The 72,089-nt window shown below is 42.4% G+C and overlaps 1 protein-coding gene across 6 annotated transcripts; it reads left to right on the top strand.

Moving 5' to 3' along the window:
• The first annotated feature begins 15,737 nt into the window (after positions 1-15,737).
• Positions 15,738-69,253, top strand: LOC147631438 (protein CHROMATIN REMODELING 25-like). 6 transcript variants are annotated; one of them, XR_015267582.1, is made up of 23 exons: positions 15,738-15,901; positions 16,061-16,390; positions 16,783-17,166; positions 22,125-22,223; positions 22,316-22,556; positions 28,255-28,380; positions 28,502-28,558; positions 28,642-28,728; positions 28,825-28,920; positions 29,023-29,073; positions 29,189-29,263; positions 29,434-29,520; positions 65,082-65,173; positions 65,260-65,392; positions 65,530-65,649; positions 65,818-65,931; positions 66,059-66,142; positions 66,234-66,311; positions 66,392-66,450; positions 66,538-66,745; positions 66,859-66,957; positions 67,087-67,590; positions 67,697-69,253. XR_015267582.1 is itself a non-coding variant. In XM_086809838.1 (21 exons), the coding sequence occupies exons 1-21, from the start codon at positions 16,116-16,118 to the stop codon at positions 67,438-67,440; spliced, it is 2,919 nt and encodes a 972-aa protein (XP_086665964.1). In that variant the 5' UTR covers positions 15,738-16,115; the 3' UTR covers positions 67,441-67,630. The 6 variants fall into 6 exon arrangements, 1 of the variants encoding a protein (XP_086665964.1); XR_015267583.1 differs by having other exon boundaries at positions 15,743-15,844; XR_015267584.1 differs by having other exon boundaries at positions 15,738-16,390; positions 66,543-66,745.
• The last annotated feature ends 2,836 nt before the right edge of the window (positions 69,254-72,089 follow it).

The following is a 72,089-nucleotide window of genomic DNA, read 5'->3' as shown; positions in this document are numbered from 1 at the left end:
CAACCATAGTAGTTGCTTGCAATAATAAAAAAGCAGCCAACCCGAGTTGGTTCAGTGTCCTAATGGCACTATTATCCCAATTTATTTTTCAGGTAATATTTGTGCATACCACTAATATTTGTGTCAAAGACATTATACTTCTTTAGCTCCAATTTTCTTGTAATTTTTCATCTTGATTTTGTAATTACAAGATGACGCAAGTCAGAAAAAGAAACCAGTGCGGGTTCCAAAGGTTGAATTTTTTGGGCTCTTATGCCCAAGCCTTCCATGGGGCCATCATCAGCAAAGAAGCCCTTACGGCCCATGCAAAGGTCACCCTACATTACCACAGCCCATAGTACCTCCAAATTCTAGAAGAGGCTGAAGTAAAAGTGGAGCTAGAAAAGGTAGGCTTGGGGAGAATGGCACAAATCCTCCCAAGAAGCATTGACAAAGAACTCTGCACCGAATACATCAAGACCTCCACCAAGTATTGTAATTTAATTTTGCATTCTTAAAACCATGAATTGTAATTGTCCTTTTTTTGTATTTGTGAAGTTTTACATTACACTTGTCCATGACAATGAGTAGGACCTGAAGTTATGTTAGTTTTACAGTGTCTACATTCGAAAAAAAAGAGTTGGAACAGACTGGGGAGTCCTGTGTAGACTCCCTAGTCTGCCCCTATTTTTTTTACTATGTAGTTACATTAGCTACTTAACAATGACCATCCGACCTCAAAGCGGATTTTGGTAAGTAGAGATGTTGTTTTTTTAAAAACTCAGTTCAACCCATGCTTTCATGCAAAAAACAGTAGAATGTATGCTCACAGGACATGTTTAATTCGCTCCTACCTTTGTTTAATGGAGGGCAGCCATTATGTAGAGCAATTGAATGCTCAACCAAGTGGTGAAATTCAGCCTTTGTAAGTGCAAAATCATCTTGCAAATCAACCTTTTGATGAGGTAATTATTGAGGATGTAGTGGATGAGGAGAGAGCAGCCAATAGAAGAATCTAGGTGTACCAGAATTACTTGAAGGAAACAAAGTTGATTTTCATTTTGAAAAAGTATACACATTCACAACCATGTCAAATCCTGCTTATGGAAATGATGTCTTTGATATTATATTTAAGTACCAAGATTGGCATAAGAAACAGCAACAATTCACAATAGAGAAGCTGCAACTCATTGCCTGCTCCAGCTTGCCTCCAAATGAGTAAGTCTAGTCTACTATGTAAGAAGAGCAAGTTAGTTTAAATAATGTATGTGAGTGTAATGTATGGCTGCTCTATTTGTGTAGAAAGAGCAAGTTGCTCCAAATAATTTCTAAAGGAGAGAATAACATGAAGATTGCACGTATACAATGTGGAGAACTTACATTATGTCCGTTCTTCAACAAGCACATATATTGGTATCACTTAATAACCACATCTCTTGATATGAAGTGCAAAATGGAAAAAGAGAATCCAATCTTGCAAAAGGTTCATATACAGAAGGAGAATCAAAGGGAATAATGTCCTTGAAAGATTATTTGAGCGATTGTAGGGCAAAACACTTCGACACTGTATTTGTGTCTTGGCAAAAAGCAATGTGGTCTTCGATCACAGCATCAGCTCAGCCACACCTCATGTGTACAGCAAGACGTAGTATTTATAGGTATGCAATCAACATAACATCTCATTCTACGAGCTTGTGCACCAGGTATAGGTATGCTAATAAGACTACTTATCTTATTTATTACCAGGTGGTGGGTTTTGAGATGGACATAGTTTCTTTCCTTGAACCTCGTCATCCCACATATGAGAGGGTGTTGAGAGGAGATTGAGGATAATGGAATATATCCAGAAATCTGGATAGAAGAACTTGCAAGAAATGAGGTCTGGAGTTTGTGCCCATGGTGGTTAGATTATGCCAATGGGACATACCCCCCAATGAGGTGGCCTTGTGGAAAGGTGTAGCCAAATTCCTTACTCCATGTGACATATTGCATGCCTTTCTCCATTTTATCCATTTGTTTGATGTAATTTTGTGAAACAGGTCTACATCAACCTAAGCAGTCTAGAGCTAAGGGATCTAAGCAACGTATAGGCTTTGGTGTGTCAAGAAAGGTGTAACCAAGGGCGCAGGAAGTGGGGAAGCATTGCCTACAAATGTCGCAAAAGATGCAAGTCAGCAAGACAAAGGTGTAACTAATCTTGGCACAAAAAAAAGGTGGCAAGTCAAATGTAGAGAGAATTGGTCCCCAAAAAGGAAGAAAGTCACCCAAAAAAGAAAGGTTATAAGCGAAGACGAGAAGGATAATGACAAGGAAGAGGAGGATGATCATAGGGAAGATGAGGAGGTGGAGGAGGATGACGGCAATGACACAGCTAGTTCAGACCGTCCTCCAAGTAGTAATGACAAGGAAGAGGAGGATGATCATAGGGAAGATGAGGAGGTGGAGGAGGATGACGACAATGACACAGCTAGTTCAGACTGTCCTCCAAGTAGTAATGGTCACTAACCTTATTTTATAGCTGTTCTAATCATTTTCTTTAAAGCATGTGTTTAATTATGTAACCATGTTATGTTTTTTTGTATACAAGTATTTCGAAATATATCACTGAAGCACATGGATATTTTGGGAACCATCACTGATATAGCCGACAATATAATTGGGAGAAATATCTTACAGTAAGTGCATGAAATCCCCAACTTGTATTTTGAACATAACTATTTCTAGTTCCAACATGATTCTAATATTAACTTAACTCCCATGTATTACAATAGGCTGGCAAAGTGTGTTGGGGGCTTGAACAAGTCCATAAATATAGGGAGCCAGCAATCATCTTTGGGAGGATGTTCAATGGTGTGGGAAGATTTTCCAACAAGGTTGCCTATAAATAAGGACACTCAACTAGTCCCACACTGGAACGTTTGGAAGAACGAGCTTGTTGAGGCTGCATATGTATTTGCCAATGAGTTCTTAAGAGAGGATGGAACCTTTGTAACCACTTGCATCGGTGATCATTTTTGTGACGTGGTGGAGATAGTTGGAGCGCATGATCTTGCTCTACAACACACTTTATATCACTTTATATCTGGAGTTGCAAGAGAGTTAGCGTTGCTCCTACGAGATAGATTTTGAAGAGGTATGAACCACCACTTTCTTTTCTTCTAGTATTGAGAAATTAAAAGCAAACTCTAAATCATTATTAAAACAAACGAGGTGTATGTCATGAGTGTTCAAGTAATAATATTAATTATTGGGGTGTTTGTTGGACACCCACCACTCCAACATATATGAGAGTGAATGGTAAGGATGCATTTGCTCTACGACCTCTAGGTTTACACACTACACACCGACCTTCTAAGTGAGTCACTTCACCTAAAAGGAAGGCGTGCCACTCATATTAGAGAGACAAATAATCAACCACTACGGGGTGTAGCTAAGCGACCCATTGAGATTGCAAGAAGGTAAAGAATAAACAGTACTCCCTTTTTATTGGTAATGATTTGATACAATGTAAGACATTGATCTTAAGTTTTACTTCATTTTAGCAGGTGGCTCCTTGGAACTTTCACAATGGAGGGAGAACTAGTACTTGATTGCTTTAAAGAGGTACTAGTACTTGATTGCTTTAAAGAGGTACTAGTACTTGATTGCTTTGAAGAGGTACTAGTGTCATGGCTAAAGTATGCAAGGAGCTTCGTCGACATTGTATAAGCATAGAAAATGATTGGCTGTGCCATAATCAGGAGTTGGCTCATTTGCAAGATGTGCCCATAGACCTGGGTTCCACGTGGTTTCAAGGTAAAGAATCCAAGAAAAATATTCAGCGGGCATGCTTCATATGTACCATGCAGTGCTACCTCTATAACTCGACAACTTTCTTACTATCCACCACCACCTGGAGCTACTAATACAGCCTGACAACTTGCTTATTATCCACCACCACCAGGAGTAGAAATAACACCAACAATGATGCCATACCCTTATGGTATACCACAGCCTAACATGACCAACCCATATCATTATCCAGATTGGGGGGGACCTCCACGACCCAATACAAACCAGCAAGATCATGCAACTTCAAGTAGTGCTGGTGACTCACATGGAATGTGAGTCATGGAGATGAACGTGTCATTGGTTGCCAAAAATATTTATTAATGTTTTCCATGGATTTTGTATTCATTCTCTCATGTATGGAAGAGACTTTGATCAATATCTTGAAAAAAGTGTGAAATGTGTTGGTGTACATATGTCAATATTTTGAGAGGGAGAGAGAGTGAAAGAGAGAGATAAATGTCCTATGTATTATATGTGAAATACTTGCAAAAGTGTGAAATGTGTTAGTATTTACATGCATCAATATCCCGAGAGAGAGAGAGAGAGAGAGAGAAATGTCCTATGTGTTACATGTGAAATACTTGCAAAAGTGTGAAACGTGTTTGGTGTTTACATGTCAATATTGTGTGTGTGTGTGTGTGTGTGTGTGAGAGAGAGAGAGAGAGAGAGAGAGATGTCCTATGTGTTACATGTGAAATATCTTGCAAAAGTGTGAAATGTGTTGGTGTTTACATGCGTCACTATCCACACACACACACACACACACACACAAAGAGAGAGAGAGAGAGAGAGAGAGAGAGAGAGAGAGAGAGATAAATGTCCTATGTGTTACGATTTCAACCAAGCACACTTACTTGAGAGTGAGATTGTGACTTTTTTATCAATATCTTGCCAAGAGAGTCTACATGTGAATTGTGTGTGTGAGAGAGAGAGTGAGAGGCAGTGAAAGAGAGTAGGGAATAAGAGGTACCTATGTGTTATGATTTCAACCACTCACCAATTTCGTAAAGCTGCTCGCATGTAATTACTCACCAAAAAAAGCATTCTTTATTTCTTACCTCCTCAGCAAGTCTTATGGTATGTGTGTTACCTTCTTTGTCAGCACATATGTCGTTTAATGCATGGCTTATTGGTAACACTTGCTCTTCACTAGGGGTACTTTAGGGAATTGAAAAGATCCATGTATGTCCCTAGGAATATCTGTGATTATGTAGAGGTTGCATGAGGCATCCTCATAATACAACATCATTCCTTCATTGTCAACTCTAAGCCTCCTTAAGAAGAATCTATTAATTACATTAGGGATATGAGTCCTTAATAGCTTTATTTGAGCTCTGGTAGCTTCTTGTAATCTTCTAGGCCTTTATCTCAATGGCCATGGCTAAAGGTCTAACCTTCTCAGTGTCCCTTGTTGGGATATACATCATCCTGTTAAAATCTAGATAGAACTCCTATTTTTCCCCCACTAGTTGACAATACCACTCGCGGGTTGTCCCTAGAGGTCTGACTCAATTTTATGCACTTATGGCATTGTCCATCTCTCCAAGAGTATCCCATTTGTATCAATGAAGATGGGCACTTGGTTAGTTGTATGGAAGCTATAACGTTATAAAATGTATGCTTCATTGGTTCCTAGTTTATTGGTTTGGCCTCTAGCTTATCCGCTCATGGCCCTTCTCTCACCCATTGGTCTTGGGGCCTTTGGCTCCTTCTGATGACTTTCTAGGGTCTCATTTAGCCATTTTCATGTTTGGACACTGAATTGGGCTAATGCTCCATAATCTTGATATGGTATTCTCTATTGTGAGGGATTCCTTGTTTGCTTCCAAACCAAAATCTAGAGGGTAGTTAGATCGACTCTTGTTCATGTCCCACTCCCAAGTGTTGGCATGTACAATAATGTTTCGTGCTCAAATGTTGGGTTCAAGTATGAAGTCACAATGGTTCATCCTAAACATAAATGCATAAGCACTTAAGTAATGCCAACATCACTAGGATTCTTTTTATGGTTTTTCTTACTTTTCTAATGTTTTGGGTTTTCTCTGCTTTTTTATATTTTTATGGCCTTATTGATAATTGATTGTTATTTTCGTAATTTTTCTTGATTTTCTAATGTTTTTGGTGTTTTTAGAAGGTTGTATATTTTTATGGCTTTTCTTCAAGATTTAGTAGGTCAGAGTCTGAGATTATGGTCAAAATCCCCTACACTAGCTGTTTTTATAAAATTTTAATGCCTTTGGAATTCAATAGGATCAATGATTGGACTTCTTGGATTGACGATGATCAAAGACTCCTCGATGTTACAATCGAACTCTCCAATGATTGGACTCGCCGCCGATGATGATTGAACTCTCTAATGTGATCCTCAATTAGACTAGTTGTTGATGATCAAACTCCCGATAATTTGACAACTAGACCTCTTGGCGATTGACCATATAAACGATTGCACTTTATGAAGCAATCAGATGCCCGTGATGAGCGATTAACGATTGGACTGGCACATAACCTACATTATTTTAGGGGTTACACAATTTAAGAGAAAAAGGGGACTCTAAGGGGCTTAAATACATACATTAGATTCAAAACTTTTTTTTATTGTAAAATTTGGTACTTTTGACATAAAAAATGAGCTCAAAAGGCCCAAATGGTAGCATCGACTGTAAACATGCCTATGTTTTGACCATCTATCTGTGGCTTTAATGTTCAAGAAAGGGTGGTGCTGCCAGCCCCTAGACCATCAGTGTTGGCATGAGCTAACATCACCGCCTTTCCTGAACATCCGAAGAGAGATGGTCGGAACATAGGCGTGTTTACAATTAATTCTACCATTTTTGGGCCTTTTGGGTTCATTTCGAGTGTCAAAAGTGCCAAACTCTACACCTAAAAAAAAGTGCCAAACTCTACACCTAAAAAAAGTTTTAAATTGAATGATGGAATTTTTGGACTCCTTAAGCCCTCCTTTTTAAAAGTGTACTTCTTCTTTCTTTTAAAAATTTCCTCCAATGATCTAGAGTTCAAAAAAACTTGTAAATTTTTTAAAAATCTCGCACACGAAAACTCGCAAAAAATATTATCCATATGTGTGTGTTGTCAGTCTTCTACATTAGCAATCAGAAAAACTCCAAGAACCTTATCCAACTTGACCAGTTAAAACATTAAACATGATTATATAACAATAGATTTGTGTACAATAATCATGTTACAAGTACGCGGAGCCAGTGACTCCATTAAGTGAAAAGGAATTTTTTATTGTAGAGCATAAACTGCGAAAATATTTTGAGAGAATAGATCCTGTTACCTACATCCATCCAAACAGACAAACAGAGTTAGCCTGTGTGTGTCTTGCAGGTGTCAAAGGACCTATCACATGTTATAGATGTCACCCAAAATAGCCTATAGTTTATGCAGTGACGAGATCCTTCCCCTTAATATGTCTAGAATATGGTATCATCCCAAAGTAAAGGGATAATTCAAAAATTAGAAGATAATTGGCTACCTAGTCATCTCTATAAAGAGATCCAATATTGTTTCCTCTTATATGAAAAAACAACTAGCTTCTTAGTAATCCCAAAAGAACCAATAGATATCTCCAATCATATCAGCAGAATAAATTAAATTTATTTGTTACAGCCTATCAAGGTATAAGCACTTGGGTATCTCTAAAGATAATCCCTAGAAATATCACAACAATCCACATATTATTCAGAGGATTGGTAGTCATGTTAAGCTTGTCTTAGGATATCTTTTTGCATGCATTTAGAAATCCACCTATATGTAAAAAATTCATAATTGTCTCTACATATTAGTAGTATTAAGAAATACGTTCTAATGGCGGCTTTCGGGCGACCCTATTTTGACAAGAGAAGCTATATACATGTACACATGACCTCCCCTTATCTAACTAAACCGAGGGTTAAGTTCTCAAATTGTGAGTTATATTGACAAATTCTTTGGCCTATATTGAGGCCTAATAAAATTTCCAGAGTCCGCATAATGCTAATGTATCAGTTTATTCAATCAGCATTGAGTACCATCAGCCATGCATGACTAGACATAAGCTTATTAATAGTATGCTAGGCACCGTAGATTAAGGAAAAAGGAATGCGCATCCATATTTGGTGTTTTATCAATCCATGTGAATGAGATTTGGGCCTGAATTAGCTTAAGGATATATCTCTATATGCCTAGATCAATCTACATTTACTACTTAAACAGTTGGTATTAATCATAAAAGATTTAAAGGATCATCACACATTAAAAAAAACCAAAAATATATGATAAATGATATTAAATACGTATTATGAGCCGTGCTCATCCCTAGTTAATTTTAAAAAAAAAAACAGAATGCTTAACAAGACCAACATAGCATCGTGACTTGATATTCATAGGAAAAGATATGCACAGCCTTGTATCCTCAATTAAATTTAAATAGTTATACTTGATTCTAGCATAAAGACTAATAAATTTTTCCAAAAAATAACTTAGACTTGTCTAAGGCATAAAAACTGAGAAACCATTTACAAAAAATCAGCATGTATATTATCTGAAATCAGATGTTCATCATGTGTAGGATTCCCCAAAGGTCATCATCCAATCACGCAATACAAGTCAAAAATTTCCAACACACAGTTTGAGGCATATATAATATGGACATAGCATAATATGGGTTTCCATATAGTCACTAACCCATAAATATGTACTAAGCATAGAGTTTCCATCAATAGTTATCAAGGGATTCAATAATCATAACTAGGATATGCGAGGTAAATCCACAAGAGTTACCTGAGAGGATAAACTCTCGGCTGATGCTAGCACAAGACATGGCAAACAACCACAATAAACGGGCTAAGTGAGTGTATAAGCACTCACCTTGCTCCATTTATATAGGTAGACTCGAAGGAAGCTTCCAAATCACCATCACAACTACTTGCCAACGTATTTGTAGAACCATAACCTGCCTTCATCGGCTCCCCACCGGATTATGTGCATGGTCATAAACCATAGCCAACTAAAGCTGGCTCATAAAAAATGAAAGCCATGTCAGGTGGCGAGAGTTGGCTTAACAGAAATGAGATCCACGTCAGGCGAGTTAACCTCACATGCATGAGACTAGGTATAGTTTATTATTAAAAGGCGCCATATGTGAATGGTCACTAGTTACATGGTAGTTATGTGAATCAACCTTCCAAGGATTAACACCACTAATAAAGGATGCAACCAAATTAAAATGTGCGAGAGTGTTTGTGTGTGTGTGTGTGTGTGTGTGTGTGTGTGTGTGTGTGTGTGGGAGAGAGAGATATAGAGATGAGAAGTATCCATTTTTTAGTGAGTTTCTAAAAGATGAGAAACGTGTGTGTGTGTGTGTGTAATGAAGAATGAGAGAGAGGACCCACAAAATCCAATCCCCACATTTCAAATGTACCATATTCTATAATTGGATTCAAGGGCCCAAGAACCAATTGTTAATACCCATATACTAGCACATTTCACAACTCGAACACCATATTCACATAGACATCTTTGTTGTGAAGCTGAGGACAATAATAGCTTGTGTTAAGGATCTTGCGAGCTGTGCTAGCTAAGGGCAAAGTGCTCAAAGCATTCATGGCACATTTTTATAACCTATTTAGATTCCTTAAGACTCACCACCCCACTGAGAACCGTATCCTTACCTTGCCTATAGAGAATGTCACCCAAAATGGTAAAAGGGTGAGCTCTTCTTGTAAGCCTTTTCTTTTGTTACATTTAGTCTATGGGTAAAACAACCTTCATCCAAGTAATGTTGCATGCCTTGGAGCTCTAGCCATCCTATGTCAGAGTAAGGACTTTGAGAGAAGTCAAATTTAGAGTTGCTATTTCATTTAGCCCTTTGATTATCCCCTCTTTCAACATGGACAAATTTATAAAAGATAAAAGCTTCATTTAATATCATTGCCCATAAAGTTCTTGATCACAAATTGGGAGTATTCCCCTTTCATGTGTTTAGGAATCCCCTCTAAAGTCTATCTCTTTCATTATATAGCTTGTCACAAAGGGTGAGCAAGAAGATGGATAAGAATAACTTCAAAGCATTCAGGATGACTAATTTTCTTATGGGAAAAGAATATTCGGAGATCAACACAGGTGAATGAAAAGGAGCTAGAGATTGGTGAAGAAAATCCCACCCCTTAACAAGTAAAAGCATATAAAGCATGGCATGAAAGAGCCAAAAAGGTACTATACTTATCATCTATCAGTGTGATAGATTCTATGATTGTGCATATACAGGATGCATAAACGCTTAAGGAGGCTTGGGACACCATGTTGAAGATGTATATGACAAACGCCCAAGCTTAAAAGATGTAGCTAAAGCAAGAGCTACACAGTGTGAGAAAAACTGAGTTTAAATGATTACTCAGTGAAGGAGGGCTTGTAGATTCCCTTGCTTCTATTGGATCACTATATGGTGTCCGTGACCTTGAATAGTCTTAGAAAAGAATACAATCAAATTTAGACCTCCACTAAAGTTCAAGAGAAGGTTCTTGACTTTTAGAAATTGATTACTCTTCTCATCCGTGAAGAGATGAATAATGGGGGAGATTCATCCTTTGGAAATTCAAATGACTAGGCCTTCTACTTAGGCACATGTAGAGGTAGAGCTAGGTCTTCATTTAGAGAGTGAGTTGATGATTGAAACCGTGAAATTGATTACTCTTCTCATCCGCGAAGAGATGAATAATGGGGGAGATTCATCCTTTGGAAATTCAAATGACTAGGCCTTCTACTTAGGCACATGTAGAGGTAGAGCTAGGTCTTCATTTAGAGAGTGAGTTGATGATTGAAACCATTAGTAGCAACAATAACAAGAAAATCAATCTTATACAGGTGGAAGAGGCCACTCTAAAGATAGGGGGAGCCAAAGGGGGCGAGGTGGTTAGAAAAAAAAATCAAAATGCAAATAGCATAGAGTGCTATTATTGTGGCAAACGAGGGCTCATAGCAAAGGACTGCTATAAAAAATAAAATGATACCAAAAGTAAAAAGTTACAACAACAAGGCATCAAGCAAACATGGTGATGACAAAAGTGTGTGGCTACATATGCTCAGTTCCATATTAACAGGAGATGTGTCAGGATTTGGAGATGTTGGTATGTGGCTTCTAGTGCCTTTAACCACATGGCCATGAGTGGTTTAGAGACATGTAGAAAATGGAAAAACTAGGTTATATAAAAACATGCGATGATACTGTGTACCCCATTGCACACGTTGGTAAAGTGCCATCATCTATGTAAGATGGCAAAATGAAGTATTTAGTAGATATACTTCATGTTCCAAACATTATAAGGAACTTGGTTTCTATTAAATAGATAGTTGAACATGGTTTGTAAGTGAGGTTCATTTGTCAAGGGTGTTCTGTGGAAGACTTCAAAAATTAATGATGCTTGGTTACAAAAGGGGTAACAAAAATTAATGATGCTCGGTTACAAAAAGGGTAACAAAAATTAATGATGCTTGGTTACAAAAAGGGTAACAAAAATGATGATGTTTATTTTGGATGTTAACGTGCCTAAGGTGGAGGCATCCATGTTTGTACATGGGATAGGTGTCATTGTAGATATTGACATATGGCACAAGTGCATTGACCATGTGAATATCCAACGGATGAAGTCTATGCAGGCCTAAAATATTATTATAGGTTTACTGAAGTCTGAGATTGATGGTATGTATAAAGTATACCATATTACTAAAAGTAGGCCAAACATGCTTTCTCGCATGAAAAGCACATTGACACAAGGCCATTGGATGTTATACATTCGGATGTATGGGGACCGACTAAGATGTGGGATTTGTTGTTGGCACGTGAGATTGGTTTACCAATGGGGATTGCCTCTTGTTGGGTGTTGGATGGCTTTGGGATCACTCTTTAACGATGTAAGTGTGGTTGGGTGGTTCTAGGTTTCCAATCGACGAGTTAAGGGTATTACTCTCTCTCTCTCTCTCTCTCTCTCTCTCTCTCTCTCTCTCTCTCATGGTGGCAATGGGCAAGTAACCTTCCTCCTCCTCCTCCTCCTCCATTCACAAAGATAAGCTATCTACACTAGTTGTGGTGGATGGCGGATCGACTCTCTTCTTCCCTATGTGCGATGGTGGTGGTGCTCCTTCTCCTCTCTCTTCATACACCTAGATTTGTGGGGGACTTCTTTGTTTGTCTTATCCTAGGCTCTACAACACCATAGTACAAATGCAAAAGATTGGCTCATGCTACAGGCGTTAGCATGGCAGGGGGATGAGGCATAAGAGAGGAGCAACGCCCACCAAGTGAGGGGGATTCCCTAGCCTACGTGGTGAAGGGGAGCCTTGGGTCAGGCATGATTTTCCAAAAAAAGTAGGTGGTTAAATTTTTGAAGGAGGCGATTAAAATTTCTATTAAAGGGGGGTGATTATTTATGTGTATGCATGTGAAGGTCCACACATGTGCATGTATTTTTGTTTGTCTTACTCTGATCTAAGCACATATATCACTTAGAAAAGTTGAGAATGACTTTGAAATAATTTGATGATCAAGTGGATGTCTCATTCCTAAAAAATGTCAATTATCCCAAAGAAAGGTGATTCTCTTAGGGCGGCACGTTAACTCAAAAAAAGGCATTAAGACGAATGTGGAGAAGATTCAAGCTATTGTGGCCCTCCACCACCCACCAATGTATGGGGGGTAAGAAGAATCTTGGGAAAGATAAAGTATTATCAATGTTTTTGTTGATACGTTTTCTGAAATGATATATCTTATGTGCATTTTTAATAAAGCCATAGAAAATACATTCTTTTACATTGCTTAAAGAATGTATGAGTCAAAGTCCAATTGTGCAAAAGTCTCCAAGCTAGGAGGATGATTTATCTGTAAAACCAAGTGCGTCTACACATTCAATGGATGTACTACTCCTACAAAAGGGAGGGCAAGAAAGCATACAACTGGTTTACTATGCAAGTTGATAACTTTGTGATGCAAAGGCAAAGTATGGTGAGATAGAGAAAGAAGATTTGCTACTTATGTTTGTAGTGAAGAAATTTAGGTCATTTTTATTGCCCTACTCTTTTTTCTTTTTTAGCTCCCAACCTTCTTTGTAATTTTGTATTCGTAAACCTAAGTCTACAGGGAGGTTTACAAAATGTCTTTGTGAACTTTAGGAGTTATCTTTTAATTTTGTTGTAGGAAAAACAACTGGAGCCACTCTTACAAACCTTCTCCATAGGAAAGGAGGAAGAGGAACGAGAGTTAAAGTAAAAAAAAGTGTGGGACACCTCTAAAAATTCTTCCATCCTTCATTTTGATGGAGCCTTGAGCCCCTCTAAGTAATGTGGAGCTTGGGGGATGGCTTGAAATAAGGAAATGAGGTATGGGCCAAAGGTAATGAATTTGCTAATGATAGATCAAATAATGTGCTTACTTATAATGCATTGATTTATGGATTAGAGGTTTGTTTGAAATAAGGAAATGAGGTATGGGCCAAAGGTAATGAATTTGCTAATGATAGATCAAATAATGTGCTTACTTATAATGCATTAATTTATGGATTAGAGGATTGTTTGAATTTTACTTGCAAAGCAACTTACCAAATAATGCTTGCAAAAAACCTTCTACACTTGCAACAACTTACCAAATAGTGCTTACAAAAAACCTTCTACACTTGTAACAAATTTGTAATCTTTTAACAATGGTACTATAAGCATGTCATAATGCTGTTGTATGTGAACCAATCACATAAACATACATCCACCAACACCTGTAACACTTAGATTCTTTACACAGCTACAACCAAATTTCTACTGTAGCCTTACATTGAACTAGAAATTAGGTATATATAGTCAAAATTGACAATTCACTGAGTGGTTGGGTAAACCTCTAGAGCAAAAAATGAGACCCGAAATGTGCTTGAATCGTGTCAAAACATGTAAAAAGGTAGTTAACTGAACACAAAATGGTCTTCTTCCTTTCACCCAAGAGGATGTCTCAATTTGACACAATGACTTCCTTGTATGCTTGTAACTCTCACACCTACCAAAGGTGTTACTCCAAAATCAAAGAGAGAAAGAGATGGAAACACCCTTACCCGTGTACCGCTTCCTTGCTTGCCTTTTTCTTGCCTCTTACTTACCTCCTTAGCTCTCACATGATCTAGAGCTTTGATACCATAAAGAGAATGCAGGAGAGAGGGAGCTCGAGCTTGAGTTCCTTATAAGCAACACACACACATATAAGACAGAGTAAGACATAAGAGAGAGATGGATGGCTGATTTTTATTCTATATTTTTCTCTTCTATATAACCATAAAACTAAAGAGATAAGAGTACATACTATAAGGAAAAGTACTATCCTACTATAACATACAATGGTCGGTTTATAATATGAACCTAACTATATGAGCTGACTATAGCTATACCATACTCTAGAAATTTAAATATGGTTGTCACACAGCTTGTCATCTTGGCCAGAGATCGTCGAACCATAATCTCACTAACCATGCCAATGGGTATTTACACAATCACCTCACACCCACACTTATATGTTATACACATTCACTACCACATAGACATACATGCACACGTGTTTATTCATATACAACACACACATATAATATATGAACGCACACATATTTAGGGATCTAAGAGAGGGATGGATCAAGAAAAGAGAGAATGAGAGAAAAAAGAGATATTAGGGAGAGAATAAGGATAAATCAAAAGGAACGGAGAAAGCAAGAGATAGATATCTTGGAGAAAAGAATAAGAGAGATTGGTTTTGGAAGAGAGAACTTTTGATATGATTGAATAATCCAATCTATCATGTGCTATGGAGTCAACATTAATAGATTCCCAATGCATTTGTTTTGAAACTGAGTTGTATGTAGTCGCAACACGTGTAAAAGGGAATGTTCTCTAGCCATTTCCTCGTCGGTTATTTCTTCTCTACTCTTGGCAAATGGACATACAACACATTCAAGATTCAAGATACCTTTGGAGCTAAATAATTGTTCACTTGTAAAATCCATGTACATGGACAACCTGCAAAGGTTTTGAGAGTTTGTAATCTTATTATTTGGGAAAAGACTCCCATGATTCATCGTTTTACTTTTGAAGTATTGGATATGATCTTATGAGATGTATTATTTTTAGATAAGCCATTTGGTGGATGGGTTGTATTAGGAGGGGGAAGATTTTAGACAAATTTTGCCTGTTGGTTGTGAAGAGGAAACGAGAGGATATTGTGGATGTAGCATTATGTTGTTCCTTCCTATGATAATCTATCAAATTTCTAAAGTTGACTCGAAATATGCGCATTCTGTCAAGAAATTCTAATGGAAGTAACGAGTTTAAAGATTGGGTCATGATGAATGTTAGGAATGGAGTGGAATATAGCCATGGTAATCAGATGGTGGTACTACTAACTAGCATGGTCTTGCAAAGATGGAATATAGCCATGATAATCAGATGGTGGTACTACTAACTAGCATGGTCTTGCAAAGATTATCCCTAAAAGACTTGGTCACTCATGAATGTTAGGAATGGAGTGGACTATGCCATGGTAATCAGATGGTGGCACTACTATCTGGCATGGTCTTGCAAATATTATCCCTAAAAGACTTAGTTAATTGGGTATACTCTAAGTTGGCTATCACTACAATGTATGCTTTATACCTTAGTTACTGCTATTCTTGCTCCAAAAAATAGTAAAGTGGATATTGTGAATAAAACTGCTTTGGATACACTGCCTGGTAAGCATAAGAAGTATTTCAGTGTAGATTCAATTCTTTAAAAAGGAGAAAAATTCTTATATTCCATAATTTTAAAAAATGTAAGGTATTCTAAAAAAATAAGAAAAAAAAATCCCTTCCATTGACTCTTTGTATTTGGGCTTCCATTCTTATATTTCGCTTTCTAATGTCTTTTGCGTTCCCGATTGAGTACTAGTAATTCTTATTTGGTAAAAAAGAAAGACCAGAGAATATCGTGTGCGGGGTCCGGCACTCCCGTTTCATTTTGGAGCGCGGAAAAAGCTCACGTGAAATTTCTCAACTACGCGACTTGAAACCCTCACGCAGCTCATACGACAGAATCAGTCCGCTAGCTACTGTGATTTGTTCAGTTTTTGTTGAAGAAATAGCCACCATAAACCTGCATTATACGTAGTGGTTTGCATGAAGTGCGAGGGTTTCCTTTTCCATGGCTGGCAAGAAATTCTGTAGAGGTAAACCACACTTTTTCTTTCTGGAAACAGGTGCTTGCAAGTCGACAAATCTGGACTGTTTGCGGTCTTGTAAGATGGTCTTTCAATGGTGACGGCGCGATCAGTGCTCTGTGATAACTGCGAAAAGGAAACCTTGGAGTGGTTTCCAGATGCAAACGAAGGGGAGGGCGGCTACCTTTGCCCTTCTTGGAGAAGCTACAGAGATGGCGTTGGCTGTTTTCAAGTGGTCAGCGCACAGGAGTTCAACGAACGATGCAGAGCTCTTTGCAAAGAGAAAGAAGAAGATGTTAATAAGGAGAACGAAGAATCACACCTCACAGACGACGACAGGAAGGCAGAGAACGTTGCTGCTCTCTTGAGGTAGGGCCAAAAACCTAGTTTTCTTCTACAGTTCTGCTCTTTTGTTTTTTAGCTGCAAACACTGCTCAAGCGAATTTGCCATGTATTTCCCCTACCGAGTGTTTTTTTCTTTTCAGCAAGACGTTTTATAGGAAATGGTTATGGCATTTGTTCTATAGTGCTTTTTCAGAAGCTCGATTTAGGTTAGATGTTCTTGGCCTAGGGCTTTTCTTGCGAAAGCAACTCGTTTAAAGGAAAAAATTGTGGTGTTCCTTCCCATGATCTAGCGTCTTCTGCAATCACTGTGTCAAGCAAGTCTGCTCTGAGAAAACTGTCATACTTTTTGCTTGTTTGAGGTCATTTGATCAATTATTAGGAATTATGCCTAAGCTTAGTAATTTCATCTTTTGCAGTGGTGAGTTGGTTGTTCGGAGGCAGCCTCTACTTCCAAAAGTGCTGTCAGTTTCTGATGCCGTGGATGTGTTCAGAAGGCCTTTCAAGTCCCCTTGTCCAGGAGCCAATGGCGAGAAAACAGCAGAACTTATGCGTCGTCTTAATGCTCGCAAGCGGTTTGTGCCCTGGGGTTCCTCAAGAGAGGCTTTATCTCCTCTTACAAATATCTTGCCCATACCTCCACCATTGCGTTCTGCTGCAGAAGATGACACAGTGGAGGAGCTTCCCCCTGGTATTGAACCACTTGTTTTGTGGGAACCAGAAGATGATGATAAAATTGATGGAAGGTGCACACCAATTGTTGTAGACCCCCGTTTGGTCCGGTTTTTACGTCCTCACCAGAGGTAATTGCGACACCTTTTTGCATAGGGCTCTTAATGTGCCATCACATACTCCTTTGTTGTAAGATTTCTATTTGTAGGAGTGTCAGACATGGGGGTGGTGATGTCTTTGTGCCCCAAGCTTTACATGTCTTTTGTTTCTTTTGGATTTCTCTGAGCTTTAAGGCATTAAAAAAACTAAGTTGGAAATTGTTATCCATTTGTTTGATACCGAGTTCATTTTTGACTGAGAAGCCCAAGGCATCATCATAAGTCTACTGAAAATGAGACACATAAAGCAATAACAAGTGATTATATACATCAAACCACCAATTGTGTTTGTCATATATGCAAGTTTGGAGTACATCTCTTTGAGGGGCCATACCCAATGGTCCATAAACTTGCAGCCATTTCTGATCAGGTTGACCAGTGGAATTCCCAGGCTCCAGCTTAAATGAGCATCCCATTGCTTGAATGTTCAGGTTATCTCTACGGTCATGCTTGAGCAGTGGGTTCTTTTCTGGACATCATTGCTATGATAGAACACGTAAATTTCTAGCTTAGATAAAGTCACTTCATACCTTATGGTGATATTAGTGAGGTGAAATTTGTAATGTCTGTGAGTGTTCAGCATGGACCATGGCCATGAATCTTCAAGCAAGGACTGTATACATGAGAGAAGTACTTGTGCTGCCAGCTAATTCTCTCAGAGCCATGCATTTTGTTTTGTCTTCTCTGTTTACCTATCATCTACATGGCAAATCTACTTCTAGGGTTCAAGGGTAGTACTGAATGGTAATTACTTTGGCTTAGTATGTGGCTTCCACGATGAGACTCATGGATTCTATGGCACATATACGTAGGTGACATTGGCTAGCCAACTTTTTTTAGTTGCCTCTTTATGGGTGGTATGACGACAAGGAGCATTTACAATGGCATATTGTGGCCGAGAGTCATTCATGAGTTTAGGCATGTGCTCGGAGACAGTGATGGGCTAGCAAGATAAGGCCACACCTGACATACAAGGAGCATCATCAAGTTCTCATTATCAACAATCATGTGATTGTAAATATTCATTCATGTTAGTAATAGACAATAGATTAGGTCTACATCTATCTTGTCTATTGCATGCTTTCATTCACGCTTCTCTTGAGGGAGATTTGTATTAATTTGCAGCTTAATTTGTGTTAATCTCCATTAAGTTAAGAACTCATGTTACATTGGTATGAGAGTGTTATCAAAGTCTTGCACAGTTAGGGTTTGCGTTTTTGCATTAGTAGCTAATTTAGGGTTAAGAACTCATGTTACATTGGTATCAAAGTGTTAGCAAAGTCTTGCGCAGTTAGGGTTTGCATTTTTGCATTAGTAACCAATTTAGGGTTTTCATTTTTGCATCAAGTTGCAGCTAGTTTTATCATGTCATATCAGAATTTTGAGGTCATTCCTAGGGTTTCGAAGGTCAAGCAAATTCAAGCCTCAAGTCAAGCCATCATTTTGAGCAATCACCATCATTAGGCAACCCAAGAGCTGAAGCAGGTCTTCTTTAGGTTGTAAGTTAACGCACTTAAAGTAGAAAGCAACAAGACTTGTTCTCCAACACTCTCCCTCAAGGGTTATCCTAGTACACACTTCATTTGTATTAATCTATGCCTATGAAATAGTTTTATTAGAAGAAGTGTCTGGTCCTACCCGTTAAAAGACCCACGAGTCTTCATACTCTGTAAAGTTTGCATCTTCTTTGCTGTTTTCTTCTTTTTCTTGTGTGACATTGGCTTGTGCTTTCTTGTAAAAGCAATCCTTCTCATTGTGGTTGTTTTTCCCACAATGTTTGCAAGGCTTCTTGGCATAGTAGTTCTTCTCTGCATGATTGTTCCTACAACAAATGTTAACAGTTTTTACTTTTGAAGTTCTTTTTTTGTGAGGAGGGAGCTGTTTTCTCCCTTCCAAGGTAAGGTTTAGCAGGTTCTTCATGTGGGGATGAGGTTCCCGTAAGCTCTTCAGACATAGACACATCTTCTTCCACATTAGCTTTAAGACTTGCAAGCTTGTTCATTAAGGACTTCATCGTGTTCACATGAGCATCAAAGCTCTCATGTGGTTGTATTACAAGACCATAGAACTCTATCTGCAAAGTAACTTTAGAGTTTCTTGCTTGAGTCCCAAAAAGCTTCTCCAGTTTTTCATATGCTTCTTTGGAGGTTGGGAGATCTACAACATGGTGTATAAAATTATTAGAGAGTTCTAAGGCTATGAGGCCAAAGGCTCTTTGATCTCTCGGCTTCCTTGCTTTATGAGCGGTATCTTCATTCTCGGGCATCTTCTCTTTCCCTTCAATAAAGGCCAAAGGTTTTGTCACATGCATCCCGCACTTGGATTCCATGTAGACATATCTGTACAGAAGGTGCAAGACCTGGGATGGAAAACTAGTCCCATGTGAGTCCAGTTCGGGGCAAGTCAGCCAGGGTTCCATTCCAGTCGTTCGAGGTCAGGTGTGCATTGTCCTGCACATGAAACAGTGCCAGTCCGTGTTGTGAGTCTCCCTTTGGAATGATGTCAGTGGTTCTGTGTATCTGGTATGTTACTGGATGCTAGATCATTGTGTAGACAGTTAGGGTTTGCATATAGGAAGGGGGCTAGCCCATAGGGCTACCCCAAGGACAGATATGGACATGGGGGATAGGTAGCCGACAGGGTACACAGCCCTAGAGGTCTGTAAGCCAAGTGTGGGGCAGCCCACACAGGTTGCCCGGCAACCAGATCTGAGGCGCTTGATGGCCAGCAGTGGTTTTGGGTCATGCACTGATTTTACAGCAGGTAATATTGATTTTACCAGTCGTGGAGCAAATTTCAGACAGCCAATTGGCTTTAAACCAGCTGACTATCTTCCATGAAGGGTATAAATAACTAAGACATAAATCAGTTCATTTATCTCATAATTCACCAAGTGCTGAAGCTGATCAAAGGGCCAGGACATCTAAGGACAAGCTATAGGAGGGGTGAAGGATTGAAGGTCAAGGGTAGAGATATATCTCAGCCAAGAAGGTTCAGGTTCAGTCTTTTATTTTCAGTTATGCATCATTCTAATAAAAGCAAATACACCATTCGTGGTGGGGGCCCTACACAGAGGGTATTCGGGACCCAATACTGTGTCCTCTTCTCCCTCTCGCGACAAGTGTGCTGTTTTTCCGAGCATTGAAGTTACCAATCTCCCTCGTTCAAGGTCAATGTCAGGTCAATCCTCTTAACCCACTTTGGAGAATTCAGCAAGTAGTCCTCATGTAGGTACATGTAGATGTCAGGACTCAGCCTATATAGTAGGGGCCAGACCTAAGTCCAGCCCCAAGGCAACCCATTGAGGGAAAGCGTTGCTATGGTGTGAATCTCACCATCAGCCACCCATAGCAACATCTGATACCAGTTGGCCAGCAGCTAGACACCCCATGCGTGCACATAAGAAAAGCGTTAAACATTTAATGCTTATTTAATATCGGTCATGGCAGACAAAACAGGCTGACAGCACTAGTATCAGCCGACCAGCCTTCCATGCACCTATATATAGATGGGTGCAGCCATGGTCTAAAATCATCAATCAAAAATTCAAGTCTTCAACCTTTAGTCAAGCATGTGTGCTTAGGCAGCCCGCCTTTGCATACTTCAGCATCCTTTGTGCTCTCAAGCCCAAGGCATCCAAAGCTCAGCCTCTTCCCAGAGTTCCTAGAGCACCATCCCTCAGTCTCAGGCCAGTGTGTTCTCTCCGAAGATAGCTTCATAGTTGCCTTCAGCTTATGCATAGTTCTACCCAGCGTTTGGTCACTTTGTCCTTGCGTTTGGCAATCGGTCAGTCAATTTGTCCGCTCAGTCTTGTGGACACAGTTCAGCTTGTATTCAGTTCTCGAGAAGAAATAAAGCAATACTCATGCTTGCAGGGGGGCCCTTCAATGGGTAATTGGGACGCAATCAGGTGTCATCTACTCTTTCATTTCATGTATGTTGTTTAAAGGATTGCTAACGATTGAGGATTGACTAAACTTAGGTATAAAGAAGGCCCCGTTGTTTCACACGGTCCTAGCTTGGTGTATGCTACACTTTTAAAGTTCTTCCGGTCAAGAATTGTCGTCGTGCTTCTCTTCCAGCCTAGCCACTGCATATAACTTGCTATTCCAAGGGGTCTTCCAAGATCTTCTTTGATAAGTTGGTTCCACATTATGGGCTGCGTGTCAGCCTCATCTACTGAGTTGGGGGGGCTGAATGTAAAAATATCCGGATACCACCCCAAGCATGGATGATGGAAGAAACCAATGGGGAGGCCAAGAGGTTGTTATCTATCTTAGAGAAAATAAAACGTGTGCTGTGCCTCAAGTCACACCACTACTCTCAGGGATACATCTAGGAATATGACACATGAAGAAATCCTTCTAGGGCTCTCTAACTACCAGCTTGCAAAACAAAGCTTTGCACTAGACCTTTGGATCAATGATTCAAACCCCCTTCGTGCATGGGAACGATAATAGTTTCCCAAGAAACTCTATCCCTGGTATCTGATGTGCCATCAAGCTTTGACTGTAAGAAGTTGCGGTCTGCGGATCATCCTCCGCAATTGTCTAATGCATCCACGGTCATTGCACCAACAAGAAGTGACATACCAAGCTGTGGCAAGCAACATCTGGTTTACCACCAGGGCTCTAGACGCCAGATCAAGCTTCCTGGAGCTCCAATGAAGGAGCTTTTTCTTTATGCTAATGAGCACATGTGCAAACTGCTGGGCAGGTGTAATGTCTATCGCAACTCGGGGTACCTCTTCCGTTGTTATGAGTACATTGCAACTTGCCCTTGCTGAACTGAAAATTTGCTAGGCTAGAATTGATTCACTTGCACATGCTCCATTGGTTAAACTTTAAAGGTTAGAATGGTCTGTTGCCTTGATGTTATTTTGTTTTTGTTTTGGACAAGCTCTCATCCTTGGGTTGTGGTGTGTAATGCAGGGATGGTGTGCAATTTATGTTTGAATGTATTGTCGGTCTTCGGGACTTTTCAAAGTCTGATAAGGAGCTTGCAGGCTGCATACTTGCTGATGATATGGGGTGATTTTATTTTTTTGTACTGCAGTTCTGGCTTCATACGAGTGTATGTGCTCATTTTTGTGGTGTTTGCTGATCTACACTCTCTTGTACAGGCTTGGAAAGACATTGCAATCCATTACGCTACTCTGGACTTTGCTGAAGCAGGGCTTTGATGGTTCTCCAATGGCAAAGAAGGTTTTGATAGTTACACCAACAAGTCTGGTGAGCAACTGGGAATCAGAAATTCAAAAGTGGCTTGCTGGACGAGTGAGGGTTATGGCACTTTCTGAGTCAACCCGGGCAGCCGTTATCTCTGGCATTGCTGGCTTTTTGGCTCCTGGCAGTCCATATCAGGTATGCATTCTGCATGAATGTTCTGAGGTTAGAAGAAAAGTCTGTTCTTGATGGTGAATAAGTTCTATGCGCTAAACTATGCAAGGTGTTTTTTAATTGGGATTTCATGCGCACAGACAACAAACGAGAATGTCTTTGACTAGCGTAGCAAATTATTATTATACATACAAGTTTTTTGAACTAGACAAAGTGCTTGCAGACTGTCTCTGCAAGGTGGTGAATTGTACAAGCTGGGGACATGAAAGATAACAAGGGGAAGAAGGAGAAGGGGGGGGGGTGGGCGGGTGGTTTGTGAACACTTCCTCCCTAGATGGCGGCTTTGAAGGGAGCCTACATTAAAAATGGAGGGGGAAAATGTAAGAAATTACGACTTGTGATTCACACTGATAACATGATCTTCCACAAGACAAAGAACTTAATGCAAGAGAGATGGAGAACGATACTGAATTACTGTTGTTACGATTCGTGTGTTCACAGTGATAACATGATCTTCCACAAGACAAAGAACTTAATGCAAGAGAGATGGAGAACAATACTGAATTACTGCTGCAAATTGAATTACAAACTGATGGCAGTCTGCCCACTTGCGTGCTCTGGCGAAGGAACTTTGATGGTGATCTAGATAGACTCTGAGACAAAGGATGTCATGCACTAACAAGGCCACAGCGCTGTGAAGATAGGTCTAAGCTGATGATCTCAATACGATCGAGGAGTTTGCCGAACTTGTCTTATTTGAGGGCATATGCTTATATGTAGTGCTGCATGTGAAAATGCACTAACTCCAGGGGCACTTTTGTCCTACTTTTTTTACCCCTAGACATTTGGTGTGAAAGGACACCTAGACTAGGTTTATTATTATCACTTGTACTTGTCGCTTTATTATATTATTGTGTGAATATATGTGCAAGTACTTCTCCTCTCTCTCTCTCTCTCTCTCTCAGTTGATTTGCTTCCTCTGTGTGTGTGTGTGTGTGTGTGTGAGAGAGAGAGAGAGAGAGAGAGAGAGAGAGAGATTCCATTGCGCCCCGTCCTGCAGACATTGCACCTGCTACTCCTAGCAGAGGTGCTGAATAGGCTCCCAACACCTGCCCCTTCCACTGAGAAATAGAGATTATGGGATGAACTTATGCCCAGATCATGGCTTTGATCTCTTGGTTTGTCAAGAGATCAATTATTCCACACATCCGGTTAGATATTCTTGAAACTATGTATCGTGCAAAGAAGGAGGCCAGAGTTGCAGAACTTAAGAACCTGGAGATGCATGAAGGTGACAGTAGGCCTATCATCTTACGAAGATCCAAGATCTTCGGGAGCAACCACTTAATATTGATGAGGTCATTGCAATCACTATCAGAGTCCTACTTGAATTTCCACACTTCTTTTACTTTGTCTTTGAGGGGTAACCCAGAGCCTCTACAGTTTGAGGAGTTGGTGGGTTTGTATTACAAGAGGAGTAGACTAGGAAGAATAAATCTTCCATCATGCATGGCAGTAACGAGGCCTTTGTTGCCAATGATAAAGGGAAGGACAAGGCAAAGGGTGGCTACAAGTGGAGCAGACTAGGAAGAATAAATTTTCCATCATGTGTGGTAGCGAGGCCTTCACTGCAAATGCCAAAGGCAAGGGCAAGGCAAAGGGTGGCTACTATCAATCTAAGGATGATTCTTGACGGCCATCAAGCAAAGCAAAGAGTGATGCTCATCCCCAAGAAGAAGGGCAAGTGTCATTATTGCAAAAAGCCAGGGCACTATAGCTGTAGGAAGAGACATGCCAAGGAAAAGAAGAAAGAAGCTGGTTTGGCAGTGGACTTGTCACAAGACGGGAAGTGTGCTTACACTAATTAAAGACCAAATTCTTCATCAGCATGGTTATGGGGCGTGAGGAAAGATGGAATGAATAAGTTTCTCTTGGCTGGTAGGTGCTCTTATATAGACTTGGGTGGGGAAGATAGTGGATGAGATGGTAGTGGATGAGATTACATGCAAAAAGGTGAGGTTGCATGTGAATCCTGCAATTGCCTGACACTATCTTTGGCATGAGATAGACCGTGAGTAGCAAAGAAATGTTTGTTGCATCTGCCACCCATCTTGGTCCAAGAGGATTCCTGGACATGTTAATAGTACTCCGCACGCTGTTCAGGAGAGTGATGAAGCTCTGCCCTAACAGTACATAAAGAATCTGCAACCCATTGAGGATGAGGATGTTTCTCGTGCTCTTTCTGTAAGGCAACTAGTCTACGTCTAATAGCCCTTTCTAAATCCAAGGACTCTCACCTCTTAGAAAGTGCACGTGTGTGATAAAAGTCACTAATATCACAGAGAGTAGAGGCCAGGCTTTGCGAGGCCTGCAAGAAATCATGAGATCTCCAAATATCAAGCATGCGACGTGATAGCTCTTCATCTGAGAACAAATGATCAGGGATGCATACATGGGGTGCTGATCCATGGAAACTCGGATCTCTAATACTCTGCCACCACTGGAGGATCAAAGCCCACTCGGTACTGAAAGAAGAAAATCTTCCTAGGCCCAAGAGGGAAGGAACTGCCAGTCAAAACCTGAGAAGTGGCTTTTGGAGAATGAAAGTCCACTTGGAAGAAGCCTTGACCAAGCCGACGAGTATCTTGGAAGTGCACAGCTAGCTCCGAAGGGAGAGTTGCAAGAAGCCATTCACGGGCCTGCGAATGAGAGGGGTGGGAGCCATAAACCCTCGCAACAAGGGAGGTCTGGACCTCAATGTCAAGGTTGTGTTTAAGAAAGGTGAGCTCGGCTTGCGAAAAATTGATAATTCTCCCGGCTTGTAGGGGTGGTGAAAGATTCGGTGCGGTAGAATGCATAGAGCCAATCGGCAATGGGCGGCCAACTAGAATCCAAATAAAAGTGTTGCTGAAGGAGAAAGGGCAACGGGGGGAGGACAAGGCAGGTGCAGCAAAGGTGGGAGCAAATGGGGGGTGGGCAAGGCGGGAGCAATTGGGGCAGAGGCAGGAGGAGAAGGGCAGGCGGGAGCCGAAGGGGCAGAAGCGGGAGCAACAATGGCAGAGGTGGAAGAGGCATGCAAGAGCAACAACCGCAAAGTGGGAGGAACAATGGTAGAGGCAGAAGGGGTAGGGGGTAGCAGTAATGGCAAAGCGGCAGAGGCGGAAGGAGCACAAGTGGGAGAAAAAGCATAGTCACATGGGACGCGAAATGGGGACGGGGACAGAAAAGATTGAGAATTGCCATTCCCTGTGACTATAGAGTGACATGGGACGGGAATGGGGACGGGAAGATGCTGCCATCCCCAACATTCCTGAGTCTAAAAATGCTCATTCCCTGTGACTATGAGAAAAAGGGACAGAGGCGGGGCAAGGAAGAAGGTGACAAGAGTTGGGGTAGTGGCGGAAGGGGGAGGCGGGAGTAGAAGGGACAGAGGCGGGGGCAAGGAAGGAGGCGACATGGGTTCAACAGCGCGGGTTCTCCATCATACTTCAGTGCATATGTTTTCTTGGGCAAGGGTTTAGACGGGGAATAGTCACAATCCGTATGGGGACGAAGGCGTGCCAAGTGGGCATTGATCCTGTCCTTCATGTGACGCCACTCTGTCCGAGCGCGAGTGTATGCATACTCTGGAATCCATCGATCCCAATGGAGGTATCTGTAAGAAGGGGGGAGAGCTACCACGGTAGAAGTACGCATGAATACAAAGAGCAACACCTCCAGGGTGGGGCAACCATCTCCCCATCTTGGCATTAATGGGATGAACCTCCAAGCTCCATCCTAGCCAATGACCAAAAATGGGTGAGAATGTAAGTGATGCAAAGATCGTGGAGATGATGGGAGAGCTCAACTGCCTATCCATGGATGACGGCTGCCACCAACTCAAGACCCCACTTCGTCCCCGGGGCTGCACTGAAGGGGAAAGAGAAGATCCTTGCGCCATTATTTGGCGTAGAGGGTCTGGAGTGGTGAAAAGCCACACATACCCGAATAGGGGCTAGCGTCTCTTCAAACATATCGGTCCCTTCCGTCGGCAGACATCGGAAGAAACTATAATCCACAGGCTGCCCCAAGATCCTGGGGGCTCCACCTAGGGACTCTGGCAAGAGGGCCCTCACCGGGGAGGCAGCAATGGTCATCTCAACCGGCTTAGAAAAGGGGTGAATCAAGCAGCGGACGGAACTCGCTGGCTGCCTCCGCTTCGGGTTGGGGGCTGTTGGGGGCGACGGGAGTACTCTAGAGAGGCAGATTGGGGGGGGGGGCTCGGATGATGAGGGCGGGGCAGAGTGAACTGCTCTTAGTAAAGTCGGTGTCGAGGATGGAGGAGGAGGGGAGGGGAGGAGGTGGGGGAGGTGGCGAGGGAGGGCGGAGGGGCGGAGAGGCCAGAGAGGGGTGTTGTTGTGAGATTCATTGGAGAGGAAGGTTGCGGGGAGGGGCCCGCCGGGGGCTTAGAGACGTCAGTCGGCCTCACAGAACACTGGGGGCCGCCGGGGGTTGGGGGGGGGGGGGATCTTGACGAGGGATCGGCCGCCATACTGGTGGGGCTGGAGGGGCCGCTCCGTGATTGGAGAGGGTGCGTCACCAACGGGAAAGTGCTGAGATAAATGCTCATAACGGTTCTATGACACAACCAAATCCTTGGAGTCACTGTCTAGCATGCTATAGATGTATAATCATGATAGGTGGTATACTACTAATTCCACCTAGTGGAGATGGTGGGGTTTAGGCGAGGAGGATCCTCACATCTGATGTGCCCTGGTGTAGCCTCTGGACTCTGTCCTCCATAGCTCTGCAGTATCGTGCCTGGATCTGGGCAGACTGGGCCTGATGGAGTAGTGGTGGTCTATGTCCGGGTAGTCATGGTCTCCTGGTAGCTCTGATCTCTGAGGTTCTCTGTAGTGTGAGCCCTTGTCGGGAGGTAGATGATGCAGGGGGAGGGGGATGTGGCTCGCTGATAGGCTTGAAGAAGCTGGTGATCTGTGGCTGGGATCTCTGGCTCTGCACCTGTAGAAGAGCCTCTCTATGTCAGTGTAGCTCAAGGAGGAAAAGGACTAAGCATCTTTGATCAGGATACTCCATCACTTGGCTAAGCGGGCAAAGACCCTCTCTGCACAAGCAGTGGTAGCTCCCTCCCTCTGATCTCATAATATACAGGGCATCTGCTCTGTCTCTACCTCTCTGTGGCATAATCTGCATACTGTCCTCTCTAGAGGTCCGTGCTGCTCTCCCTGCCTCAATCTCCAGAGTGTGAGAGGAAACCCTGATCTGACCAATAGTCACCCTCATAGCGTGAGACGTGTACATCCATATAGCCTGGGTGTCTAACAAATCCATCCTCTGTGAATCTAAGGAAATGATCTCTGTAGTACTGCATCTTGGTGGGAAGGGGACCCGACCAATTCTCCCTGGTAGTGCACTCGTTTAGAAAAGGTGGTGGCATGTGTGGACCATAATGAAAGAAGGGCAATGTGTACTCTAAGCAGTAAGGTCTTATACTAAAGGTCCTCTACAACAACAAAGACATCAAAATTAGTTTCGAATAAAAAATGGCATGCATCAGACTCTACATTTGAAAGTTAATACTCAACAAATATTGGAGTAGGCTATTCAACACTTTCGTCATTGGGTTATATGAGACTAGCAGAAACAAGGGGAGAGAACCATTGCAAAATCTTGTTGTCAGGTGTGCAAGTACATTCAAAGCTTTTCGACCATGTCTTTTCAGGTTCTGATATTATCATATGAAACCTTCAGAATGCATGCAAAGAAATTGCAGCAGGCAGGTAGCTGTGATTTGCTTATATGCGATGAAGCTCACAGGTTGAAAAACGATCAGACACTCACTAATAAGGTTAAACATCTTATTACTGTCAGCAACTCATTGAAATTGTGCTTTCACTGATATGAAAGGTATTTACTCATCATAGCTAGACTTAGTTCTTTCTTTTGGTTCCATGCTACATTTGGAGCAGGCTTTAGCGGGTCTTCAATGCCACAGACGAGTGTTATTATCTGGTACACCTATGCAGGTGATTGTCGTATGCCTTTTAGAAGATTGTGAATGCTTATCAAATTGATTAAAAGTATGCATCACTAACTTGATTGAATACAGAATGATTTGGAGGAGTTCTTTGCGATGGTTAATTTTACAAATCCAGGGATTCTTGGTAATGCAGCTATGTTTCGCCACTACTTTGAGGTTGTGACTCCAAGCCTATGGCACATCTAGTTTACATGTTCAAATTGTTGGTGCACAGTTCAAAGAATTTTAATGTGTTCTTTGGGCTTCACACAGGTGCCTATTGTCAATGGACGTGAACCAACCGCGACTGAAGAAGAGAGGGTGAAAGGTGCTGAACGGTCTGCTGAGCTTAGTGAAAAAGTGAACCAGGTAGCCTTGCTGCTGTATTATGCTTTTTGATTGAAGTCTTATGAATGTTTGCATGCCTATAACGGCTTCAATATACAAATAAGTTTTCTTTTCTCTCCACAGTTCATATTACGACGGACGAATGCTCTGTTGTCCAATCATTTACCTCCAAAGGTGCTATTTTCAGTATCTCCCAAATAGAAACATTTACATTTCCAGTTCAGATTCTGATGTGCGCACGCACACATGATAAGGTTTGCTTATGAGTATTCATTGTCTCATCCTGTAGATTGTTGAGATTGTATGCTGCAAATTGACAAAAGTTCAAGAAAAGCTTTATCAGCATTTTATACATTCAAAGAATGTAAGCATGCCTCTCTCATGTGACGTTGCAGATCTAGTTAGAAATTTTGATGCTTTTCAAAAGCTTGAAGCTTTATGCAAGCAAGTGTATCAGATGTTGCTTTTATGCTTAGTTTAAGTTTTGTTCATTTTGCTGACTTCCATCGATGTGGAATTGTTCACTATCTTTAGGTTCGCCAAGTGCTCCAAGACAATACTAAACGAGCTCGTGTACTGTCTTCAATTTTGGCCTTAAAAAAATTATGCAATCATCCAAAAGTGAGTTGAGTGTTTCAAAAAGGCGTAAATCCTAGGGATTCAGCGTTCACTTTCTAGTCACTTGCATTGTTGTGTTTTGTGTGTGTGTGTGTGTGTGAGAGAGAGAGAGAGAGAGAGAGAGAGAGAGATCTTATTAACATCTTCAAAAGGCCTAAAGGGTCTACATACCAAACTGTAGTACATTATCTCCATAAAAATACTGATCCATGGGAAAACTGAAAATTGAAAAAAGAAACTGGCTACCTATACTAGGAACATGGTGGTGAAAAAAGGTAGTAGTGGTAGCCATGGGGCTAATACAAGATACCAGTATGTACAATAAGGTGAAAGGGAAGCATGCCTGATCCAACAAAAGATGCTACATATGATTGGCCTGGAAAGATCATCAAGGACCAATGGTCTTGCTTCAAACTCAACAAGCATTATCTCACGTGGCACCAATGGCTTACATCATCACTTGTAGTCTCTCTAACCTCTTCCAATCCTCCTTTCCCAAGCCTAGTTTCCAAAACCAGGCACTGTAAATTACAATTGGTCTAACCAATGTGTCAAACAGGCAGGTCTTAGTGCTCGGCTCCTGGAAGTGAGCCTGGAAGCATGGCCTTTTTGATCAGGCTAACCCTTTGCCAGGTGGGCTTGGGCAGTTGAGAGAGAGAGAGAGAGAGAAATGAAATGTTATATTAACGTCTTCAAAAGGCCAAAGTGACCTATGAGACCAAAGTTACAACCATGTGACATCTGATACACTGTCTGGGAAAGAAAAGAAAGAATTGAAGGTAAGTATCTAGCCCTACAATACATCAGTAGGGAGCATCCGGAAGCAGCAACTAGGGAGAGTGGGAAGCTAATGCTACTAGTCAAAATGGGGTACATGAGTACATGGATACATGAATACATGAATATGGGGGAGTACAAAAGTGACCGAGGACAACAGTATATGGTTGGAGTGGTAATCATCCTAGGAGCTCTAGCATGGGTCTCTGCCGGATGGCCTGGATATCTGCCATAGTGAGATGCCTGGTCGGATGAGCCCGATGCCTCGCAATGATGCTCTGAATCCTCCGGTGTAGGCACGGTCTCCGATGTGAGGATCCGCGAGCCCTCAGGCGTGTGGATCTGCCCAACTGGGGATAGCTCTCTCAACTAGAGTCCCACGGGGTGCCCACTGTTGGGCTGTCAGCTGTGTGTCCTCCCGGGTAGTCCTTCTAAAGAAGTCAGTAATCTGTCTCTGTGTTGTAGTGCTTCTCCGTCTCTGGCTCTATCCAACAAATCTAACAAATTCTGTCCCATGGAGGTATGCCTCTAAATCTGCCTGTCTCTATCTCTAACTGATGTGAAGAGGTGCAGATCTGCCCAATGGCGGACCTCAATCCATGAGACAGATGGGTATCCATGTAGCTCGGTCTAAGTATAAAGCCATCCTCACTGGTGCGGAGAAGATGGTCTCCAGGAGGGGAGCTGTGTGAGTTGGATTAGGGTTTGGCAGAATAGCGCGCACATTTTTTTTTTGTGAAACCAATGTTCAGATTATTTTAAAGTACAACAAATGATGCCGTCTGTTTGACTAGCATCATAAAAGATTCAGAAACACTGGAAAAACACAGCTAAAATAGAATTGTTTGCATCCGGTATTGTTGTAGGGAACATCGGAAATAAGTGGCAGGCTCAAAATTGCTATCAACAAAATTAGCATGATTTCGATCCTTCCAAATGGTCGAGAGGGCCCAATATCTTGTCCAAGCAAAGAAGTAGGCATGTTCTGAGAGGCGATTCGGAAATTTGCCAAATAATCAAAATTGCCTCCCAAAAGTGGTGTTCGGGAACCTACCTCTTAATTGGGCAGACCAAGTATGTTGCAGAGAGTGAGTGTGAACAATACCAAAGTAAATGTAGCACATCCTCAGTATTATGTCCACACCTTCTACATCTTGAAGAAGCAATTTTCCTTTTCTGCAAGAGGATTCCAATAGGCAAAGCACCGACCAAACATTGCCAGAGGAATAGTCTTTGTTTAAGGGGCAACTTACTTTTCCAAATCTGACAGAGATTTGCCACCTACCACTTCTTTGGTTTCGATATATGCCATAAATGATTTGCATGATCCACTATCCATATTGAAGGCAGGAGAGATAAATAAACCCTTTTTGCCAAAATCTGATCCAGAGAGAACTTGTGGTCATGACCAACAATAGTCCAATCAACCATACGATGTGATGCTTTGAGAGGAGGTATGGGTTCAAAAGGCTGAAGTAGCTCCTTAACAATCTTCTAGATAGGTCTGTGATGCATACGTAATCCAAATCGTCGCCAAGCCTGTGGAAAAGTGAGGACATGTCCTTGAGTTTCAATTACATCTTGACCCTTATGCCTTGTTTTGCTAGATCATAAGCTTTTCGTGGCTCTATCTCTGCCATAGATTGCGGAAATATTCTACTCTAGTGAATACTTTCGAGTCTCATGGAGTTGCCTTGAGGGTCTTGTCTTCGTGTCCAAGATAGATGAGATAGCGCTAATCCCCAACCTTGAATCATCCTGTTACCATAGGGACACCCCACTATTTTTCCTTCAAATTTGCCAAGGACTACTTCATAATGATCTACGATCCATTGCCCATAAGCGTCAGTGCGGACAGTATTGCCTGTGCATAAATCTGCAAACATTAGCGTCCAGGGTTGGTGCTGCTCAAAAAACACCTTTAATAATGTCGATTTACATGCCAACGCATGCTTATGAATATTGAGAATATTCAATCCCCCGTGCATCTTTGGAGAATGTTTTATGTATGGTTGCCCCTAGGTCTTAGTGGCCCCTAGGGAACTTTAATGTTTATTAAAGTTGGGACCCTAGGACATCTTTGGAGAGAGGCCACTCCACTTTTGGAGTTGCATGCCTCTCTCACTTCTCTCTCTCTCTCTCTAGATTTTGGGGAGTCGTGTAAGCTCAAGTGTGGAGAAGGAGAAAAGAAGCTGGTCGATTGCTGGCTGTGGTTTTTGCTGCTGTTTTCTGTGCCAAACTGCCCGTACAGTCCACGTGTGCAGGCCGTACAGAGTTGTACGACAGCAAGTACAGCAGTACGGCTTCAACAGGTTCTTCTACTGGTACAGGCGGCGCTGACAGTGGCTGAGAGCTGACCAGGCCGTATAGATGTACAGTCCACGTGGCCAGTACAGGCCATACAGGGCAGGCGACGGCTGTGGTTGCAGGCGGCGCCGGCGAGCAGAGAATAGGCGGAGCAGGCAGTTGCAGACCCAAGCGACTACTGGCTGGTTCTGACCTGTACGGATTAGGGGCTGCATGTGGATACTGTACGGAACAGTACAGTCGCTGTTAGCTGGGCAGGCGGGTACTGTGCAGGACAGTACAGTAGCAGTTTTCTGACACAGACAGGTTCAGTTGCTGCAAATTCTTCTAACGCAAGCAGTAGATGACCATACAGATTGTACGGACAGCTGCAGGTGGTGTCCTATCAGAGTATATTTGGAGTAACAGTCAGGTGGTTGCAAGAGGAAACGTACAGACAGTCTCTGGCATGCACAGACTGGTACAATTGGCCTATCAGAGTATATTTGGAGTAACAGTTAGGTGGTTGCAAGAGGAAACGTACAGACAGTCTCTGGCATGCACAGACTGGTACAATTGGCCTCGCGAGTGCTGAACCACGGGCTGATTTGGTAAGCTCGGAACTTGTTCATCTGTCTTTCTTTCCATTGGCTTATGTCTGCTGCAGAGTTGTGCTATCTGGCCCCTTGTGAGAGGAGGGGTATGGCAGATTGAAAAGGGTGGAAACAGAGATTGGACAGTGAATGTATGTTTGTGCTGAGTTGTGGAATCATGTGCATGAGATATGCTAGATGTATGCTCAAGGCTGTCCTGCTGAATGGTCTTGGCTGATCAGAGGGAAGCACAGAGTGTTGCTTTGAGACACAGATCTGTGTGTGTGAATCCTCTGTGCTAAGAGGTATTGTGGGCTGCCAGATTGGACATACAGGTGTATTCTCTTGGCTGGTTTTGTTGTACTCAGCCTTACATATTTTTGAAATTGAATAAAGAAATACCGCAAGGGGCGCCAAGCTTTGGGGCCAACAGGTGTCGGATTTATTTCAGATTTGGGGCACTCTAGCTCCAATCAAATTTGTTTTCATATCTGGACTACAAGTGGAAGGGTGACTGCTAGTCTACCGCACTTTGGTTTCTACCAGAGGCCGGTTTCAAGGTTCCGTTGCCGGGACCAATCATCAACTTTCTTAAGGGGGTGAGCTCGTGGTTGACTTGAGGAAAGTCATCGCTGAAAAATTCAGCAACATGTCTGATACAGAAGACGAGTACTTTTATCATGAAGAGGAAGAGGAAGAGGAAGAAACCTCTCTTGAGAGAAATGAATCCGAGTATATTCTTGCAGGAGAACAGGCTGCAGATGTTAAGCAATATGAGGATGTAACACTGCCTCAGTTTAAAAATCGTTTGGCTGGTGTTATGGATGTGTGTATGCAGCTCACACAAAGTGAGAAGTTTGCTGAATTTATGAGATCCCGTACAGAGCCCGAGAAGAAGAAGAAGAAGGTGCGTTCTAAGAACCTTCCTCAGGGTCATAGTGGTGCCATCCCACAGGATCCATCTTTTGGATAGTTTCCGAACATGCAGCATGCTTATGGTGCTAACTCTTAGAGTTCCTTCTTTGGACAGCCATCTATTCCTCAGCAGACTATGCATCCAGGTTATTTTGGTGGTGGCTCGGTGTTCCAATCTATGACTGGGGGTTATCCTCAGGGAGGCATTGGTATGCCAGGGCCTTTTGGAGCTAATTTTCAGCCTGGTATGCAGGGGAATATGTATGGTGGTATGTAGTCCGGAATGCAAGGAAATATGTTTGGGAGCATGCAACCTGGAATGCAAGCAAATATGTATGGTGGCATGCAGCCAGGTATGCATAATGGAATGTTTGGAAACATGGCTGGAATGTATGGCATGCCAGGTGTGGGAATGGGTAATGTTGACCCAATGATGGGCATGAATGTTGGGGGCAGCAATCTTGCGAAGCCACTTCCATACGATAATCTAACGCCTATGGGTAAGGCGAAAGATTATAAGGAAGGGGGAGCTGCTGTGAAATTTGATACATTCAGTGGAGCCAACAATAAATTAAAAGCACTTACCTTTTTACAGCAGTTTGATGTTGCTTTTTCTGGTGGGAATTACACGGAGTCCTCTAAGGTGAGGAAAGCTGCCACTTTTCTCAAAGGCAATGCATTGCAGTGGTGGTCTACTCTTCTTCTGCAGGGCATAGCACTCACTACTTGGGTACAATTTAAACAGGTCTTCTCTTCCGTATGGCTCACATCTACATTTGAGGTGGATGTTATGACTGCATGGCACAAGTTGGATGCTTCAAAATGTGAAAATTTGGAAGATTATAACAAGAAGTTTTGGGAAGCTTTACTCCCAGTGACTTCTTACCATGCAGTGCCTTTGTCTGAGCAGGTAGAGAAGTATTGTTGTGGGCTGCCCAAAGAGGTGCGTGATTATTGTATCAAGACTCGAGTAACGAACATGTCACAGATGATAGAGAATGCTATGACAGCTAATGCGTTACTCACTGGAGGTTCATCTGGGTTTAAAGGAAGTAAGAACTCGAGCAAGAAAGCTGAAAAATCTGGGCATGTTCCACGTGATGCTAAAGGGTCTTCAGAGACGCGGTATAAGAAATTGCCAATGCCCAAGCGAACTTCTGAGGAACGACAGGCTTTGAGAGATGCTCGGAAATGTTTTTACTGTACAAAAGAGGGACATATGTCCCAAGAGAAAGTCCCAAAAAGACTCTGACAATAAAGGAGAGCCCAAGTCAAAGAAACCAAAACCTTCTGCAGGGTTAGTTCCTGATCTTGTGGGGGAACAGCCAGGTGGTGAAGAGACAGAGTTGTGCAGGGCATGGGGCAAAGTGAGAGATCAAAATGCCTTGATATTCTTTGACACAGGTGCTAGAGCCAACTTCATTTCACCAGATTTGGCTGGTCGATTGGGGATTCGTGAAGAGGAGATGGGGCCGTTATATGAGGCTGACATGGCTTGTCCAGGGTATGTAGAACCCGTTACTCCTATCATTGGGAAGCTCAGGCTTCATTTGCAGGGTTATGTGGACAGCGAAGAGTTTTTCATCATGCCACTTGATGGCTGTGATGTTTTGTTGGGTATGCCATGGTGCCACAGAGTACATGCGGTGGTTGATACATACAATAGGAAAATTACTCTGACTCATAGAGGGAAAGAACATGTTTTGGATGTAAAACTTAAAGGGGAATCTGTTCCTATTGTATCAGCTTCGGCAATTTCATCAGTACTGAGAAAGCATCTTTCCGCGTACTTGATTTATGTAAAGGATGCACAAGATGATAAGTCTAAGTCTAATTTGTCTATGCTAGATAAGGACAGGACTGATTTCTTATGTGGGTTCCAAGATTGTTTTTCCGAGTCATTGCCAGGAGAACTTCCTCCTGAGAGGCCAGAAGATCATGCCATGATCTAATTCCTGGTAGAACTCCACCAAATAGACCGCCGTACCGTGTTAGTGCAGCCCAACAGGAAGAAATTATGAGTCAGGTACAAGAGCTTTTGACTAAAGGGTTGATACAGCCTAGCTCATCACCCTTTTGCTCACCTGTACTCTTAGTGCAAAAGAAGGATGGTTCTTGGCGCATGTGTATTGATTACAGGGCGCTGAACAAGAACACCATCAAGAATCGATTTCCCATTCCGAGGATCGATGACATTTTGGACCGCTTACAGAGCTCCACAGTCTTTAGTCGCATTGACTTGAAAAGCGGGTATCATCAGATACGTATTAGACCCGAGGATGTGCATAAGACAGCATTTCGAACCACGTTTGGGTTATATGAGTTCTTGGTTATGCCCTTTGGTTTGACAAATGCACCTGCCACATTTAACAGAATGATGGACAGGATTTTCAGGCCTCATAGAGTGTTTGTGGGCACATTCTTTGATGATATGATTGTGCATTCACAAACTGAGTAAGTGCATAGAAGGCATTTGGCCATTGTGTTTGCCGAACTCAGGAACGATAGGCTGGTTGTTAATGGCAGGAAGAGTGAGTTCTTTTTGCAAGAGATACATTTCTTGGGGTATATTGTGTCTAAGCATGGAGTCCGTATGGATCCAGCAAAGGTGGAAGCAATTCTTAATTGGCCAGATTTGAGGACCGTGCATGATGTACGTAGCTTTATAGGATTGTGTTCCTATTAGAGGCGGTACATATGGTATTTTGCTGAAATTGCTTCACCCGTTCATGCCTCAACAAAGAAGGCAACTCCGTTTAGATGGGCTGATCGGGAAATTACAGCATTCAAAAAGCTCAAAGAAAAGCTTACTTCGGATCCAGTATTGGTGTTACCGGACCTCCGAAAGGCTTTTGTTGTCCAGTGTGATGCATGCGGAAGTAGCATTGGGGTAGTTCTCATGCAGGAGGGACATGTGATAGCCTATGAGAGTAGAATATTGCAAGATGCTGAGAAGCATTTATAGGTTTATGAGAAAGAGATGTTGGCTGTAATTCATGCTCTTTCTACATGGAAACACTACTTGCTTGGGGCTGATTTCTCTGTGCAGACAAATCATCAGACCTTGCGTTATTTCCTCACGCAAACTAAGCTTTCAGAGAAGTATATGCGTTGGGCAAACTGTTTGTCTATGTTTCACTTCCAGATTGTGCATGTGGAAGGCAAAAAGAATGTAGTGGCAGATGCTTTGTCACGCAAGCCACAGGTCTCAGCAGTTTCACTTGCTTATCATCATGGGCTTGATGAAATGAAAGAGCAGTATGCCCATGATGAGGACTTTGAAAGGTTGTATGATCAGATGTCTGAAGGTCAGCGGGATGAGCATTATACTCTCAGAGATGGGTTTCTATTGATGCATGGCAGACTGTGTGTTACCAGGCCATTGCGACTCAAGGTTATGATTGAAAGTCATGCTCCACCGTATGCAGGTCATAGAGGTATTGACGCCACGGTAAAAGCAGTGGAGACTTTCTTTTATTGGCCAACCTTGAGAAGAGATGTTGATGCCTTTGTTAGGCAATGCATCGTATGTCAGAAGGTAAAGTTTGACCGTCAAAAGACACCAGGGTTACTACAGCCTTTACCTATTCCAGATAGACCTTGGGAGAGCATTGCCATGGATTTTATATTTGATCTTCCACGGACACAAACGGGTAATGATGGCATTTGGACTATCATATGCAGGTTCAGTAAGCAGGCTCATTTCATTCCCGTGCGTAAGACGATCAAAGTGGATCATATGGTGAAGTTGTTCATGGCGAACATCTTCAAGTATCATGGCTTGCCTACGTCTATCATTAGTGACCGTGATCCACGGATGACGAGTTTGTTCTGGAGAGGGTTGTTCGACAACATGGGTACAACTCTCAAGTTTTCATCGTTATTTTATCCACAAATAGATGGTTAGTCGGAAGAGGCCAACTCTACAGTGTTAGATCTTCTCAAGTGTTATGTGTTAGAGCACAAGCAACAATGGGAAAAGTATCTTCCTTTGGTGGAGTTTGCATATAACCACACTGTTCATACCTCGACAGGCAAGGCGCCTTTTGAGATTGTAGAAGGAGGGAAGAAGGTACCACCCATTTTGCACACAAAGGATAAGATATTTGAGGCTGATCATTATGTGCAGAGTATGGATGAAGCTTATCGGAGAGTTAAGTTGGCACTCCAGAAAACTCAGCAGAAGCAAAAGAAAGCCGCAGACCGTCACAGACGTGCTTTAGAGTTTGCATTAGGTGATTGGGTTCTTTTGCGCTTTGAAAAGGCTAGACTCAAGAAGATGAAGGGTAAAGAGCGCTTATTCCCTAAGTTGAGCATGCGTTATTATGGGCCTTTTCAGGTATTGGAAAAGATTGGTGAGGTAGCCTATCGCTTGAAGCTACCAGATCACTGGAAGATTCACAATGCTTTTCACGTGAGTCTCCTTAGACCTTTCCGTGGGGATGTGCCTGAGGATGTATCAGATGAGGCTCAGCCGGAAGTTGAGGAACTTGATGAGGTTCTTATTCCAGAGCAGATACTGGCACATAAGGAAAGAAAGGTACGAGGTAAAGTATCCCGTCGCTATCTTGTGAAGTTCAAGAACTATTCACCGATGGATGCGAAGTGGATGGAGGAAGGTGACTTAACATATTCACCTTAGGTTTTGCAGCTTTATCTCGATGCGTTTGAGTTAGAGTCGACTCTTGTTGTGGCTCATTCAGGTTCAGCAGAGCATAGATCTGGAGCATTGCCTGATGCTCAAGAGGGGGGTAGCACCTCCACTCCCTTGATACAGACGGGCTCAAATGACATCTAGAGGTCGCTTGGTGCAGTTTTTATCTCACCCGAAGGTACTGCTGGCTGACAGTACATCTGTTTATGGGACTTCTATGATATATGTGTACTAGTCACATTGGATGTTGTGGTTGTGTATGGTTCACAGTGGTATACAACTTGGACTACTACTATGCCATTGGTTTGCAGTGAATGATGTTACATGTGCATGGCTTAGAGAGATTGGGACGTTGATCTTGCCATATTGTATATTTCACTTTGGATATTTTGCTGTATCACCAGAATGCAATCGAGGACGCTTGCCATTTTTTCAAGAGGGGGGTATGTCATGACCCGGTGAAAATGGAACAGCACAAGTGTGGGCATGGTGGTTGCTGAGCAAAAATATTAAATGATTCACATTTGGGGTGCCCGGACAGAGAGAATGATGTATGGACATCTCCAGGTGTGAAGGGGGGAACTAGAACATTAATATTTTAATGTTTTATGTATGGTTGCCCCTAGGCCTTAGTGGCCCCTAGGGAACTTTAATGTTTATTAAAGTTGGGGCCCTAGGACATTTTTGGAGAGAGGCCACTCCACTTTTGGAGTTGCATGCCTCTCTCACTTCTCTCTCTCTCTCTAGCTTTTGGGGAGTCGTGTAAGCTCAAGCGTGGAGAAGGAGAAAAGAAGCTGGTCGACTGTTGGCTGTGGTTTTTGCTGCTGTTTTCTGTGCAAACCTGCCCGTACAGTCCATGTGTGCAGGCCGTACAGAGTTGTACGACAGCAAGTACAACAGTACGGCTTCAACAGGTTCTTCTACTGGTACAGGTGGCGCTGACAGTGGCTGAGAGCTGACCAGGCCGTACAGACGTACAGTCCACGTGGCCAGTACAGGCCGTATAGGGCAGGCGACGGCTGTGGTTGCAGGCGGCGCCGGTGAACAGAGAACAGGCGGAGCAGGCAGTTGCAGACCCAGGGGACTACTGGCTGGTTCTAACTTGTACGGATTAGGGGCTGCAGGTGGATACTGTACGGAACAGTACAGTCGCTGTTAGCTGGGCAGGCGGGTACTGTGCAGGACAGTACAGTAGCAGTTTTGTGACACAGACAGGTTTAGTTGCTGCAAATTCTTCTAACGCAAGCAATAGATGACCGTACAGATTGTACGGACAGCTGCAGGTGGTGTCCTATCAGAGTATATTTGGAGTAATAGTCAGGTGGTTGCAAGAGGAAAAGTACAGACAGTCTCTGGCATGCACAGACTGGTACAATTGGCCTCGCGAGTGCTGAACCACGGGCTGATTTGGTAAGCTCTGAACTTGTTCATCTGTCTTTCTTTCCATTGGCTTATGTCTGCTGCAGAGTTGTGCTATCTGGCCCCTTGCGAGAGGAGGGGTATGGCAGATTGAAAAGGGTGGAAACAGAGATTGGACAGTGAATGTATGTTTGTGCTGAGTTGTGGAATCATGTGCATGAGATATGCCAGATGTATGCTCAAGGCTGTCTTGCTGAATGGTCTTGGCTGATCAGAGGGAAGCACAGAGTGTTGCTTTGAGACACAGATCTGTGTGTGTGAATCCTCTGTGCCAAGAGGTATTGTGGGCTGCCAGATTGGACATACAGGTGTATTCTCTTGGCTGGTTTTGTTGTACTCAGCCTTACATATTTTTGAAATTGAATAAAGAAATACCGCAAGGGGTGCCAAGCTTTGGGGCCAACAGGTGTCGGATTTATTTCAGATTTGGGGCACTCTAGCTTCAATCAAATTTGTTTTCATATCTGGACTACAAGTGGAAGGGTGACTGCTAGTCTACCGCACTTTGGTTTCTACCAGAGGCCGGTTTCACTACAAGCAAGCCAAATAATTGTAGAGCCGCCATAAGCACACGTACATTATGTTCAGTATCTTGAGGCAAGAAGAAAGAATCATTAGCATAGGCTTGACCCATAAATTGGGATCCATCTGGCAATGACAAACCTTGCAAGTGACCTTCCTCTGTTAAAACATCCATATACAGGAGCAGAGGATGAGTGGCAATTGCATATAAGAGAGCACTAAGTGGGCACCCTTGTCAACAGATTTACCTACCTAGCAGCCAGGGTGTAGAAAGCTCATTATTGATAATGCATTGGGAGGCTCCACCTCGATATAGCCAATATATTATACTAGCCATTTTGCCTGGAAAACCCATCTTTGACTTCACCTGTGCTATGAAATCTCAATGCACTGAGTCAAACGCTTTGGCTATGACCACTTGCATCAAAAGAACATCTTGATTTGTGTATTTGGCATATTGTTGAGGGTGCAATCCTGTAAACAAAATTTCTTTTAATCGATTCACAAGCATGTTGGATATCAACTTGTAAACCATTGGCGTGAGGGTGATGGGGCACCAATCTTGGAAATTTTCACACACAACCCTTTTAGGGAATAATTTAACCAACCCCAGCACGACTCAGGGTGGGACTCTGTATGGCTAAATGTCATGTAACAAGCATTGCATTGATAGATAAGGGATCAAGTCATAACCTGATCTCATATGAGACATGGGTAGCCTTAGATAAACTGCACCTTGAAACCACCAACACACAAGTACGTAGTGTGCACTTGACAACTACGAAAGCTGATGGAGTTTTAAGTGTTAATATTTCCTTCAGAAATAATTCCTTGGTTGGGAAGGTGTTTGTCATGCTTGCAGGTTGCATGGAAGAATTCAACTGTAAGTACATCCCAACCTTGGGATTTCCATTTGCCCAAAGCAGACTCTGGAGCTATTAATTCCTCCAAAGTGAAGGGAGGTTCAAGATTGGCAGCATCAACATTAGAAACAATAGGCTGTACCAAATCAATCATCTTTTGCCTTGTTGCTAATGTAGTGGCTCAGGTGCAGCAAACGCACGATTGAAGTGACCTAGACATTCATCATGAAGCTGCGCTTTATTTCTTGTCCAGTTGCCATCTAACATACGAACTGTTTGAATTGAGTGTTGCCTACGATCTTGATGCAAACTCTTAAAAAAGGCTTTTGATGGACATCCTTTATCTTCAATGGGCTTCAGCCTTGATCGTACCTGCCACTTTTGTACCTTTCTAGCATCATTTTGTACGATTATACATTTAGCTTCACAAAGTTGCATAGACTCTTGATTATTCAGAGGTCTGTTTTGACTAAAATTTTGTAATGAAACCATGCACTCCTTAGCTTGTTGAACCTGTATTCGAGCACGACCAATATGCCATTTACCATAATCTTGGATCACTATCTGCAAGTGGATAGTGAATTGATGCCATGCAAAATCCATGTCAATATCTGCATGATGTTGAAGTGGCTTGATAGCATCTCGAACCATCCTCAGATAAGTTTCATGTGCCAAATACCTATTGTTAACTAAAAGCATACATTTATATGGCAATGACACATCCGGCATTTGTATACCAAAATATAAACCAAGCCATACAGGTGCATGATCAGAGAGTAAGGTTCCGCGATCTAGCCACAATTTGCATGTGAAGTCATCATATTGTGTAGCATTTAGCATGTACCATCTATCCAGCCGAGCCCAATATTGTGTGACTGCATTGTGATGGAACGTATATCGTCTGTCATGCATCATATTAGACCATATATCATAGGCATGAAGGGTTTGCAACATTGCCGACCATTCATGCTTTTCTATATTCAGCATATGCGATGTATTACATAGTGGTTGAGTACTTTAGGTATGGTGCAGTACGGTTCGGTATGCGTACGAGTACGCAAAGTACGCATCGGGATGAGTACTTTAAGTGCGTACGAGTACGCAAAGTATGCATCGAGATGAGTACTTTAAGTGCGTTCACTTTTTAAAAAAAATGTGTATTAAAAAAAAACACATTATAAATCATTCATAATTTAGCAACATTGGTACACAAAGATGCACAAAAAACAATTGAAATGCAAACATGTATGCTATATAAATGTCAAATGAGCTGTCAAATGAGCTGCATTGCATACAACATGAAGGACTGTCCTGCTGAAGCTGAAATCCTAGCACATACTACATACTACAAAGTACAAACGCCAATAGCCATATGGCCGGTCCTCACTCATCATCATCCAAGCGTGAAGATGAGGGTGATGAGTAGTCTCCATTTGTGAGGAGATTCCCATTAGAAACATATAGTGGCTCCCGCTCCCCCACATCACCAGGTATCTCCTCAACAATGGTAGAGGTCCCAGGTATCTCCTCTAGAAGAGTCTACATTTGGTGCTATGGACCACCTCTACTGATCGCTCTGGCGGCTCTCCCTCTGGCATGTACACCACGAGTATACACCCTGGTGCCTCTAGAGGTGGAAGGACGACCCTGCGGAGCTGAAGAAGTAAGGGAGCTGGTAGTGAGAGCTCGAGTGACTCGTCTATCAATAGTCTCGAGCTCTTTGTGAAGCTGTCTATATATCTCCTCTTGCTCATCACGTACTATGTCGCTCTCCTCGGCATGTTGTTGGCTACGGCGCTCGAACTCCTCAACATCAACCTATGGAGCATGTATTCACTAGTAGTTATTAGTGACTAATCACTTTAAGCTTACTATGAACTTTGAAGTGCATCAGTATGTCGTAAATCATGTACTTGTTTTGGTCTATCTATCTTTCGAAGATTCCAAATTAGTCGAAGGTTGGCTCTGCAAAACACCAACCTCTCTAGTTGAGCTGTGCTTAAGCGGTTTCGGATCTTCGTGTGAATAAGAGAGTAAGAACTCCAGTTCCTCTCATAGGCTCCAGAGGAACAATCCTTAAATCCACGAAGATTCGAGTCTTAGTTATAACAAATCTTAAAGCCTAGGTCCTTAAAGACTCCAAAGCCGAATAATTTATCAATAATCAATATGTATTTACTATTTTGTATTATTAGTTGGATGATAGCCGAAGTGCAAGGGCTTTTAGTTGAGGCTGATGGTATCCATGTGCCTCCCACCAATCAAGAGGCGTCTTACACACCTATGGAAGCATAGAAACACCGCGACTATAGAATTCCCCAAGGTTATTGGAGTATCCTATCATCTCTCGATCAATGTGTACTTGCTGCTCATCAGTTAGTACATGACTCATGTAATGATCTCTCATGGATAGAAGCACCGTGTCCATGAAAAGATCTGCACTCTTGTAGAGAGGATGCAATAGTGTTGCCATACCATGAATTGGACGACGCATCCAATCCCATCTCCTCTCTACAAGGCGCATAATCTCATCCACCCTGTGAATGTCAATAACCATAAGTACATACTACGAACTTCGAAGATTAATTTATAAATACTAAATATTAAATAGACATTGCAATTTACAATTGAGTAATTAGTACTCACCTAGCTCTAGAGATGATTGTGCATGCTGCAAGCTCTCTCTTCATCTTGTGGAAAAGATGATAGAGTATTCCCATGGTAGGAACTCACACCAGGATATCAATTCTTCCATGGAGCCCTTCCACATGTAAACCATGTTAGGAACTCACACCAAGATCTCAATCCTTCCATGAAGTCCTTCCACATGTACTAAACCATGCCCATAACACACACAAGGGTCTATACCTACCCTTCCATGGTGTTTCTCCTCATGTGTATAGTCAGGAATATGACATTCTCCCTGGCTTCTAATCAGTTGTCCGCAACTGAAAAGCGGCCAAATAAACCTATAGAAGATCTGAATAATTCTTCCTGGCTTTTCAGTTGTCCGTAACTGAAAAGCGGCCAAATAAACCTATAGAAGATCTGAATAATCCTTGAAGTAGTCTTCATCTACCCACTTCACATTTAGAGCAGGGTAGTTCTTAAACTTCACAAGAAACCTGCGGATAAGCCTGCCACCATCAACAGCTCTCTGTTCCTTATGAAACACAATCTGTTCCGGTTGAAATACTTCTTCAAGCTCATCAAATTCGGGTTGATCCTCAATAACCGGCTCAAGCGGCTCAGGACCCACATATTTCTTAAGGAGGCTAACATGAAAAGAAATATGTATGAGCGAGTGCTTAGGCAAAGAGTCACCTCATTAATCCATTCCAACACTTGGAATGGCACATAGCACTTGGAAGACAACTTTGGGCACTTGCCTTCATTGCCAAGTTGCTTCTGAATGGGAGAAGAAGAATTAGGGTTAGGTTAATTCATGTGGGAGACATACACAGAGAAGCAAGGGAGAGAGAGAGAGAGAGTTGTGGGGATAAGTCAACTCATGATATGAGTGTGTGACTCCCCTATCACACATGTATATTGCACTAGTACACATAGTGCACTTAGTACATTAAAAGTACTAAGTGTACTATGTACTATAACTTATGGGCTTGTACACACTATAAGGGTGGGCATAGTGCCTTTACCCCAACAACCTCCCACTTAAAGGCAAAGTGCCCTTAAATGAAGGAAAAGAAAAAATCAGCATGTACATGATAATATACAAGGCCATATCAAGGTTGAAACTGGCCTCATCCAATGCCCATCAAGTGTCTGCAATGAGCAAACCGCTCCGGAGGCAAACTCTTCGTCAACAGATCAGCCGGGTTGTCATCCGTATGAATCTTAACAAGCTGAATTTGCTTGTTCTCTATCACCTCTGTGATGAAGTGATACTTCACATCCACATGCTTCGTCTTTGCATGAAAGACAGGGTTCTTTGCCAACTGGATGGCACTCTGACTGTCACAATGCAACAATGGAATATCCCCTGTATAACCCAAATCAACCACTAACCGAGATAGCCATAATGCCTCCTTGCAAGCCTCTGTGGCAGCAATATACTCGGCCTCTGTAGTAGATAAGGCAGTGCACTTCTGCATCCTGGATATCCATGACACAGCACCTCCTGTGAATGTAAACACATAACCGGTAGTAGACTTCCGGTTATCTGGATGATCGACATAATCCGAATCCGTGTAACCATGCACTAATGCATCCTGTTTGCCAAAGCAAATGCACATATCCTGTGTGCCCTTCAGGTATCTCATGACACCTTTCACTGCTTCCCAATGCTTCTTGCCAGGGTTGGCCATGTATCTAGAAACCACTCCCACTGCAAATGCAATGTCCGGCCTAGTAGCAACCATGGCATACATGAGACTGCCACAAGCTGAAGCATACGGAATCTTGGCCATATCAGCCCTATCTCTATCTGACTGTGGGCTGTCCATAGCACTGAGTTTCACATATGGAGGCAAAGGAGTACTAGTCTTCTTCCCTCCCGTCCATATTGAACCTCTGCAAGACTTTGCCAATGTATTCCTTCTGAGACAAATACAACACATGCTGATTTCTGTCCCGAAGTATCCGCATACCCAAAATTTGATTTGCATCACCCAAATCCTTCATATCAAAGGTTTGATGCAGCCTCTGCTTCAAGGTATCCATCTCCTTACGAGATTTCCCGGCAATCAACATATCATCAACATACAAGATGAGGATCAATAGACTGCCATCCAAAGCTTTCTTGGTGTACAAGCAGTGATCTATGTCACTTCTCCTGAATTTCTGTGATTTCATGAATGTATCAAATTTATGATACCATTCTCTTGGTGCCTGTTTGAGCCCATAAAGACTCTTTTTCAGCTTGCATACAAGCTTCTCCTTTCCACTCACTGCATAACCCTCTGGCTGCTGCATATATATCTCCTCATGGAGATCACCGTGAAGAAAAGCAGTCTTCACATCCATCTGAATCAAGTCCAGATCATCATGCGCAACCAAAGCTAACACAGCTCTAAGTGTGGTCATTTTGACCACTGGAGAGAAGATCTCATCAAAGTCCACACCATATTCCTGCTTGAAGCCCTTAGCCACTAACCTGGCTTTGTATCTTGGCTTAGCATCTGGTGCAACTTTGAGCCTGTAAACCCACTTGCAAGGCAAAACCTTCTTGCCTGCAGGCAAATGCACCAACTTCCAAGTTCCATTTTTATGCAGAGAATCCATCTCTGACTTCATGGCACGCTCCCAAAGAGCCTTGTCTGCCCTCTGTAAAGCCTCCTTATAACATGAGGGCTCCCCACAGTCAGTAAGCATCAAGTAGTCAACCCCTGGAACAAACCTGTCAGGGGCTCTGGAGGGTCTTGTAAACCTCCGTACCCAATGACCATCATTTGCAGGTTGCTGTCCAGCCTGCATATCACCCATTGGTGGCTCTTGTTCCATGCCATAAGGCTGAAAAATCATGCCCGGTATCTCCTCTAACTGTGGTATATCCATAGGGATATCTTCTGCCATCTCTGGCTGTCCATTCGGACCATTTTCAGCACCATTTAAGGGCTGGTTTTCCTGCTGTAATGGCTGATTTACAGCCCTTGGTTGTTGTCCATGATGTCCATCATCATCAAAGATGACTCTGCTAGGCTCCTGTTGCCTTGCAGGCTCCTTATACATGCATGTTTCATAAAAAATGACATCATTGCTGCGTATAATCTTTCTATTCACGGGATCCCAAAGTCTATATCCCATTTCACCTTTGTCACCATATCCTAGGAATATGCATTTGTGAGACTTAGGATCAAGTTTGGTGTGCATTTCCCTGCGTATGTGCACGTACGCAACGCAACCAAACACTCTCAAGTGCTTGTATGACGGAGGCTTCCCTGTCCATACTTCTTCTGGCACTTTCCCACCAAGCCTCGTGTTAGGTGACCTGTTTATAAGGTGAACGGCTGTCATAACAGCTTCAGCCCAAAAACCATGAGGTAACGCAGCATGTGACAACATAGAACGGACCTTCTCCTGAATGGTCCTGTTCATCCTCTCCGCTGTTCCGTTTTGTGGAGGATCATAAGGGGTAGAGAGCTCCCTCTTGATGCCTTTAGCATCACAAAAGTCCTGAAACTGTTTGGACATATACTCTCCCCCATTGTCGGAACGCAAAGCCTTCAGTGTTTTGCCAGTTTGATTCTCAACAAGAGCAACAAACTTCTGAAACACTGAGAATGTATCACTCTTCAAACGAAGAGGATAAACCCACACCTTGCGTGTGGCATCATCAATAAAAGACACAAAGTATTTTGCCCCTCCCAAAGAAAGCTGAGGCATCTCACATACATCTGTATGCACAAGCTCTAACTGAGCATCTTTCTGTCCAAGAGCTTTCTTGTGGGGGCACTGCAGTTGCCTGCCATATATACAATGCTCACAAAACTGAAAACTTGAAAACTTTAGAGAAGGCAAGTAACCCAAACGAGACAATTGCTCCATTCCCTTGACACTCATGTGTCCCAACCGGCTATGCCACATAGAAATTTCCGGCAGCTCGGTTGCATTTACATTAGCATGGTGACAAACACCTGCATGCATGAAGTAAAGAGTGTCCACCTTAGAGCCTCTGGCAACAACCAGTGAGCCCTTACTAATTTTCCACTTTCCACTACCAAATGTGGTAACATAATCAGCATCATCAAGCTATCCAGTAGAAAGCAGGTTCTTCTTGATCTCAGGCACATGCCTGACATCATGGAGCATAAGCTGTGAGCCATCTGAAAACACAAGCCTCACATCACCTCTGCCAAGAATCTTGCATGCATGATTATCACCCAAATAAACCACTCCTTCATTGCAAGCAGTATACCTGACAAACAAGTCTCTGCAACCTGTGACATGAAAGGAGGCACCTGAATCAATGATCCATGAGTGCATACCATGACCACCTGTAAGAAGTGAATGGGCATCAAGTGAAGACGTAAATAGGACCTCATCCTCACTGCCACCTGCATGTGATACATTGATTTCTTCAATCTTGACTCCACTTTTGCCCTTTGGCTTTACATCTTTGGCTTCATCTTTCTCTTTGTCTTTGCCTTTTCCCTTTTCCTTTTGATCATTTTTCCATTTGTAGCATTGCTTTTTAATGTGTCCCTTCTTGCCACAATAATGGCATTCCAAATCCTTTTTGGAGCGAGACTTGCTCCTTCCCCGTTCTTGGCTTTTTTCCCTTTTACGTGCATTCATTGCATTGGACTTTCCAACAGAGTTGTTTTTCCTGTTCATCTCTTCTTGAAGAAGAGCACCCTCAACATCTACATATGACAGCATAGCATGCGAATTGCTAGTGGCTGTCCTGAATGTGTCCCAACTCTCTGGCAAAGTGCATAACAGAAAAGTGGCTTTGAACTCATCGTCCATTGCCAATTTTTGATTAATGACCTGGCTGACAATACCATTAAACTCATTCAGATGGGCTGTCATAGACGCCCCTTCCTTCATCTGAAGACCTATGAGTTTCTTCAACCAATACACTTTGCTTGAGGCACTTTGTTGGGCATACAAGTCCTGCAATCTCTGCCACATTCCCCAAGCTGTCTTCTCTTCACGAATGCTGAAAAGTAATGAGTCTGACACAGACAACATGATAGTAGATCTTGCCAGCTCATCCATATCTTCCCACTCTTCAGCAGTAAGAGAAGCGGGCATTACACCCCTTTCTTTGATAGGCTTGTGCTGCTTTTTCTGGAGCAACACATTGTAGCACTGGGTTTGCCAAATATCATAATTATGCGAGCCTTCAAGCTTCTTGATGTGAAGCAATGAAGAGCTCTCACCTGTGGTTGCCATAGCAATATGCAACCTGTCAATGCCTGACTCCCTGCAAAAGTGTGCAAACACTGCACCAAAAGCACACAAAGTGCTCACAGTTTTTCTCCCAAGCTTTATCTCCCACTGTGGAAGCAAGAATGCAACTTTTCTCCCACTTTATGTGATGAAATCACCAAAATCTGGTTGCTGCAGATTTTGGACAGCACCTTAAATGTGCTCTGTTGCCCTTCCAAAGTATTGTACAGCAGTACCAAGTGCTCACCAATGATGTACCAAACCTGTACCGGCAAGTACAGCAGCTGAAATTGAACCTTTTCCTCACTCAAATCAGTGTACAGCCATGCCAAAACTTGCACAAAGCTGTGCCAAATCTGTACCAGCAGGTACAATAGCAATAAATGCTCTCCTGGCTGTCCAAATGAGTGAAAATCAGACTTTTACAGTCCCGTACACTGCATACAACAGTCCCGAACAGAAATTGGGCAAAAGCCCCTTGACTGCAAGCTGATTTCTGAGGATTCAAGGCATAAAAGTCTTGCCTGTTGTTTTGCCAAGCTTAACAAGCATAAAATCTTGAAAAGCCCCTTGATTTAAGATCAATTACTGATCATACATGGTACATTGATGCACATGAAGGCATCCAGAGTCTTCACGATGCTTCCCCCTGGCCACATATACATCCAATACATGAAACCCCCTTGATTTACAGGCACATTGAGTGCTTGTAAGGCATCAACACATTATCCACAGCATCAAATGCGATTGCGTGCATGCAAATCAACCAAAACGGCACAAAAGCCCCTTGATTTGCACTGCAATTTGCTGCAATTTTGCCCAAATGTGCGATTTCTCACATCATACAGCATGTATGAGTGCTTAATTGCACAATTACATCAAAAGCCCCAAATTTCAACATCCAATTTCCTGCAAATTGATCTTGATTGTGACCAATTTCCTGCAAATTGATCCTGATTGTGACCAATGTCACCCAATTTTGCCAATTTTGCTTAAAAATTGAGCAATTGGGCACCTGTATCTGCTCAATTGTTGATTGTACTTGCTCAATTGCAAATCCCAAAAAAAAAATTGAGGAAAATACCTTGTAATTTTTGATTTTTCTTCAATTTGCAGGCTGAATTTTGTTGTTGCAGGAAAAGGGGGTGATGATGCTGCTGCTGCAGAAAAGGGCGGTAGCTATGGAGATCAGTCTGTGCCTGTTTTAGGGTTTACGAAGGGGCTTGCCTCATCAACAGCTTGTCTGCTGGCTCGTTTCAGGCAGGGCGTCCGTGTGTCAATAAGAAGTTGATGCCGCTGCGAGCTGCTTCGTGGACAGAAGCTGTTGCGTCTTCCTCCTTCACGTTCCCGAAAACGTTACCGAGGGGGGAGGCACCAAAGCCAAGCTTGTGGACAAGTAGCCCCGTGCGGCCAAGCTCGCTGAAGCTCACGCCTAGTGGCTCGCTACACGATTAGCGACCAACGCTTGCTGCCAGCCGACGTGTATTACGCTTTGTAGCGCTACACGATTAACGCCTTGTTGACGTATTCGCCTTCGCCTGTATTTCCGCCTGCTTCGCCTTGTTGACGTATTCGCATGCTTCGCCTAGCGCCAGTCTACACTCCGTGCGCTGCTACGTTTTTTGGACCAACGCCGCAACGCCTGCTGTGTGCTGGAACTCCACGCTCACACAGCCTTACGCTTCTTTGTTACACTTTAAGGCCACCAGCGCCTTGCTGCTTACACATATAGCCTAGCGTTCAACACAAGCAGCACAAGCCTTGATTTGCTACCTAAGCCAGATTTGAATGGGAGAAGAAGAATTAGGGTTAGGTTAATTCATGTGGGAGACATACACAGAGAAGCAAGGGAGAGAGAGAGAGAGAGTTGTGGGGATAAGTCAACTCATGATATGAGTGTGCTCCCCTATCACACATGTATATTGCACTAGTACACATAGTGCACTTAGTACATTAAAAGTACTAAGTGTACTATGTACTATAACTTATGGGCTTGTACACACTATAAGGGTGGGCATAGTGCCTTTACCCCAACAGCTTTCAAAGGTGTGCCTTCTCGAACTTAAGAAGCACCCAATCACCTTTTGAAATCCACATGTTTGTGATGTTTATCTGTAGCTTTCTTATGTTTTTCTTGAGTTCTTTGTATGGCTGTTCGTACTTGTGAGAAAGTTGTATTCAGATCTCTAACATACTCATTGGCAGCAAAGATTTCATCCTTTGTGCAAAGGATAGGTGGAAGCACCACCCTGCCATAAATAATCTCCAAAGGTGCTTTTCCAGTGGTGGACATGTGCACCATATTGTTAAGAAAACTCCGCAAGAGACAAGTACTTCTCCCAATCTAATTTTCCGTCAACCATATAGCATTTGAGCAAATCAAGTACAGCTGAATTTGCAATTTCACTATGCCTATCCGAATGAGAATGAGAAGCTGATGAAAAAATCAGCTTTGTGTTCATATTATCAAATAAAGTCCGCCAAAACAAACTTGTGGTTCTCGGATCCCGATCACCCACATAAGTCTTGGGCATACCATTATGCTTGAAAATCTGGGCCAAGAATATTCTTGCGGTGGACTTAGGCTTAGTATTCTTTTGCACAGAAATGAAATGAGCCTGCTTGCTAAACCTGTCAATAATTGTCCATATGGCATTATTCCCTTGTTGCATTTGTAAGGTTCCCCCCTTCTAAAATAGGGAAAACACGAAGTCTTAACTTCGAGAAAATTTCCTATTCATTGACACCTTGACCATGTAGAGATTCAAGGATACGATTCATAGGTAAGACCTAGTTCTATCCCGCAGGGGGAGTGTGATCTTCTAAAAATCAAATCACTCATAGGGTAATTGATCATAAATTGGGCAACTACTAGACTTGATTTCTAGAGGCAATGCTTTTTTCCTCATCCATGCAAGGCACAGCCGCTGGCCTAGTCTTCTAGAATAGAGTTGCCCAAGAACCTATTTATCTAGCATAGGGCTTTCACTTAATCTGTTGGAAAGCTACCCGACTAATCGGGTCCACTCGTCCGTAGGAGGTGTCGTCGGGACATTCCATCCTCCCACTTTCCACCCTACTCACGCGTCAATTTGTTTTCTAATTAATCCTACCACATTGTTTGACATAAATAAACATGTTCCTTAATTAAGGCCCTTTTCACAAGGTTTGTAAAAACAGTCTTTTTCCACAATACAATAATGCCAAAAACAAGATTTATAAAAAAAAGTTTATACATGAATCAATTCCATACAAGCCAAACCGGCTCTCTTATTCTTTTCCTTTATACTGCCGATGATCTAGAATTCGGCCTTCCAGCCTCTACATGCTGGGCAAAACCCTACAAGACCATACACCTCATCGTCGGCCGCCGCTGGCGAGGACTCAAGCCGGCATGTCGTCCTCTCAGGCTCCATCGCTCGATCCTCCCGCCCCTCAGAGGGATGTCTGCACACTAGGGTGGGCTTATTCACCGCACTAGCCTGGGCCCTCAGAACTAGGCAGCATCATAATCTCTCGTCTCAATCGACGAACCTTATTCTCCCAATGGTATGAGGGATACCTTGGGCCATTCCCAGGCTTTGCTAACGACGCCGCGCGGTTACACAAGCACGGAACAGAGTTAGCGTCGAAGCCAGGAAAAACTTGTACTCTTTAAAGATAACAATTTCAATGCACTCTTTAAAGATAACAATTTCAATGCAATTTATTGAATACAGCATCACACAATTCGTAACCTCATACAATTTTATGTCATTATTTCAAAAGAAAAAGATACACATTTATTAACACTAATATAAAAAAAACTCTTCTTTAAAAGATAACTGAGCTAACTTGGCCACCATTTCCTTGAGGAGCTTGTAAAGGGAGGGTTGGAGCCGCATCGGGAGCATCTTCTCTAATCTCGTTGTTGCGCGCTCCTCCCGAGGCAATATTCTAAGGTTTCCAAAAAGGGGCCATCTTGGATGTCGTCTTGTAGGGCTCGCTGTTGCGGTCGAAACGCTCCAGTCGGATCTCAATTCTGAGATCGTTTGCTCACGTATGAGCAAAAGACCACAGCGCATGAACCCTCTCTTAAGGCAAAAACCTTTTAAGTAAAATTGCCTTATCTGAAAAGTGGCAAATGAGGGGGTGTGAGAGGGGTGGCTGCAAGGGGTGGCTGTACTACAGCAAGTACACTGCACAGGGACGGACGGTGGTACGGACGGCGGCAGAGCAGAGTATAGGCTACGCGTGTTGCCCATGCGGGGGTTTATATAACTGTGGGGTACGGGTACGGGCGCTGCGCAAAGCAAGGACGAAAGGACGGTGTACTTGCAAAGGCTGTAGATCAGTGGCTTGCATGGGTCTAGGGGAAAGGTACGGTGTCGGTTAACAGGGAAAGGAGTGGTCCGCATGTACCTTATCTAGATAGGGGCAGCATGGGTGTCCACGTAGCGGTACGTGTGGACCACACAGTGGGCGGCCGTCCTTTGGTTCTTTTACGGCCATCGTACGGGCACCCTGGTAAGTGTGTACGGTCCAAATTTTGGAGCGGAGTTCCCAAATTTGGAGCGCCGGGCTCGATTTGCGTGCCGGACCGTCTCGGGGGGGCGATTTTTTTTTGTTCGGGAGGTTCCCCTGGCCGTTGGGGTTCAAACCGTTGGTCAATCGGACTTTCGGTCGTGCATTTATTAAGGTTTAAAGGTCGTTGCTTTTCAACAAAAAATGACTGAAATTTGCGTATAAGCTTGATCCGGTGTCCGTTTTGGATGCTATAAAATCATATATTAGGGTAAAATCGCGCGCAGATTCAAAATTTGGGCTCAGAATTTGAAGATTCTAAGTAGGAATGACTCATTTAATAAAATCATTGATTTTTATACCATAAAAACTCTATAACGTGGACATTTCTTTATTAGTGAAGATGGGTATGTTACATGCTTCCCCCCTTAAAGAAATCGAGATGTTCTCATCTCGTCATGAATTGGAGATAATCCTATAAGAGTGTAGCTTCATCTTCCCAAGTTGCATCCTCTTTAGGGTAATCTTTCCACTGTACTAGATGTTCTACAAGAATTCTATTTCGGAGTTGCCTGTCCTAGAATCTATGATGCTACTGGGCTGTAATTCAAGGACTCCTTGAGTAGGGATTACAACTTGTTTATCATCAAGAATATGATCGAGACTGGGTATAAACTAGGAGGAATTGCTTGTTTTAGCCGCATTGATCTTAAAAGTGGCTATTATCAGATCAGAGTGGCACCTCACGATGTCCATAATACGGCTTTTTGAACCGCTTTTGGAGTTTTTGGTAGTGCCTTTTGGCCTTACCAATGCCCGCCAGTTTTAATCGAAATGATGGACCGCATATTCACTCAACACCGAAAGTTTATTGACACGTTCTTTGATGAAAGAGTGAATTCTTCTTATCCGAGATTCATTATCTTGGTCATATCGTATCCAAGGATGGGGTACGCATGGATCCACACAAGATAGAGGCTATCCAAGATTGGCTAGAGTTCAAGTCTGTTCATGAACATTGAATTCAAGAGTTTTCTTGGCTTATGTGCATACTACAAAGAGATTTATCAGACACTTTTTTGAGACTGCGTCACCTTTGCATGATCTCACTAAGAAGAAAGTTGTCTTTAAGTGGAATGATGAAGAAAATAAAGCTTTCCATAAGCTAAAAGCTTGTATCGTATCGGGGCCGATATTGATCATTCCGGATTTACATAAACCCTTTTTGGTTGAGTGTGATGCATGTGGAGACAACATTGGAGCTGTTCTGAATCAGGAAGGTCACACCATAGCTTTTCAAAGCAGGCGTCTTCAACATGCAGAGCTACACTTGCAAGTTTATGAGAAAGAGTTATTGACCGTGATTCATGCCCTCATTGTGTGGAAGCATTATCTTCTTGGGGCTGAATTTATTGTCAAAACGGATCATCAGAGTTTGCGGTACTGTTTGACGCAAACTAAGTTATCAAAGAAGCATATGAGATGGGCAAATTTCCTCTCTTTCATTTTCAGATTTGCATACACCTAGTAAAAAGAATGTACTGGCAGATGCTCTTTCTAGAAGGCCTCAGGTGCATGCTATCATTGTTGCCTATCATCAAGATCTTTTCGACATGCAGAATTCGTATGATACTGATGATGATTTTCAGCTTATATGGTACTTTTTGACGCAAACTAAGTTATCAAAGAAGCATATGAGATGGGCAGCCTAAAATGCTGTAACATACCCATCTTCACTAATAAAGAAATGTCCATGTTATAGAGTTTTTATGGTATAAAAGTCAATGATTTTATTAAATGAGTCATTTCTACTTAGAATCTTCAAATTCTGAGCCCAAATTTGGAATCTGTGCGCGATTTTACCCTAATATAGGATTTTACAGCATCCAAAACGGACTTCGGATAAAGCTTATATGCAAATTTCAATCATTTTTAGTTAAAAAGCAACGACCTTTAAACCTTAATAAATGCACGACCACGCGTTCGATTGACGAACGGTCTGAACCCTAAAAACGACAAGAGAAACCTCCCGGACAAAAAAAAAAATCATCCCTCGGGACAATCCGGCACGCAAATTGAGGCCGGCGTCCCAAATTTGGGGACCCTGTCCCAAAATTTAGACCGTACACACTTACGAGGGTGCTCGTATGATGACTGCACAAGAACCAAAGGACGGCCGCCCACTGTGTGGTCCACACGTACCGCTACGTGGACACCCATGCTGCCCCTAACCGGATAAGGTACATGCAGACCACTCCTTCCTCTGTTAACCGACACCTTACCTTTTCCCTAGACCCATGCAGGCCACTGATCTAGAGCCTTTGCAGGTACACTGTTCTTTCGTCCTTGCTTTGCGCAGCGCCCGTACCGTACCCACAGTTATATAAACCCCCTGTGCAGTGTACTTGCTGTAGTACAGCCGCCCCTTGCAGCCACCCCTCTCACACCCCCTCATTTGCCACTTTTCAGATAAGGCAATTTTTCTCTATCCCCCTATTTCTAGGAGGCAGTGTCCTTAACTCTTCTCCTCCCCTCCCCCCCTTTCAGCAGCTCTCAACCCTTCTCCCCTTTTGCAAAACGTTTTTGTGTTAAGGACATCTGACAATTCCCCACCCCCCCCCATTTGCATGGACTTTAGTAAGAGGTTTTTACCTTAAGAGAGGGTTCATGCGCTGTGGTCTTTTGCTCATACGGTGAGCAAACGATCTCAGAATTGAGATCCGACTGGAGCGTTTCGACCGCAACAGCGAGCCCTACAAGACGACGTCCAAGATGGCCCCTTTCTGGAAACGTCAGAATATTGCCTCGGGAGGAGCGCACAACAACGAGATTAGAGAAGATGCTCCCGATGTGGCTCCAACCCTCCCTTTACAAGCTCCTTAAGGAAATGGTGGCCAGGTTAGCTTGGTTATCTTTTAAAGAAGAGTTTTTTTTATATTAGTGTTAATAAATGTGTATCTTTTCCTTTTAAAATAATGATATAATGGATTTTCATATTGTAATATGGAGCTAGGCTCCCTATACCTTGTATCAAAATTCTCTATTTGAATAAAGTATTCTTTGGGGGAGGGGAGGGGGTGTCGTATAGTGTGTTAATTTGTATTATGTGAAGTGGTTAATTGTTGATTCTCTTTGTAAGCCCAATGGGGTGTGTAGTGTACTCAACCACGTGTCCAAGAGATAAAAGTATAAAGAGAGAGAGAGGAGAGAGAAAAGGGAATGGGGATCTTGCACAGTACACAACATTGAGCGGGGAACAAGTCCCGTCCCCTTTCAGGAATTTATTCAGAAACAATCCACGGGCACATTGGCCAAGATCAATACAATCAATGAATACAAAACAAACAAATATGCCGATGTAGAATATCCAACTCGATGTCGATGTCGATGTCGACGTACAAGATCTTTGATGTCGAGCACACGAGAGGGATGACCCACAAGTATCTCTCACCGGGCTAGTACCAAATCCAAATATCCAAATCCAATGAATCCAAGTCCAAGTCCAAGTCCAAGTTCACGTCTAGATCCAAGTCCAAGTCCAAATCCAAGTCCAAGATCCATGTTCATGTCCAACCTATATGTCCAAGTTCCATGTTTATGTCCAAGCTTCATGTTCCATGTCCAAGCTCTATGCCCAAGTTCTCCATGTCCAAGCTAAGCTATATGTCCAAGTCCAAGAAACACTCGCTCATCCCATGAGTAATCTGCACAACTCCTATAGTCTTGTCCATGAAGAAAACCATGGAAAAGCTCTTTCTCGCAAGAAAACTGATATAAAACCTGTTTTAATGGTTTTTGGGTGATAAAAATATCCAAAAGCAGTTTTTGGAGCAGTTTTAGGGTTTTTTGAAATTTTTAGGGCTTTTGAAATTTCTGTCCGTGCATGCCCGTACTACTCCGTGCATGTTCGTACAGCTCCGTACATGTGTCCGTATCGCCCATGCATATGCCCATACAAGTCTAGGGCTAATCGTACATCTGAAAAGCAAGTTGGAGAAGGTGTTGATGGCGAAGAAGAAGCTCTCCATTATCATAATCATGCCCACACACACTCCACAATCTCCTTCAATCTTCAATGATCTTGTTCATGGTACTGTAAGAGAAGTCGAATCCTTTTTATACTTGTAAGAGACCTTGCTTTTGCTCTGCCTTTTTATGCTTTGCTTTTCTCTTTTTGCTTTTGCTTTTGCTCTTTTTACTTTTATTAATAAAATATTACTCAACTTTTGGTGCTTTGCTTTTCTAGCTTTAAGGCCTTGCTTTTTGGCTTTAGAGCTGCTTTTTGAGAAAGCGCCTTTTAGCTTTTTGGTCCGACTCAGTCTCCTCTTTCCAATGGTGCCCTTGGCTCGCGGTCAACCCTGTTTCACTTTTTGCATTTTCTTGCTTTTTGACCAAGAATGGTGCTTTTTCTTAATCAAACCTTATGGACCCTGTCCCTATGTCTTCTTCCACTTGTCTGGTGTCCAGGCATGAATTTCATTATGTGAAATAGAGCTAGGAGGGCCAAATAGTTACATTCCCTCTGTCTTACATCGCAGTTGTCCTCAACTGCGGACTGCAAGTGTTCCAAGTACCATAGTCACAAGGAATGGACATTTTTAGACTCAGGAATGTTGGGAATGGTAGCACCTTCTCGTTCCCATTCCCGTCCCATGTCACTCTATAGTCACAGGGAATGGCCATTCTCAATCTGTTCCGTCCCCGATCCCCGTCTCCATTTCGCGTGCCATGTGACTATGCCAAGCACATCCATATGTTCTTGGTACATCCATATGTTTCACGGTACATCAAGTACATCCATATGTTTCAAGGTACTAGCTCCATCTGGTGAGCTTGTGCATTTGGTCTTTCCCCATATCTGTGGTGTCATCTGCTCGTCTGGCAACATCTCAATGTCTTTTCTTTGACCGATGTCTTTGTTCTTGATGGTACATCTTCATGGCCTCTCACATGTGCTAGATTAGATAAATGTATACTTACCTCCTGCAAAAACTAGACACAAGCTAGTCAACAAACTAGTATGCATCATTCGCGTCTACTGGGTATTCCAGGTACTGGCCAGGTAGTCTGGAGCCCAGTGGACTATCACATGCCATAAATCCAAGCATTGTCCATACATCAAAAGCAGCACACAAAATCAAAGAAATTCAAACATACATCAGTATGCAATGCACAAGTAATGATCCTCCTGTTCATGGATTATCTTGAAGAGATCATGAAGCAAGTTAATGAGCTTTTGGAGAAAGGTTTGGTTCAGCCAAGTTCCTCACCTTATTGCTCTCCTGTGCTTCTTGTTCAAAAGAAAGATGGATCATTCCGCATGTGTGTGGATTATAGAGCTCTAAATAAGCTCACCATCAAGAATAGATTTCCAATCCCGCGTATTGATGACATTCTGGATAAGCTTGATGGCTCGGCTTGTTTCAGCCATATTGATTTGAAGAGTGGTTATCACCAGATACGAGTGGTGCCACAGGATGTCCACAAAACTGCATTTAGGACAGCTTTTGGATTGTATGAATTTTTGGTGATGCCTTTTGGTCTCACCAATGCCCCAGCCACATTCAATCGTATGATGGATAGGATATTCCGACCCCATCGAAAATTCACAGGTGTATTCTTTGATGACATCTTGGTTTTCTCCAAGAATGAGCAGGAGCATAGGACTCATTTGGCCACAGTGTTGGAAGAGTTGTGGAAGCATAAACTCTTCATTAATGCCAAGAAAAGTGAGTTCTTTCTTTCAGAGATACACTATTTGGGTCACATTGTATCCAAGGATGGTGTAAGAATGAATCCTACCACCATTAAAACCATTCGGAATTGGCCAGAGTTGCAAAATGTACATCAAGTACGTAGTTTTCTGGGTTTATGTTCATATTATAGGTGCTTCATAAGGCATTTTGCCATGATTGCCATGCCTCTACATGATCTCACGAAGAAGAAAGCCACTTTTAAATGGACCCCGAAGGAGTAGGATGCCTTCTTGCAACTCAAGAATGCTATCATATGTGGACCCGTACTGATTGTTCCCGACTTGCAAAGGCCATTCATAGTGGAATGTGATGCTTGTGGCGATTGTATAGGGGCTGTCCTAAATCAAGAAGGTCATGTAGTTGCATATGAGAGCCATCGATTGCATGATGCCGGGCTTCATATGGATATCTATAAGAAAGAGCTCTTGGCTGTAATTCATGCCTTAAAGATATGGAAATATTATCTTCTTGGGGCTGAATTTGTAGTTAAGACAAATCATCAAAGCTTGAGATACTTTCTATCTCAAACAAAGCTTTCGGAGAAGCAGATGAGAATGACAAACTTTCTTTCCATGTTTCATTTTTAGATTGTACATACTCCGGGAAAGAAAAATGTGGTAGCAGATGCATTATCCAGGAGGCCTTATGTAGCTGCAGTTTCAATGGCCTCTCATGGGGACTTATCTTCCATGCGAGATTTGTATCATTTGGATGCTGATTTTTGCCATATATGGACTGATTTGATGGCTGGTCACTCACATGCCTCTTATGTGATCAAAGAGGGTTATCTTATGTCATATGAAGGATAACTGCTTATGTGTGGTGAAGGAAATGTGTCCAAAGGTTATGGAGGAATGTCATGCTCCACCTTATGCTGGTCATCAAGGTATCATATGCCTACTACACGCATGATTGAGAGATAATTTCTTTTGGCCAAGCATGCGTAAAGACATTGAGGCATATGTACGTGCATGTCTTACTTGTCAAAAGGTAAAATTTGATAGGCAAAAGCCTCTAGGTTTGCTTCAGCCATTGCCTATTCTCTCGCAGCCATGGGAAAGTATTACTATGGACTTTATTATGGACTTGCCTAGATCCCAGCATGGGAATGATGCTATTTGGACCATTGTGGACAGGTTTAGCAAGCAAGCTCACTTCTTGCCCGTCAAGAAAACCATTAAAGTTGATCGTATGGTGAAGCTTTTTCTTGCTAACATCTTCAAGCATCACGGTATGCCTAAGTCCATTGTTGGGGATAGAGATCCCAGGACTACGAGCCTCTTTTGGAGGGCTTTATTTGATAACATGGACACTAAACTTGAGTTTTCATCAGCATACGAGCCTCTTTTGGAGGGCTTTATTTGATAACATGGGCACTAAACTTGAGTTTTCATCAGCATACGAGCCTCTTTTGGAGGGCTTTATTTGATAACATGGGCACTAAACTTGAGTCCTGGGATAGAGATCCCAGGACTACGAGCCTCTTTTGGAGGGCTTTATTTGATAACATGGGCACTAAACTTGAGTTTTCATCAGCTTATCATCCCCAAACGGATGGCCAAATGAAGCTACAAATTCAGCTGTGTTGGATTTGTTGAAGTGTTATGTGGCAGATCAAAAGACTGCATGGGAGAAGTATCTTCCACTTGTAGAGTTAATAACACAGTTCATGCCTCCACGAGAAAGGCTCCGTTTGAGATTATTTATGGCAGAGTGGTCTTGCCACCCATCCTTTGTACAAAGGATGAGATTTTTGCGGCTGATGAGTATGTGCGTGACTTGGATGTAGCCTTTTCTTAGGTACGGAAAGCCATTGCAAGGTCACAAGATAAGCATAAAAGGGCTGTTGACAAGCATAGAAGAGACATGCAAGTCAAGGAAGGTGATTGGGTATTACTGAAGTTTGAGAAAGCTAGGCTTCGGAAGAGGCCAAGACGAGAGAGATCATATCCAAAGTTTTCTACTCGATATTATGAACCCTTCAAAGTGACTGACAAGATCAATGAAGTGTCCTTCAGGCTTGCTTTACCCAGCCATTGGAAGATTCACAATGCTTTTCATGTGAGTCTTTTGTGGAAGTATGTGGGGCTTGATCCAGAGGAGCCTGTCACAGAAGATCCACCAGAAGTAGATGAGCTTGAGGAGATCCTTGAGCTAGAGCAGATTGTATTTACAAGGAGAGAAAGTTACCACATGGGAAGCTTTCCCGGAGATACCTTGTGAAATTTAAAAATTATTTGCCAATTGATGCAAAGTGGGTAGATGAGGATTATTTTGCTAACTACCCTCAGCTTTTGTAGGCATATCTTGAGGCTTTTCAGTTGAGGTCAATTGTTTAGAAGCCCAGGGGGATGTCACCATTTGGTCCATCTCCATTTCTGGAGCCAGCCACTTCTATGGAACTGTCACTCCATAGAGCGGCCAGATTTGTGCCATGTTCACATGGGGCCAGGCCAGTGTCCCATGTGAAAGGGCCAGTTTTATGGTGTCACATGGACGGGAGCCAGATCAGTGCCACCCGTGTGTGACTAGTGCTGTGTCATATGGATGGGAACCAGCTTCGTGCCACCCGTGTGTGATTTGCTTGGTGTTGTATGGATGGGAGCCTGTTGGTGCCACGCGTGTATAGTCACTCCATAGGAAGACCAAGACATATTTATTTGCCCACATGTACTTGACAGTACCTATTGTACCTGTTGGCTGCCCATGTGTACCTGACAGTACCTGCTGCACCTACTGGCTGCCCATAAGTACCTGCTGTACCTGTCTTGTGTACCTACTGGTGGCTTTGTTTACAGTAATTGAAGCTTTCCTTTTGGAGTACAATACAAGGGAAATGGTCTTCATTACTGAGATTTGAATTAAAATCCATGCCAGGTATTTATTTCAATATTTTATTTCAAATTCAGATAATAATTCAAGTTAAATGCTGTTATTTCAAGCTTTGTGTAGGTAAGTTCTTCTCCAGTTGCATACACTCTAGAAGATCAATGGGAAGAGGTTTCTCCCATGACTGCCCTGACCGCGCCCTCATTTATAGAGGAGCCAGTGAAGGTCAAGAGGGTATGAGGAAAAACCAAGTACAAAGCTTAATTGGGAGCACCGGGAAACGTTCCCTCCGTGGTGTACACTGTTGCTTGTGTTAGTACGGGCGTGCCCGCTTGTGCACGGTCCTGGAAGACCAGTGAAAGGCAAGTGTACACCCAGTGAAGGTGGGAACGAGCCTATGATTTGAGGCTACTCCAATCAACTCTTTCTTCATCAGTTTGAACCAGATGTGTTTGGTTGTTTGCACTCCCTAATGGAGGAATCTGGCCTTTTCAGGCTCATGACACTTGTACAAATATAAATACTTCAAGAAATACAATAAGTATTGGTGGGGGGGCGGCCCTTTCCGGCTCCAGCGCTGGTGTCATTTGTATTTTTTCGGTGTTTCCAGTGTTTGTGTTGCTGATGTTGTTTCCATTGATTAATAATAATTAGATTAAGTGTTCTAAATATGTGTATATTGTCTTCCGATCTGTAGGCCTCCTGTAGGGAACGGTCGCACAAATACATGTCGACCAATCACTTCGTCAATGCTCATAAGCTCGAAGTATATCTGGATAGTCCTTGAAGTCCTTCCTTGGCATCCATTTCACATCCAATAGCGAATAATTCTCGAAGTCCAAGAGAAACCCTTTGACCTCTGTCTTTCCTCTTTTTCTCACAGAATGAAGCACAATTTATTCTGGCTTTTCCATCCTTGATGGATCCCTCAATAAAACTTCTCTGGGGATAACCCTGTGCATGGTTTCCATAAATTGTCATGGAAGGCATCCTCCAATGATTTGAAAGGTCCAGCCAATGACATACATGGTTGATCTTCTTGCTAATCTGAAAGGTCTATACATCATCATTCCCTGACTTTGGCAATCCAAAGATAAAATCCATAGCAATATTCTCCCATAGATCATTCAATGGGTGCAATAATCCTGCTGGTGTTTGTCAATCAAACTTGACCTTCTGACAAATCAAACATTCTTGAATCATAAAGCTCAATGTCTTTCTCATACTAGGCCAATAAAAATAGCTCTTCAAAGCTTGAAGTGTAGTCAAGGTGTCTCTATGCCCCATGTATGGAGAAGCATGGCACTCTTCCATTACTTTGGCCTCAATTCCTTGTGTTAAACATGACCTGGGTTTGTATCATAAGAAAACCCTTCTTGATGACATAAAAAGTCACCAAATTTCTATTTTGCAATCTGTTCCAAAACATCTTTGAAATCCTCTTTGGTAGCATAAGGATCCTTCATCAAAGTGAAATCCAAATGGAAACCCATAGAAACCGCATGGTTCAAGGGTCTCCGAGGTAATGCATCTACTTCCTTGTTGGCTTTGACATTCATTGGCCACAACATGGTCTGCTTGGTCCAAGACTGCTCCAATGCAATCTCATCATGTTCAACCACAAAAAAAAGGTCTAGAATATCCAACACTGGTCCTTTTCTAACATAAAGTCTCAATGCTTCAAAAGGGTTTTGTTTCAACTTTGGTCCACAAAGATTCCATGGCTTTATTTGTCGAAATATGCAATGGGCTAAACACCACTGCAAACCATTTGTCGAACTTCTTGGCATGATGTCAATCTGATGATCTTCTGATCTCTCTAGCTTCTTTGCCTTCCTTTCCCTTACCTGTCCTAAAGAAACTACATCTGAAAGAGTAGGCCTAGGAGTAGCTTCCTTGTCTCCTTCATGATAAATAGAGCGGGTAGCTCTAGATCCGTCTGCATGGTGACTTGAAAATAGGCTTTAGTAGCTTCAACTCCTTTGGCTTCAGTGGCTCAATCCTTGATGAAATCTTCAAACATTTCAGCCCTTCTTGGTCCTGTTTCCTCTTGGTTCTTGAAGCAAGAACTACTTCGTCTCTAAGAAATCTCCTGAACTGTTGAAAGTCATGATACTCTTTTGATGACCCTGGTTCCCATCCTGAAGTCCTGAATCGGCCTTATAGTTGTTCCCTTCATTAGGCCCTTGGTCTCCCTCTGCTCTCGACATGGCTTTGTCACCCCAAGAAAGTTTCTTCAAGAGAAATCCTGCTTTGATACCACTGTAAGCCCAGCGGGGCGTGCAGTGACAAACTCAACCACGTGTCCAAGAGATAAAAATATAAATAGAGAGAGGGGAGAGAGAAAAGAGAATGGGGATCTTGCACTGTACACCACATTGAGCAAGGAACAGGCCCCACCCCCTTTCAGGAATTTATTCGAGAACAATCCACGGGCACATTGGCCAAGATCAATACAATCAATGAATACAAAACAAACAAATATGCCGATGTAGGATATCCAAGTCATAATAAGCATGAGAGAAGGGACTAGACCATTCTTGGGTTGTTTTATGAAAGTAATGGTTAATATAGTGAAAATCTGTAAATGCAGCTTATCTATGACACAGCTCGATCGGGTGGATCTAATGCAGCAGGTTTTGAAAATTGCCTTCAATACTTTCCTTCAGAAATGTTTTCTGGAAGGTATCTTGCTTGTGAAGCAATTGCTACTTATGCTTTGCTTTTTTGCTTTCACTCGTGTATGTTTATATGACGGATTGAGGATGTAGGAAAGGATCATGGACTGGAGCTGATGGAAGCTGGATTGAGCTATCAGGAAAAATGAGTGTACTTGCTAGATTGCTGGAAAATCTTCGACAGAAGACAAATGATCGTATTGTACTTGTCTCAAACTATACTCAGGTTGGTCCTTCAAAAAAACTTACATGCATCTGAACATGCTTGATTGGCTTATGCTCATTAACTATGTCGATCCAATCTTGTTATGAATCTGGGTGATATGGCTGGCTGATCTTTTGATCCGTATGTATGTTCACTAGACCTTGGAGCTTTTTGCTCAGTTATGCCGTGAAAGAAATTATCCGTATGTGAAGCTTGATGGGACCACTTCCATGAGCAGACGGCAAAAGTTGGTGCAAAAGTTCAATGACCCCATGCAGGTGTCCAGTACACTTACAATTCCTCTTGGTTTGCTTAGTTTCTGCTATCTACATGAATGACATGTCTGTCAAGAGCTCTGTTCACAACATGCAGAACTAAATGTATAAAAACCAGAGAGGTTTGGTAGAAAAAGAAGCTTTTTTAAATTTCAATTTTGTACATGGCAGAATGAGTTCGCATTCCTTCTCAGTAGCAAAGCTGGAGGGTGTGGTTTGAACCTTATTGGTGGGAATAGATTAGTGCTTTTTGATCCTGATTGGAATCCAGCAAATGATAAGCAGGTGAGACAATGTACAAATTTAACAGAAGACCCCACTGATTTGAAAGAAAAAAATCCTTATTTTGAAGTTTAATACAAGCATGATTGCCATTACCATCTTTCACTTTTGAAAAATTATGTTGCTAAAGGCAGCTGCGCGTGTGTGGCGAGATGGACAAAAGAAAAGAGTGTTCATTTACAGGTTTCTGGCAGCGGGGACAATTGAAGAAAAGGTCCTAATGTAATTCTAGGGCTCACTATTTTTGCATGTTATGTGAGTGCTTTGATCTCTTTTTGATAATTTAATGGATTTTTATCATGCAGGTTTTTGAACGCCAGTTATCCAAAGAGGGTCTGCAGAAAGTTGTTGAGCATCAACAGATGGATAATAGCCACCCACAGGTTTCAGTCTCATATATGTATGTAAGATGTTGAGTAGTTGTATATTGAAACGCTTGCTCATCTGGTTCTCAGCTTTTCAGGTCAGTTGGCTCTCATCAGAAGATTTGAGAGACCTATTCAGCCTTCATGACAATGCCAGGTGATGACTACTCTGAATAAATTGGATGGTGGTTGTGTATGTCGTCATTCAAAATGCAGATTTAATCCTGAAATTGATACTGACCAGGTCAGACATTCACGAAAACTTGAACTGCAAGCGTTGTGAGGTTGCCGCATCTGAACATTTCATGGATTTGTCTTCCAAATCTGGATTTGATGATGCAAAGTTGGATGATCAGAACCTAGCCTCGGAGTCTATTGAGGAAGGAGCAGATATTGGAGCCTTTGCAGATGTTGCCGGTTGTTTAGATAGGCAGAGACAGTGGGAGAAGCAGGTATTTTTAAAATCCACCTGCTTATGGGAAGTTCTTTTCATGTAGTCAAAAGGTGAATTGAATCCTAAATCTAAGTGACAACATCTGGTCGCTGTAAATCTGTTGATGCTTAGATTGGAGCTCCTCTTGAAGAGGATTTGAAAAGTTGGGCCCATCATTCCCACCCTAGTACAGTGCCTGATGTTATTCTTCAAGCTGCTGCTGGTGATGAGGTCAGTCTTTTACTTGTTGGATGTACCCATGCCCCTCCAGAAGCATAAAAAGAGAAACGAGCAGTGCTGTCGTGGATGCATTTTTGTCACAATGCAAGCTAGATGCTCTAACCTGATGATGTTTTTCAGGTAACTTTTGTTTTCACATGCCAGATAGATGGAAAGCTTGTTCCTATTGATTGTAGTTGTACAGTTCTTAAAGGTGAGGGCCTCAATGTTTCAAAGGACAAACACTCAACAAGTGTGGGTATGAAGCGAGCTCTCCACCATGTGCAAGGGAAAACCCTATTGTCTTCGCCTTGTAAAAAACCACATCTGGATGAGTCTAGATTCTACACTTCACCACAGAAGACCATTCACAATGTTCCTGGCTCCTTATCAGGAGGAACTGCTAAAAAAGCAGCTGCAGTTGCAAACATTCTGCCTGTAAAAAAGACTCAGAGCAAGGAAGTGAAGGAAGATACAGATGATGAATTCATGTAAAGGAATGCAGGTTCCAAGGTTAGGATTTGAGGCTGTACAGCTGAAAGTGTCAGAGGTGGACCCAACCACCAGCCAGAGAGGGAGAGAGAACTTGTGCAAAGAAAATGTGTACATGCTATGAAGCCAATAATACAGACGTCAACGGAGAAGGTTAATAGAAAAATCTTAATTTGTGTCACCCCAAAAGAAATTTCAAAATGGAGAACTACATGCATGAGCTGTCTTCTCTCTTATGAGCTTGTTTTTGTGCTTGCAGGCTATTTCTCAGACATGTGATTGAAATTGGAGCATCTGTTTAGCTGTTTTTAGTCAGATGACATTGCAAAAAATGGTTTGTTACCAATCATTTTATCAAGCCCCCAAGCTAACAAACCTTGCAATTAAGCATAAACAAAAGGAAAACACATAAGACACTGGCATCTTGCTCAGTAGAGCCATTCAGGCTCACCCTCGAGCACAGGGAGTCACACCCAAAGCCCATTCATAATGTACTATGTCGTTTGGGGGTCGAGAAGATGAAGAGGATTCCCAATTAGTAGATGCCTGAGATGAGGATTGCTTCATCGGGTGATGCCAATGTGGAGTCCATAGGTTTGTTTGATGATGAGGTAGAGTGTGAGGTGGAGAGTTTGTTAGAATTGCCTTTCTATGATGACACAGGTGATGATGATGCTAGCATGAATAAGCAAGCATATGTGCATGAAAATATGGATAGTGGTGTGGATCATGATGGTTTGTCAGAAGACGCCTTGGAGGATGTTTTTCCTTTGTTTGAAGGATCTGTGAGTGAGCAAGTTGATGCCTATGTGGGTACTGGAGTGTGTGTCAATGATGATGAGGTTTTGGATGCTGTAAGCAGACTGTGGAATGAGAAACCTAAGGATCTTGACCAAGAGATGTAGCAAGTTGCTGATTTGGGCTCTTTGCTTTACAGTGTTCAAGATGTTGCTGGAGTTTAGTTTGATCATGTGGAGGATAGAAATGTGTGTGAAGGTTTGATAGAGGAATAGAGAGTTGCAAAATGATCTGAGTTGTGTGAAGAACTCTGAGGTTGTTTGAAGACTGTTTGCAGGTATTTGATCTAGGTAGGTGGATCAGTTCAGCCAGATGGCTTTGGAAGATGGTGTTATACCCTTTTGATCCAGGAGGGTGTTGATATGCTGGATGCTGCTGTTGATGCTTTCAGTGGAGTTGTATAGAATGGTTTGTGGGAGAAAAGAGTTAGGAGCACAAAGGAAACAGTGTTTCACCTAGGGGGGTGGGCAATATGTGAGGAGAATCCTGAGGCCAATCCCAGCATGATGTATAGGAAGATGAAATGTATATATGATGGTGTGTAGAGGATCCAGGGTGACAAAAACGACGCATGGTAGCCAAGTGTAAAGGCGCAGGTGTGAAATGAGAAAGTCGAGAGCATGGGCGAACAAAGGAACCGGGTGGCAGAACATTCTGGAAGAAAACAAGGTGGCGACAAGTGGAAGAGGGAGAATTGGGTAGGTTTTGGGCGACTCTCCAAGAGGTGTGGCTAGGGAGACAACCAGGGAGGAGAGTAAGATAGGGAGAGACTGCAGTGGGGAGAGGTCTCCTGCAGTTCTGTTTTCTTGGTTAAGGTTGCAGGTTGGAGGTCCTGCTGATTTTTTCAAGTTTGCAGAAGAGAAGACCAGTGTAGTGTGAGAAGGTTTGTTTGGGTCAGAGAAGAGGGTGTGCTGAAGACCAGAGAGTCGGCTAGGATGTGAGTGCCATGCTGGTTTTGTATCTGTGTGAAGGATATGTTGATTGTGGTAGTGAATTCTGTGCAATTTGAAGTCATGAGTGAAGATGTCGCCTTGATGAGTTGTTGGGATCTAACTGTGGAGGATCCTTGATATTTTTAACGTTTTCTTTTGATATGTGTGAGCCCATGTCTTAGGGATGTTGAGACACTAGTATCTATTTGTTGATGACAGAGAGTTTGGGTTGTGTTTGTTGTGAATGGATGCAAAGTCTTTTGATTTGATGTTCTAGTTGTGGTAAATGAGTTGTTTTGATAGAGTTCATGAAGATTGAACCCATGTATGTTAGTCTGATATCTGGGTGGTTGGTGCTGAGTTAGTACTGACTCATCTGATTCTGGCTTAGATGAGGGGGTACAAAGTCAGATAAGGTGATCTGAGCATTAGATACGATCAGTTGAAGGTGTAGAGGGCTAGGATTGCTTTATCTGGGTTGGAGGAAAGATATTTTGAGTCAGGTTTGACAGTTCGGGTACTGTCAGCAATAGTCAGCCATCAGATAGATGGTTGGGTGGACTGAATGGTGATTTAGAGTCAGCTGTTATCAATTGAGTGTCCATAGTGTTGGATGCTTGTGAGGTTTGAGTGTTTTGAGAGTCTGCGAGAGTCAGAGGACACGTGAAGAGAAAGTTTTTGATTTAGTTGAGTCCGTTGGGTTTGTTTTTAGTCAGCTGAGTCAGTTGAGTCAGGTCAGTTGGTAGGTGTTAGCAGAAGGTCAGCAGAGTGTTCAGTGAGATCCTAGAGGACTCATATTGGACTGGGGTCAGCATCAACCATCTGATTCGGTTTTCAGTCAGCTGTGTTAGGTTGGGAAGGAGCTGGTTGTCAAAGGAGGTCAGCTGGGCTATATAGGTTGAAGATCAGAGGTGTTGGATGGCATATTTGACTTGGGTGGACAGCTAGAGGAGTTAGCTGGGTCAAATTGGAGTGTGTATAGGTGTCTGAAGGTGTCGGTCGGAGGGTTGAGGATAGGTGCAGAGTTGGTTGGTGCCCTTGGAGCTAGGATCTTAGTGTCCCGTAATTTTGGTATCTTTGCGTTTTCTTCTTGTGTGCCTGGTAGTGGTGTTATAGAGGCCATCACCCAGCAACTGCACAACGTATAAAATGATGACCGATAAATAATTATTTACATAGAGAGTACTCTTAGTTCGAGTGTTGCGAAAACCATTTGCAATCATGTATGCAGTTACCTTCTTGCACCATGCTATGGGAGCCTACTTAAGGTCATTTAAATCTTTTTTGAAGACGCATACTTTAGACTTCTATCCCTCCTAAACAAAACTTCGAGATTGAGATATATAAACCTTTTCATGGAAATCACCATTTAATTGATGTGCATTCCATCCATAATACAATGCAGATGTAAAATACACCAGATTGTAGTCATTTGAGACGTGGGACCAAAGGTCTCATCGTAATCTATGCCCTTCTCTTGAGCATAACTCTTTACGATGATCAATACTACCACCAGCTTTATGCTTAATCTTATTAACCCACTTTATACCAATGGTCCTTTTACTATATGGCATATCTACTAATGTTCATTTTCTTATGCTTCCGGAAAGATGCTCCTCTTTATATATATTGGCAATGATCCTCCTCAAAGGAAATATGCTCCTCTTCCTTGAAGGAAAGATTCTCCTGTTTCCTTAAAGGAAAGATGCTCCTCTTTATATATATTGGTAATGAGAGTATGATCCACAAAAGAATAAGATGCATGATGAGAACATGTGCATGTTTTACTAGGCAAAGGAGTAGCTAATTTTCTATCCCACATGGTGGTCTACACACGAGCCATTTTGGTATATGCTTGGAGGCATGTATGGTTGTCTTTTTCTTATCCACCATCGTCCCACAAATGCCTCATCAACAGGTTGATCTGTGGACCAAAATTTGAGCTCCTTTTTAGTTGGGCTTTCAACACCTTATTGAGCATTCATTTGCTCCATAGATGGTTGTTTCACATTTTACAAAGATACGAGTGAATTGAAGATTTCATGTGAGCATACATTTTTTCTATATTTTGTTCAAATTCTCAACAAAGGTAACATCATTACTCACCAAAATCTACCTTGTATATCCTTTGCTCTTGGAGTTGTATCCCACAGCCTTATCATCTAGCTTATTGTATTATTGCTCAGGCATAAGTAAGATAATAAAAACATGTAAATGAGCCATAGGGGGCTTCCTACTATTCTGAGCTTCATAAGGGGTAATTTTTCTACAAGGCTCTAGTGGGGCACTTGTTTAGCACGTAAGTGGCACACATAACTACCTCCAACTAGCTAATCTTGGCTTTTAACCATGCAACGTGCCATCTCCATGAGAGATTGGTTTTTGCTTTCAGTCTGAGGTGTACTATACATTGATGTCTTATTTCTCTTTCAATCTTGTATGCATGAAACTCCTCTATATATAATCTTCCCTTGATCTATACGAAGGGTGCCAACTTTACACGAAGACATATTTTCAACCATAGAAACAAAGTGTCTAAAGTATGTAAAAACCTTGGACTTTGCCTTCAACAAATACACTTGAGGTAGTAGGCTTGGAGTAGTCATCAATAAAATTCCCAAACTAGAGATATCCCTAGATTAATGGTGTTCTCATAGGATCACGTGCATCACTATGTATAAGTTGTAGCATTCATGTACAACCCTTTGCTAATCCAAGTTTTAAGAATGATGCTTATTGCATCTTTTTCGAAATGCACCCCCCACATATATGTTTAACACGGGCCTTAATTGTGTAAGATCCTTGCTTATAATTTTTCCTTGTAAGTTAAAATTATCTCAATTTATCATGTAAGAATCTAGAGAGAAAATTAACTTGGTGAGAGAATCGAGTTTTGAAAAATTGTTTTGAGTGGAAAGTTTT

This window comes from Cibotium barometz, chromosome 15 (assembly GCF_041138505.1).
Source record: "Cibotium barometz isolate CiBa-2024 chromosome 15, ASM4113850v1, whole genome shotgun sequence".
NCBI classification, from domain to species: Eukaryota; Viridiplantae; Streptophyta; class Polypodiopsida; order Cyatheales; family Cibotiaceae; genus Cibotium; species Cibotium barometz.
This window is presented reverse-complemented; position numbering and strand designations above follow the sequence as displayed.

Bases quoted from the DNA above. Each gene is read 5' to 3' on its own strand.
- LOC147631438 (XM_086809838.1), top strand. From the start codon at position 16,116: ATGGTGACGGCGCGATCAGTGCTCTGTGATAACTGCGAAAAGGAAACC. The intron at 16,391-16,782 runs GTAGGGCCAAAA...CATCTTTTGCAG, and splicing joins AACGTTGCTGCTCTCTTGAG to TGGTGAGTTGGTTGTTCGGA. The intron at 66,451-66,537 runs GTGATGACTACT...GATACTGACCAG, and splicing joins AGCCTTCATGACAATGCCAG to GTCAGACATTCACGAAAACT.